General features: G+C 48.1%; 3 protein-coding genes across 5 annotated transcripts; 1 reads left to right on the forward strand and 2 right to left on the reverse strand.

Moving 5' to 3' along the window:
* Positions 1-6,429: 6,429 nt before the first annotated feature.
* Positions 6,430-43,749, forward strand: DCAF1 (DDB1 and CUL4 associated factor 1). 3 transcript variants are annotated; one of them, XM_016216889.2, is made up of 24 exons: positions 6,431-7,469; positions 7,666-7,783; positions 8,796-8,872; positions 11,172-11,245; positions 13,411-13,524; positions 14,949-15,086; positions 16,069-16,581; positions 16,889-16,990; positions 19,887-20,045; positions 20,706-20,885; positions 21,390-21,599; positions 22,289-22,458; positions 25,524-25,648; positions 26,790-28,053; positions 28,604-28,802; positions 29,747-29,829; positions 30,358-30,442; positions 32,934-33,167; positions 33,735-33,828; positions 34,252-34,356; positions 34,563-34,636; positions 35,142-35,243; positions 38,897-39,146; positions 42,805-43,749. In XM_016216889.2, exons 2-24 carry the CDS (start codon positions 7,674-7,676, stop codon positions 42,861-42,863), a joined length of 4,521 nt encoding a protein of 1,506 aa, XP_016072375.2. In that variant the 5' UTR covers positions 6,431-7,469; positions 7,666-7,673; the 3' UTR covers positions 42,864-43,749. The 3 variants fall into 3 exon arrangements, with proteins under 3 accessions (XP_016072376.2, XP_016072375.2, XP_016072374.2); XM_016216888.2 differs by having other exon boundaries at positions 6,431-7,783; XM_016216890.2 differs by lacking the exon at positions 19,887-20,045 and having other exon boundaries at positions 6,430-7,783.
* A 3,170-nt stretch (positions 43,750-46,919) lies between these two features.
* On the reverse strand, positions 46,920-50,037 carry RBM15B (RNA binding motif protein 15B). Its single transcript, XM_087824695.1, has one exon. It carries the CDS (start codon positions 49,922-49,924, stop codon positions 47,252-47,254), a length of 2,673 nt encoding a protein of 890 aa, XP_087680821.1. The 5' UTR covers positions 49,925-50,037; the 3' UTR covers positions 46,920-47,251.
* Positions 50,038-52,012: 1,975 nt separating this feature from the next.
* MANF (mesencephalic astrocyte derived neurotrophic factor) lies at positions 52,013-55,440 on the reverse strand. The gene is made up of 4 exons (XM_016216891.2): positions 55,331-55,440; positions 54,514-54,641; positions 53,602-53,743; positions 52,013-52,441 (listed from the first exon to the last, which is right to left on the reverse strand). Exons 1-4 carry the CDS (start codon positions 55,413-55,415, stop codon positions 52,257-52,259), a joined length of 540 nt encoding a protein of 179 aa, XP_016072377.1. The 5' UTR covers positions 55,416-55,440; the 3' UTR covers positions 52,013-52,256.
* Positions 55,441-57,658: the final 2,218 nt, after the last annotated feature.

Below are 57,658 nucleotides of genomic sequence, written 5' to 3' on the forward strand. Positions count from 1 at the left end.
CCCTGAGGCCCAGAGGACTTGGTGCTATTGGCTTTCCCATCCATGGGATGGGTACTCTTACCCCAGTGCATGGCCTTGCTTGGGGGTGACGGCAGGTGGAGCACACCTAGGTCTGTAGCTCTTGGTTCTGGGGCCAGGGCTGGACTGCTCTTGTCCTTTCTCTGTCACATGGGTTGTGTGTGTGTGTGTGTGGGGGGGGTGTACACAGGCAGAATGGAGGGACAGAGGCCAGAGATGTTTTTCCAAAGAGGTCAAGAAATCTCTTTTCAGTGGTTCAGGAGCGATATGTCAGACCAAGCTGGGTGTGTGGGCTTGGTTTTCGGTGGCTTTGTGCTTGTGTGTACTTAGATGTGAGCATGTTGGCTGTGCCAACACTCAGGTGTGCAGCTGACATGCATGCCCATCCTGTGAAATGTGTGAGCATGCTTGGAATGTTTGTGCAGCCCAGAAAACCTGAGCGTTGCGCTTTCCCCATCTCAGGGTGGGGGGTCTGGGAGTGCCTGCAGGGGTGTGGCCGTGTGTGTTGTGGGGGTGTTGTTGGGGGTCGAGGGGCTGCGTTACAGAGCAGAGATTCTGGAGGGGGCAGTTTCTGCAGAACTGCTCTGCTTCCCTAGTCCTTTGGACCCTGGTTTCTCCAAAGCCCCTTAGTCCCTCACTGACCCAGGGCACCACCTGGGTTTCTGAAAGGGAGCAGTGCCATCTGGTGGCAGGCTGAGGCTGTGCCAGGAACAGGTGAGCTGGACCCTGTGTTCCCAAGAGGGCCAGAGGGGAAGTCAGGGCGGCACTAGCTAAAGCATGGACAGAGAAAGGCTATGTAAGACTTGAACACTCCATCCTTATGCATTTGGGGTTTATGGCCCAGGGAGACATGGCAAGAAAGTCAGCGGAAGGAGTGCTGGAGGACAGGCATAGGAAAGTGACAAGTCCAGGCTCTGGACCACGAAGCTGGGCCCCATGCCTCGGGCCCCCTCTCTGGCGCTCATGATTTCTCATCTGTTCCCGTAGCCGTCTCTACCCTGTGGGGTGGTAGTGAAGTTATATGAAAAGTCGTTGGTAGGACGCTCGGCTTGGAGCTGAGCCTGCTGTAACGTCGCAGGAAATGATAGAGGCCATTACTGACATACGCAAAGTTCTGGAAGCACAGGGAAGAGAGCTGTGTGTCCCGGCAGGTGAAGGGGCTGCGGGGAGGTGACACGTCTGTGGCACTGCCACCCCACATTCTAGAGTTTTGTGCCTGAGCAGCTGCTCCAAGTTACACACTTCAGGGAAGGAGGGAGGCCTCCTTTCTGGAAAGAGGAGAATGGGGTCCAGCGGGGAAGGGGACCAAGAAGCCCAGCGCTCAGGCCATAGCTAGCTCCCCACTGGCTGCGGGACCTGAGCCTGGCGGCCGGCTGGCTGTGTCTGGGGTTCCCCAAGTGGCGGTGTAGGCTCTGAGGACCCCCCAGAAGGGCACAGAAACTTGCTTAGGACCCTCAGAGAGAGAAAGGATGGGTCGGATCTCGTCAGGGAGAGGGTCTGCTCATCTGCCAAGTCACATTTACCTTTCATGTCCCCAAAGAGGGACCCCCGAGTGAGTCCCTTGCTCTGTTTCTTCTGCTGATCGGTTGGGTGACCTTGGGCAAGTCATTCACTCTCAACCTCGCTTGTCCAGCTGCAAAACGATCTAAATTAGATGCCCTCCGAGGTCAGCCCTGCCTCAATTCACGGCCTTTGGATTGTTCCCCCTTGTCTCTGCTTCGGGTAGAATACCTAGACTATTTATTGACTCCACGGGCTAGATCCTGAACAGAAAGACAAAGGAGCACAGAGCCTTCTGTTTAATGGGCGCTGCGATCTCGGGTGTGCTCGTGGGAAATAGCACCATGGCGCCGGTGGGGAACGAAACAAAAGCCCTCCCCGTCCCGCGGGGCACGGCAAGGTGCCGGGGAGGCAGCGGGCGCGGCGGCCACGCCGGCCCCTCGCTTTTCGCTTCCGCCTTCGGAAGCCGCCGATCTAACCGCCCGGCCGGTTCGCCTTACCCATGAAAACTACAAGTCCCAGAAGCCAACGCGCGTGGGCCGAGTGCGCACGTGCCGACTAAGCCCGGAGGCCCGGGCCCTAGAAGCGGAACTTCATTTCCCAGGCGGCTGCGGAGCTCGCCGAGGCCGCTCCGCTCGAGCCGGCGACCTCCTCCCGCCTCCCGCTGGCGGGCCCTCGCGCCCAGGCGGCCGGCGCGCGCGCGCGCGCACGGAGCACGTAGCGCGCGAGTGACGCATAATATGTGGGCCGCTCCCGATCCGCGGTCGCGCTGTGTGAGAGTGAGGGAGAGTGCGGGACCCGAGGCGGTGTGTGTGAACTGGGGCCGCCGGCGGGGTCAGGGGGGAGCGGCGGAGCCGCCCGGGAAGGTGAGAGGGTTGGGGAGGGAGACAGCTCCCTGGGAGGGGCGCGCGGAGCTGGGGCGCGTGGCCCGGCGGGCGGGAGAGTGGGCGCCGGGCTGGGGGAGGGGCGGCACCTGCCCGGGCCGCCGGCGGGGAGGGGGCGGGCCGGGCCGCCGGGGAGGCTGGGCCCCGGGCCTGACAGGACTTCTTCCTCCTCTAGATTCCTGGCTCGGGGGCGGGGCCTCCGCGCTCTCCCTCTGGTCGGCGAAAGACGCTTCCCGAGAGTAACTCTTCCGCCCGGAGTGGGGGGAAGGGGTGTGCCCGGCCCTACCTGTGGGAGGGGCCCCTCTCGTTCGCCTGGTCACCTTCTTCCTCCCGATCCTCCCCGTCTCCGTTCCGTACGGACAGGGGGGCTCCATCTTCCCTGCCGTACGGCGGCCCCCTTCCCGCACTGTCTCCGCCTCTAGCGCCAGTCGCCGGGGCGGGCTTTCCCCTCCCTCGGCCTGGAGCTGCCTCCCCAGCACCCGCCGGGCTCCGGGCCCGGGCGAGGGGGCGGGGCCTTCCGGGCACCCCTCCCACCCCGAGGTGCGGGGGCGGGGCGCGGTGGGCCGCGTGGGGAGGGTCGCGCGGCGCGGGGCCGGACCTCGGCGTGGCGGCCGGGCTTCCCGGAACCTGTCCCCGTGGGTCGGAGTCGTTTTCAGCTGGGGTGTCGCCGGCGTTGCTGAATTCCGTCTTTTCCTAGACGGCTTCCCCCTATTGCAGAGTTAGCGCTCGGGCTTCGCGTTGTGGAAGCAGTTTTGGAGCCTCTGTAGTGGGAGTTCTTTTTGAGGTTCCCAAACGACTGGTCCCTGTCCACGCCACGTTGTTGTTTTTTTTCCCCTCAAGCTGTTTTCAGGGTTGCCGTTTCATTAGTCTGCATGTTTTAATTAATTTATGTTAGCACCATCTTCCTGTTCTGAACGCTTTGTTCATGTAGAGCGTTCATTGACCGTGTGTCCTGTAATTTTCTTTTCTTAGAAGTTTACTGGAGTTTACCTTTAAGGTTTATATAAGCTCGTATGTTTAGACTCTGTAGGAATCGATTTGGTGTTTTTCTGCTCGATGCTGTCAAGATACGGGCTTTGTATATTTGAATGTTAACGAGCTAAAAGGGAGACTTGGGGTGGTGAACACAATATCATATACAGATGCTGTATTATAGAATTGTACACCTGAGCCTATATAATTTTATTAATGTCACCCCAGTAAATTTAATACAAATTAGAAGAAAGGAGCCAATAGAATTTGGGGAATATATAGGAAATAATTTTATGCTCAAAATCTTTGAGTAGTTACTGAACAGTGTTTTACTGTTCTACCTTTTGTATAGTTGGTAAATGTAACAGAATCTGGTGGAATGAACCACATGTTAGCTTAGCTTGAAGTGATTGAAGTTGGTTTATTACTAATTTTCTTATGTTGTTTTTGTAAAGGAGATGGTCATGGACAAGTAATAGAAAATCGTTATACAGGATTTCATATTTCATACTGATTATTGGGTAAATTTTACTTGAAGCTCCAAACTTGGATTTTTTTCTTCCTTTTTTTCAGTTTGTTTTGTTTTTAAATAAGGGAGAATGCTTTCAAACGTTTGTTTCAGGTTTGTTACTTTATGGGGTCTTTTCTTTTTTTCGTTTTAAATGTTTTTATTGCTTTCAGAGAGAGGAATGGAGAGTGTCATGATGGGCTGCCTCCTCCACGCCCCCTGCTGGGATGGAGCCCACAACCCGACTGGGAATCCAACTGTGATCTCCTGGTTCATAGGTCGATGCTCAGCCACTGAGACATCCTACTTCTGATTTTTTGAGTGTAGTCATTCTCCTTGTGGTTTTGATTTTCATTTCTCTAATGACTAATGAGCATCTTTTCATTTGCTTGTTGGCCATTTGTATATCTTTGGAGAAATCTCTGTTCAAGATCTTTGCCCAATTTAGAATGTTTTTTGTTGTTGAGTTGTAGGAGTTCTTTATATATTTTGGATATTAGATCCTTATCAAATATATGACTTGCATATATCCTTTTCATTTTGTGGGTTGTGTTTTCACTTTCTTGATGGTATCATTTGATGAACAAAAATTTTACATTTTTAAGTCCAATTTATTTTTTCTTTTGTTGCTTATGCTTTTGGTGTTATAAGTAAAAATCCCTTGCCAATTTCAAGGTCATGATTTTTCCTTCTGTTTACTTGTAAGACTTAGGTCTTTCTTTGATCCATTTTGAGTTAATTTCTGTATATGGTGTGAGGCAAGGATCTAACTTCTTCTTTTACATGTGATACACAGTTGTCTCAACACAATTTATTGAGGAACCAGTAGTCTTTCTACTAATGGTCTAATATTTCAACAGATTTTTTCCTTATTAATGTTTTTGGCACACTTATAGAAAATCAATTGACCATAAAAATGAGATTTTATTTATGAACTCTCAATTCTGTTTATTTGGTATCCATGTCTTTCCAATACCACAGTCTTGATTTGTATCAGGTTTTGAATGCAGAAGGTTTTCCTTAATATTTTACTCTTTTTGGTGCTATTGTAAATGAAATTTTCTTAATTTCATATTTGGATGGTTCATTGCTAGTGTATAGCAATACAACTAATTTTTGTGTGTTGATGTAACCTGTAGCTGTGCTTTGCTAATTTGTTTTATTAACTCTAATAGTTTTTTTGGTGGATTCTTTAGGATTTTCTATATATAGGACTATAACATTTGTGAATAAAGATAATTTTACTTTTTCCTTTCTAACTTGGATGGCTTTTGTTTCTTTTTCTTGACTAATTGCTTTGGCTAGAACTCCAGTACAGTGTTTAATGTAAGTGATGAAAGTGGGCATCCTTGTCTTGTTTCTGATTTTAGAGGGAAAGATTTTATTCTTTAGCATTGAGTATAATGCTAGCTGTGTGTTGTGGCTTTTTTTTTTTTTTTTTTTTTTAAGGTGCCCTTTACCATACTGAAGAAGTTCTCCTCTGTTCCCAGTTTATTGTTTTATTTTTTTTTATCACAAAAGGGTTTTGGATTTTGTCAGATGCTTTTTGTATCAATCAGATAATCATGTTTTGTTTTTTTCTTCATTCTGTTAACGTATGTGTATTATATTAATTGATTTTCATGTGTTGAAGCACCCTTGCATTTTGGGGAGAAATCCCACTTGGTCATGATATATAATCCCCTCTGTATGCTGCTGTATTCAGCTTGCTAGTATTTTGTTGAGGATTTTGAATCTGTTTTCATAGAGTATATTGGTCTGTAGTTTTCTTGTGATGTTTTATAATCTGGCTTTGGTATGAGGGTAATGGTGGCTTTGTGGAGTAAATTAGGAAAAAATGGTGACTCCTGTTCTATTTTTTGGAAGAATTTGAGGATTGGTGTTAATTCTGTAAATGTTTGGTTAAATTATTGTTCCACCCGACCCCTTGGTTAGTACTTCTCAAGATTGTCAAGGGCATGAAAAACAAGGAAAGCCTCAAAAACTGTCACAGACCAGAGGACACTAGGGAAACACAACTAAGCGTAATGTAGTGTTCTGGATGAGGTCTTAGAACAGAAAGGGGACATGAATGGAAAAAGTGGTGAAATATGAATCAAGTCTGGAGTTAGTAACAATGTACCAATTTGGGTTACTTAATTTTGACACTGTACCTCTATAAGATAGGATGGTAATATTAGAGAAAACTGAACTGGGTGAGGGGTATATAGGAATTCTACTATCTTTGCAACTTTTTTGTAAATATAAAGTTATTCATAGTAAGAAACTTATTTTTAAAAATGCATATATAGTTAGTAGTCGCTGTTAAAAATACATCCTGGAATAAGGGCAGGGTGGGCCTGTGGGTGTGGCTAGAAACCACAGGGAAACTCAGAGATCTGGGGTGAATGGAGTCTTAGCACACCTCCGTTTTCCACCCCCACTCCACCCATTCTGTGATTCTCAGACACGCTTCCCCTCCCTCTCTATCCCCCTACCCGTCCACCCTCTCCTCCCCGGCAGCCAGCGGAGGAAGGCGGAGGGCCCCCCCTTCCGCCTCCCTAGAAGCTCCTCCCCTTTTCCCTCCCCTCCTCCCTCAGTAGAAAAAAAATACAGCTTGGGTTTTCTTAAGGTCAGAAGTCCATATTTGTTGGTCATACCTGCAACATTTCCTTTTGTAACTTTTAATTTTAATCTTTTTGTTTTTGGAAATGCTCGTTCTCCTTTGGAGTTTAACCCAGGTGACATGAATCACTACTGCTAGAATTGCTGCTACTTTATTAAAGTGTAAATGTTTACATTTTAGGTACTTTCACATACTTCTTTTGGTCTTATGGTAGATGTTTTTAGAAGAGCTAACAGTAATCCTAAATCAGCTAGTAATCTTTCTGGTGTGAAACTTTTTATAAAAGAGTTGCTATTTCAGTGAAAATAACACATTTTGCATGGCAGGATCTGACATTTTGATCCTAAAGCTACTTAGGCAAATAAGTTGATCTATAAACCATCAGAACACTTGGGTCTCATTCCCTTTTGGAACCCTTTATAGATCTCTCTCCAAGTGTGGGTATGTTTCATGTGGCCTCTTCAAAGCCTGTCTCAGCGCCTTGTCCTTGTATACCCCCCGGGCTGACCACTCAACCCAGCAGCTTCTCCTCCTTCCAGGAAATTGCTTGTAAGAGAGGTTAGGAAACCTGAAGGACAAATAGGCTTGTAATGCTCCTTCCCAACTTTCATGTTGATAATGATATCCACTGTTTTAAGACTTAAACTGGAAAGTGGTGTTTATCTTTCATAGAACTTTCCCCCAAAGACTTATAAAAGAACAAAACATTTTGGGGAGTTGTGTTTGCTACATTTTGTGTTTTTAAAAATGTAGCCTCAAAGTTCTGGAGCTCAGCTCTCTGGATCTGGGATGATTCTATGTGTGGTATGTAGGTATGTGCACTCTTGAGGGGTGAAAGGGACCATAACTTTTGTCTGATTCTCAAAGGGATTTCCTGATCCTAGAAAGTTTAAGAATCATGATTTCAATTTATTTCCCTGTCTAATTGACGTTGAGAAAACTGAGGTTGAGAGAGGTAACAGGACTTGTTCATCATGACTTGGTGAGTATCCAGCCTCCCTAATCCCAGGTTTTTCACTACACCACAAATAAAAATTTCTAAAGGGTCCAGAGGTTAAATTTTCATGCTTTTAATATTTCCTGTACTTGTTCATTTCTTTTCTTTCCCCTTTTCTTTTTGTAGGGAGTATGTCAGGTTTATTTGTCTTTATTGTTGCCATTATTTTTTGCTTCCTTAGGCCAAGCCATGACTACGGTAGCAGTACATGTGGACTCCAAAGCTGAGCTCACTACCCTGCTGGAGCAGTGGGAAAAGGAACATGGCAGTGGGCAGGACATGGTACCTATTCTTACCAGGTATGAACAATTACCTGTTTTGTGTGTTTTTTTAAATATGTCTTTGTTGATTCCAGAGAGAGGAAAGGGGGGGGAGGAGAGAGAGAGAGAGACATCAATGATGAGAGTCATTGATTGGCTGCCTCTTGCATGCCCCCTACTGTGGGTCAAGCCCACAACCCGGGCATGTTCCCTGACCAGGAATCGAACCGTGATCTCCTGGATCATAGGTCAGTGCTCAACCACTGAGCCACGCCAGCTAAGGCAGCAATCACGTTTTTTAAAAGATTACTTTTGAAAGAAGGAAAACTTGAGAATAGTATGGGAACAGTTCACCTTTACTGTGAATTTTAAATCCATTTTTTCCCCTTTTAGAACTAGTCTTTATCTCCTTCTTGAAACTTTTAAAATTCCTTATCTTTCCTCTTAGGCCCTTTGAAGAGCAGAGAAGGCCATGATACTGAAGCTTAGTGAAAGCAGGGTAGAGGGGTAGAGGTGGTAAGAGGTGCAGACAGAATCTAGATTATTGTAAGCCATAGTAGTACTTGGGTTCAATTCAGTTATTGTGGTAAATCATTGGAAATTGGAGAGTGAATTGTTGAGTTAAGCATGGAAGTTAAAGCAAGGAGACCAGTGAAAAGGCTATTGCAAGTAGTCCAGGCAGTGTGGTGGTCTGGACAAGGATAGGAATGGTCGGGATTTGGAGAAATGATTGAAGTCAAGAGATATTTTGAAGGTAGAGCTAACAGGAATTGTTGTGGGTGATGAGAAGAAAAAGGGTTTTAATGGTGACTCCTTGCTTTTTGGCTTCTGAGGGGATGGTAGTGCTATTTTTTGAGATGGGAAAGGGGAGAGAAGAATGATTTTTGGGAATAGAAATTCTTTTATGAGATGGTTGTTTAGATATCTGTTTATCAGGAAAACACCTTTTCTAACTTTTTGCTTTTATTTTACACTTTGTTGAATGACTGTAGGTTGTGGTATATGTTGTATATGCTTGTCTAGAGTTGACCCTGTCTTCCCTTTGTGATAGGATGTCTGAATTGATTGAAAAAGAAACTGAAGAATATCGTAAGGGGGATCCAGACCCATTTGATGATCGACATCCTGGTGAGACTGGTGTTCTCTTAAGCCTGGCTCTAATTTTCTTACAAAAGAAAATTGCTCAATAGAAAATATTTTTCGATTGAAATAGCATATTTCATGCTAAGTTTTAAGACCTAATATTTGTTAAAATATTGTTCAAGTGGGAGCAGTGAGGAAAAATAAAGTTCTGGAAAAACTGAAATAATTTATAATATTTACAGATCAGATAGGACATAATTAACTTAAAGGAACTAAGTTATATAGGTATGACTTATTGACTCATTTGTTATGATTACAAAGACTTAAAAAGAGAAAAATTGTTTCTCTTTCTGACTTTTAAACCAAAAGGTGTTATCCTCTCTGTCTTTATCTTTCTAACAATAACTTTTTTTGTACTGATGGGGAAATGTAGTTGACAGTGCATTCAGTGTCTTGCTTTTCTTAATGAAGTTGGTACTTGGAGCCTTGAATGATAAACAGGCTTCTTGATGTCTGTTTTAGTGTCTTGACAGCTAAAATATGCCCTCTCATGTTAATTTGGTTTTATTTTGGGTTGATTTAATTAGAGTCTTGACAACCCTGCCTGCTTTGGCATGGAATTTGCTATATACAGTACTATATGGGACTGGAGACTGCCATTTTATGTTCTAAGGTAGATTACCAGTGGGCAAAGCTTAAATCATGTATGGGCCCACACTGCATGTAAACTTCATCTCTCAGAAGCCAGAGCGATCCTTTGTGAGAGATTTTGGATATGGAGAGATAGTGAGAATGAGTGGGAGTTATAAAAATAAGAATGTTGTGTATGCACTTGAATGTTCCAGGGTTTATTTATATTTCTTAGACATTTGTTCTGAAGTGTCAGGCGTTTCAGATTGAGTGTCCAGTCGTTTATGTGATGTTACCTGCTACCTTGTCCTAGACATTCCCACTTGTGACTTCAGAGGACTATTTACCTATTTAACCCACATTTTCAGTAAGGCAATTGGAGCATGAAGAAGTATGAAAGTGAATGTTAAATAAGAATTTTAGTTAATGTATGACATTATGAAAAGCACGAAAAGAGAGATAATCATACTTAGTGATACTACCTTAGAAAGGTTGAAATGGTAACGAGGTAGAGAGACAGAAAGGTGTGCCCTTTTTTCAGCAGAAATTGAATGAGTTTTTTTCCTCCGTACCTCTACATTAACAAATATTTGTCATTAGGCATAGTTTCTATTAATAAATATAAGGGTCTTAGTTTTATCATTTCTAAACATAGGAAGTTGGCAAATTTGAGGTCCTCGTTTGTTCTTATGGTACTATCTCTAATTTTCCTTTCTGTGAATTACTGTGGGATACTAACTGCAGCCTGGGAAAAACCTCAGAGCAGCAGCTCATGTCTTTTCTTCATCCTTTGACAAGGTTTTCCACTCCAGTGTTTTGAAATGAAAGTTAAATAAAATAGATGGTACCTGTGTTAAAAACAAACCAATAATTCTCCCAACCAGTAACTGATGCTTTTACCTTTAGGCTGTGTGTTGAATAGGTCCCTGGTCTCCTTTCTTTCCCCAGGAGCTCAGAAATCAAGGCCAAGGTTACTGTATCTTTAGAGTTGATGATTGACTATTGCTTAGTGGGTGATTCCCACCCCCACCCCCAGCCTGGGATGTCATCGCAGGCTGCTGTTGGCATTGTAGTTAAAATGGAGATTGGACTTGGAGCCTGTCTTTTCCAGGCCACCCTTCAAAAGAAGTTGTGTTTCCTACCTTTCTGTGGCTGGGAAGTCAGGGATTTTCTTTGTTTTAGGCTCCTTTCTGATTCTTTTGTATACATTTTGTATACATTTGTAGACCTTGTATACATTTAATGATGCTGGCCTGGGTCTGTGTGCTCATTTATTTAATTTAGCATTGCTATGTAGGCAATATCCTGGGAGATGGGAAGGTGAGTTTTTATATTGTCACTTTTAAAGAATGTTTCTTACAAAATCTAATTTATGAAAAAACTTTTTCTTTCTTTCTCTTTTTAAAAAAATACGTTTTAATTGATTTCAGAGAGAGGAAGGGAGAGAGAGAGAGAACATCCATCGGCTGCCTCCTGCACACCTCCCTACTGGGGATCAAGCCCTCAGGCCAGGCTTGTGCCCCGATTGGGAATCGAACCTTGACCTCCTGGTGCGTGGGATGATGCTCAGCCACTGAGCCACACCGGCCTGCTGTTCCTATTTCTTTTTGCTGGTATTTTAATAGTACTTATAACAACCTGGATGCCTTTACAGAGGTCTAAGTTGCTTGACTGGTATGCCTCACTTATTCCTTTGTTCCTCCTCTCCTGGTAGGTCGTGCTGATCCGGAGTGTATGCTGGGCCATCTGCTGAGAATACTCTTCAAGAATGATGATTTCATGAATGCAGTAGGTTGCTTTTTACTTTTCTCCAGGTTATCATTAGCAGACACTGTGCCTTATTATTATTATTTTTTGGAAATAGTTAGCTTTCTCCTGAGGTCTTGACAAAGTTGGGAATAGAGTGGGTACGTTTTTTTAATTTGGTATTGGTTCAGTGAAATAAGAGTAATCATGGACTTATTATCAGAGTCCAAGGTATTTTCTCAAGGTGTGTACTTCGTTCAGTTGAATATTGGTGAGGGCTTCAAGGCATCTGTGCTTGTCTTTGGGCAAGATGATTTTGAGTCTGGGAATCTGGGAGCCCTCTTGGGTCCCTAAGTAGAAAGTAGGAGTGACGTATGTGGCACGACTCTGCATGGATATTGCGGTGTGTGCATTGGGAATGTGAAGGGAGAGAAAAGTGCCTTCTTACTCAGGGCTGTTGAGGAGAAATGGGGTGGGGGAACACACCTCTCACTTGCAGCTCCTAAACATAGTAATTGTTCAGTAAATTGTGGCTGTTTTTGGAGGCAAAATGGCATGATGCTTGAGAACATGGGCTTTGGCGGGTGTGGGGATCCATGTTGAGTTTAAATGCAGCTCCACCATTCACTAATCTTTAAGCTTCTCTCCAAGCTTTGTTTTCCTAATCTGTAAGATAGGGGGTGATAGTTCTTACCTTAGAACATTTTTGTAATCCTTGAATGAAAAGTGCTTGGCACAGAACCTGGTTCATGATGGCTCAGTAAACATTAGCTACTGTTATTACCTGTATTGTATTTACTTCTTGACTTACTTCCTTGTTACCAGCGTGCCTTCTCAGCTTCAGGTCACTTCCAGCTGCGTTCCAGATGTTCCCACCTGGACATCCCCCACGGGCACCTGGAATTCCATGGGTCTATTTGTTTGCTCCACAAGCTGTTTCTTTCATCTCTAGCCCAGTAATGGTGTCCTTATCTAGCCAGTTAGGAGTTACCCTTTATTCCTCCAAATCCTGATTCAGTGCTGTTACCTCCCACCCCCCCCGGCCGAACCTTCACAGATCTCTCCAACTTCTTTCTGCCCTTGTTGCCAGACCTAGGTTAGCTGCTGCCATCTCCCGCTTGTTACTTCAATCGCCTCTTAACTGGTTTCTCTTGGTGGTTGTCATCCAACCCATTCTTCAGTTTATAGTCTAGAAATCTGTCTAAAATGCAGAAGTTATCATGGCACCCTCTTGCTTAAAGTCCATGAGTGGTTTCCTGTTGCTCTCAAGATAAATGTTGAATTTCTTAGTTTGATAACTGACCTGTCTCTGGCCTTTTCTCTGTTTTCAGTTCTTGCCCTTTAGCTCTCCTCTCCTCCCCACTCCTGCTTAGCTACTTCTACGTGCCCTTTCTGTTCTGGCTTGGAATCCTTTCCTCTCTAAAGCCTTCTGTGATTCCTCTGCGGGCGTTGTGTGGCCTCCTACATGCTTCTGTAGCACCCTATATTCATGATACTTGTTTTTCCAACTGTCACCTTTGTTGGATTATGAACCCTTTGATGGTGGGATTGTGTCTCATTTACTGTTGTATACCCAGCACACGACATAATGCCACTTCATAGTAGAGATTCAGTAAGTACTTGAGTACCCAAAGGAAAGTTTTATTAATGCATTCACTTATATATTACATATACAAAAATATAAAATTCAGTTTCCTCATAACCACAGTCAAGAATCTGGAGGGGGGGGCTTATCTTTCCCTGCTTTATCTTTCTGAAAAAAAAGTGTATATGAACATGTGGGGGTGATTTCTTTGTGATAATTTAAGAGTGTTTTTGGGGATTTGACTTTAAAGCTACATATGATGTTGCCATCACTTTGCAGGATCATAACTATAATGAAGGTTTAATTAGTAATTGTTAGGTACAGGTACAGTCTTCTTTAAAACCCCTTAGGCAAGCGATGAGAATATATTAAGGATTTATTAGACTTGATTATTTGACTGCGTTGAATTTTAGACAAAAGGTATTCCTTCTTTCCCTGGACTGGTGGCTCGGTTGGTTGGAGTGTCCTGCCATACACCAAAAGGCTGTGGTTCTGTCCCCAGTCAGTGACGTTTCTCTCTCACATTGATGTCTCTCTTCTCTCTCCCCCCTTCCTCTCTCTAAAACAATAAACATATCCTTGGGTGAGGGTTGAAAAAATATATTCCTTCTTTTCTTTACAGCTGGTGAACGCATATGTGATGACGAGCCGAGAGCCCCCTTTAAACACTGCCGCCTGCAGACTTCTACTGGACATCATGCCAGGGCTGGAAACTGCTGTTGTTTTTCAGGAAAAGGTACTTACTGAAATGAAAAGTCATCATTTTAATTTTAATTGAGTGGTGATATGTTGATTTGTCTTTGTTACAATAATTGTTACAGTTTTTTCTCATAATGTATGTTAAATGGAAGAAATCAAGACAGTAAGAAAAATTTAAAAACTATTTTAATGGGTACTTGCTGTTTGGATGCCACATAAAATGTCTTAGGGAATAAAATTGTAATTAATACTATAATTTGCAGTATTGTATATTAAATCTTCAATTAGCTACCACTGCAAGAGACCAAAAAATACCTATATCCTTGTCAAAATACTTTAATATGAGTTCATAGTATTCTCATATTCGTTTTATTTCTGTAATATTGGTAGTACTGTCTGATCTTTCATTTTTGACTCCAATAGTTTGAGTCTGGTCTCTTTTTTTCTTGGGCAATCTAGCGAAAGGTTTGTCAATTTTATGGGTCTTTTCAAAGAAACAAGGGGCACGCTTGCACAAAAATAGTTATAGTTAGTTAAGGCTACAAAGTAGCAGCAAAATATGGAGGTGGGGAGGCACACTGCCTGGGACCAGACCCCAGCCCTGCCACTTACCAGTTTTGTGACTTGATGTTACTTAAACCTCATTGTGATTCGTTTCGTCTTCTGCAAATATAGTAGTTACCCACTCATATAGGGTTGGTGTGAGGCTTAAGTAAATTATTTGTCATATGTTGTTATTTAAGTGTGACAATTACATATAACAATATAGATGAATGTGAAAGTAGTGTTGAGTAAAATAAGTTTCATAAAAATATATACAGTGCTATACAATTTATATAGTTCAAAGCATATAACACTTAACAAAAGTTTAACAAGAAAATTGTTAAATCTTAGGAATCTCGGTACCTTTGTGGAGGGAGGAGGTAGGTGGGACAGGGAGGGACACATGGGAAGTTTGTTTTATAGGCTGGGTGGTAGATCATGGGTGATTTTTAGGTTTTTTTTGGCTGGACTATAAATGTTTGTATGTATTATAATTCATAATAAAATACTAATTAAAATAAGTTTGGTCTATATGGAATTGAATACTTCTTTGATGGAGGACTTCTCAGCATTAGTAATGTTAAGTGTGCATTGTGAACTTCAAAGAGGGACTTAGAATTTTTAGTGCTCCCCACTTGGTCATGGAACCTTTCTGGGCTTAACATTTGAAGTAGAACTGTATTATGTGGCTGTTGATTTTTAGCTTGAGTTTTAATGACTAAATAGGATAGTATTTCACAGATGCACAGATATTTAACCAAACCATCTACTATTAGACAGTTTATTTGCATTTTTAAATTTTATAACTAACATTAAAATATTAAGTTTTTTCCATAAGACTGAAATCTTTGCTTATATCTTTAATTATGAAAATAGGTTTTTTTTCTGAATTGTACTATTTTGTTTCCTTTACTATAGGAAGGAATTGTCGAAAATCTTTTCAAATGGGCCCGAGAAGCTGATCAGCCGTTGAGGACATATTCTACTGGCCTTTTGGGAGGTGCCATGGAAAATCAAGACATTGCTGCCAACTACAGGGATGAAAATTCACAGCTGGTGAGGACCATGTTGAAATGAGTTTTCATAGGAGATGGGAGAATAATCACAAGTTTTTCTTGCTGCTTGACCTTGAGTAGGTAGATCTTATTTATTACCGTATCCTGGAGTGTACTTGTAATTCCAACATTTCAAGATTACTTTTTATAAGAGTTTTGATTTTACTTTTTTTTTTTAACTTGAAATGCTGCTTTTCATCTTGTCAGGCATCATGATAGTTTATACCAAATAAAGAATAGTGCCATTTCCTTTCCTCCCTAACAGTGGATTATGGAAATTTTAAAACATAGGACAAAATGGAAAGATTGAAATAATTTTACAGTGAATAGCTGTATATGCACCATTTAAATTGTGAACATTTTACTTATTTTATTACATATTCACCCATCATTTCTTTTTTAATGCAGTTCAAACTGAATTGGTGATATCATTCCTCTCTCTTTTTAAAACTTAGCACAATACCACATTTTAGGATTGGCTCCAAAAATAAATACTTAAAAGAAAAAGTAAAAAGTGAATGGTGAACTTGAAAAACAGATTATGTAATTATGTATAATGTAGATGACAATGTCTAACAGATTATAACTTAAACAGATAGAAGTTTAAGGAACCACATTTAATTTTCAAAGACACTTAAAAAGTTGTGAATGCTCTGTATCTAGTGTCTGCCTCTTTAGGTGTAATCGTCCGTCCCATTCGTCTTGATCCTGAGAGGTCAGTTGTGAGTGATGTGTTTTATGTGCAGGTCTTCTGGTTTGGGTTCTCTGGGAAATTTTAGGGGGAATGAGACTTTTAGCTGTTGTTTATTTCGTCAAGCTATAAGAATCAGGTCAAGATATTTATTAAATCTTTACTGTTACCAGACGTTGGAATACCTGCATGAATGTCTAGTTCTCTAAATGGGAATAAAAATTATTTTTTAGAATCATTTAAATTAACATGCAGAAGAGACAACCCCTTTTATTCCAATATCTGTTGATAGGTAGCAATAGTGCTTCGAAGACTGCGGGAGCTACAGCTTCAGGAAGTGGCTTTGCGGCAGGAAAGCAAGCGTCCCAGCCCACGGAAGCTCTCCTCTGAGCCCCTGCTACCTCTGGATGAGGAAGCTGTGGACATGGACTATGGCGATGTGGCTGTGGATGTAGTGGATGGGGAGCCAGAGGAAGCCTCTAGAGACATGGAAATCTCCTTCCACCTTGACTCAGGCCACAAGACCAGTAGCAGGATGAACTCAGCAACAAAACCTGAGGAAGGAGGATTGAGGAAAAGCAAGTCGGCGAAACAGGGTGACAGAGAGAACTTTAGGAAGGCCAAACAGAAGCTGGGTTTCTCGTCATCAGAACCAGATCGCACGTTTGTTGAGCTGTCTAATAGCAGCTGGTCAGAAATGTCCCCCTGGGTGATCGGCACCAATTACACACTTTACCCCATGACCCCTGCTATTGAACAGCGACTTATTCTGCAGTATTTGACACCCCTAGGAGAGTATCAGGAGGTAAGCTTGTTGGAAAGAGTACTTTACACTTTGGAATTACTGTTTATTTCTGTGATAGTTTATGGTAGCATTTTCTACATTGATGTGGTTTTACTCTAATACAAAAGAGTCTTTGCCCCAAACTGGCAAACTCTTGTGCAGGTCACTTCTGAGAAGGCCTGTTCGATCAGTGTGTTGGTATGTTTATCTCTCTAAAGGAGGTGGGGAAGAGGTACCTTATTCCGTTAACCTTCTGTCTTCACAGTGGAATAGGAAATAGGTGAAAATAAAGTGAAACATTAAGACTTGGTTTTGGTCTTCATTTCAGTTACTTCCCATATTCATGCAACTTGGATCACGGGAGTTGATGATGTTCTACATTGACCTGAAACAGACTAATGACGTCCTACTTACGTTTGAGGCACTCAAGGTAATGTTCTTAAAAATACCTGGTGACTGAACATTTTATCAACATGGATGTGCCTAGCATGTTGCTCAAAATAGGAACAGTTGGGAAATTAGTGTTTGGACACAATTGATGAGGCTTACCGAGCGCCTCCACAGAAATTTGGGCCAGTCTAGAGGGTTGAATGTGAAGGTAAAATTGGATCTAGACCTAGGAACTGCCTGCTGCCGTTGCTGAATAGGCATAGAAAACTGTGTGTATAGTACCTTATTTCACGCCACGTTTCATATATTCCCTCGGGCAGCCAGTAACATTTTTTCTGAATTCTTAACTATGTATTGTACATTGATTGATAGATCATCTAGGGTGAACAAAATATAAACCAGAAAACTAGTAAAGAAGTAGTGCAGACCCAAATTCAGTGAAGGCAATGATCTAGGTACAAAGGGGCTGAATGTGGGGGGCAGGTTAAGTCTAGCCCACAGTCTATACCTGTCTGTGCCATTTAAGGTAATCTAAATGGAGAGAGAGAAGTGGAATGAATAATATTAGGGCTGTCTTATAGTTCTACTCAACACGTAACTAATGAACAGAGTACCTTCCTGTGATGTTACAGTGTTTAAGTAGATTGACTCTATTCCTTATGGTTTGGTTAAGAGAGACAGCGTGTAAACTTACGGTCTCTCTTTGATATTACAGAAGTTGTGAAAAAATTGTGGGGCACAGAGGAAGGAGTGGTCTGTGCTCTCAGAGAAATTTATTTTCCAGGACAGACCTCTGAAAAAGATAATGCTCTCTCTGGGCCTTTAAAGTCACAGCTTCTTAATATTCCAGAGCTTTGCTGTCCAGTAGAACTTCCTGTGATAATAGAAATGTTCTGCACCTGTTTTTTTCAATACAATGGTTGCTAGCCCATGTGAGCACTTAAAATGTAGCGAGTGCCACAGAGGTGCTGTGTTTTTAACTTAATTTTAATTAGTATTAATCTAACTAGCGTATGTGGCCAGTGACTGCTGCATTGGATAACATGGTTTCAGAGTGTACTGAAATGAAGTAGTAATGAGAAATTTGCTTTTCAAACCCTAGAAATTTTAAATTTGGAGGAGGTCGTATATGTATCTGAGTAACCTATGTCCCTGTGTGTGGGGGGTGTGTGTGTGTGTGTGTGTGTAAGTGTAAACTCATGATTGTACCTTGAACCATGGGATGAAACTGGAGGTCACAATTGCCTCCAGTGGCCGTGAACAGGAGAGAGTGGAAGAAGGGATTTGGGCAGTTGCTGTTTCTGTAGGTTTTTGTATGAGGAATTGTAACAGGTGTCATTATTCAACTATTTCCATGAAAAGTCTTATGTGGGATGAAATAAGGATGAACAGGAGAAAATCACAAAAGAGATCCTCCTTATAGGGAAATAAAAGCATAGAAAGGTGTGTACTGCTTGTTTGGAAGGGAGATGCAGTTATGGAAGAGAAAAGACAGCTGAAGTTAGTGAATTGAAGAACTAGTCTGTGTGGAGGTACAACACAAAGAGAGAAAACAGAACCTTTTCCTATGTGAGGGAGACGAGCCAGCTGTAGGCTGTGGTGAGCCAAGGAGAGGAAGATTCTCGATACAAGTTGCACCTGCTTATTCTCTGCCCCCCCCCCACCTGTCCTGGCAGCGGAGCTGCAACTTCGTGGTGACATGAGAAACATTGCGTGCAGTGGCCTAAGTGTTAGAGGGAACCATACACGTTTGGCTACTTTTTGGGGGAAGGACTGGGTGGGAGTGTGGTAGAGGTTTGTATGACACAAATAGAGTATAGAGGGAAGGGATCTGAATTACAATAAGGATTAGTCCGAGTTTGGGTGTTGGGAGAACTTCTGAAGGGGGTACATATCTCTTGTTTTTGCCACTGACTTTGGCAAGATCCGCAAATGTATCAAATTATGTAACTGTAAATTTGTGTTGTCTTGTCTTTCTTGTGCCTGTGTCACCACCCGGAAGACACCTTGGCATGAGAAACAGGAGGGGGAGCTCTAGCTCTCCCGAGGCCCCTCTCCGTTGGCCTGGATTCAGTCATTAATCAGCCTGCTGTTTCCATTGCACTCCTTGCCCTAAAAATTGCCCAGAAGATAGGGTCCACCCAGAGAGGCTAGTGGGAATTGAGTAGGAAGTTAACACATAGAAGGTAAACTTTAAAAGCGTATTCAGAGTGCATTCTGGTTAGTTCTAAACATTTACTAGTTTTGATCATTTGCTGAAAAATTTTCTTTGGGGATATATTTAGGATCAGTGTAAATGAAAGCAAAGCTTGGGGTTTTATTGGATGGTGAGTCAGAGACTGAACCAAAGCTAGAGCATAGAGCTGACTATGTTAAAAGGACTAGTATCCTTTACAGAAGCCGTGCAGTAATAAAACGGCTGTAGGATTCTATCATCACATACAGCAGCATTCTTCATGTCTTGTTCTCACCTTTGTGAAGCCCTTTGTGTTGGAAGGAAGTGTTGTGGAATCTTAGTGGTTTTGTTTTTCTTAAGCAGTTTTACTTCTATTGTGAAGGGTGGTTTTTTATTTCAGAGGATTCCTTGTGTTTAGCAGCTTCATTTAATATTTTGTGAATCTATTGTGTGATTTTTCTAGGTCAGAGATTTTCAACCTTTTTCATCTCATGGCACATAAGCTAATTACTAAAATTATGTGACACACCAAAAAAATGTATTTTTTTTGCTGATCTGACCAAAAAATAGGTATAATTTTTCACACTGGATGGCTATTGTTGTGTTGGCTGTTGTCATTTTTTTATTTGATGATCTAAAGGAATGGAGGTCAGTGCCCCTGACTAAATAGTCAGGTTGCACGTTTTAAACATTCTTGCCGCACATGGGTTGAAAATTGCTGTTCTAGATTGTTTCATGGTAACGTGTCTTCTTTGTTTAGCACCTAGCATCTCTCCTGCTCCATAATAAGTTTGCCACAGAATTTGTTGCACATGGTGGAGTACAGAAATTACTGGAAATTCCTCGTCCCTCTATGGCTGCAACTGGTGTGTCCATGTGCTTGTATTACCTGTCCTATAACCAGGATGCCATGGAAAGAGTAAGTCCAGTCCATTCAGGTGGATGGGATGGGGTGGGGTGGGGGACAGTCTAGCATATTCATAGAACAACTTTTGGATAAGAAAGAAATAAGTAGTTGGAATAAATTTTTTAAAATTTTACTTATTGATTTGAGAGAGAGAGAAGCATCAATTTGTGGTTCCACTTACTGTGCATTCATTGGTTGCTTCTTGTATGAGCCCTGACCAGAGACTGAACTCATGTGCTTTAGAAATCCTTGTCTGCCCACAGAGTGTGTGTGAACGAGTCGGTGAGCGAATGGGTGCTGCACTTGTGGACTTGAGTATCAGAGGCTCAGCTGCCACCCTGGGCACGGCCCTTACCTCTCTGAGCCTCTTCCTCATCTATTAAGTGGGAGTCCTCATACCTGTGTAACAGCATTGTGAGCATTAAAGGGTGTAAATATTTGCAAAATTTTGTAGTCGGTAAGTATAGGTCGAATTTAAATATTTATCTAAATGTAGGCTGTTTTTAGGTTTGGAATAGGTTGTTATAAAACTTCATCTGTAAATTAAGCTTTAAACTCAGAATGACTTGACCAGGAATGATCATTGTGCAAAAGTCTAATAACATTGGTGAAGTTTTCAAAGATTTACTTGCTCAAAAAATTTAAAAATTGTTTTATTTTTGTGTTTTTCAGGTTTGCATGCATCCCCACAATGTTCTGTCTGATGTGGTGAACTATACCCTGTGGCTGATGGAGTGCTCTCATGCCTCAGGATGTTGCCATGCTACCATGTTTTTCTCTATCTGCTTCTCCTTCCGGGCTGTGCTGGAGCTCTTTGACCGCTACGATGGTCTTCGTCGACTGGTGAACTTGGTGAGGTTCTTTAGTGGCTTTTCTTTGCAAAGTGTAGGGGTCCTGTCAGTCTCGACTGCCCTTCAACAGCACTGAGGGAAGGAATCTTCTCCCTGGAGGAAGTTTGCCATCTTTCTTTATAGATGAAGTCTTTTTTCTCCCCTTTAGTCACAGGTTTCTTTTCCTCTTAAGTGTTTAGAGGACTCTGTGCTGTTATAGACATGCCTTGAATTTAATCTTATAGGGGGAATTGCGGTTTATAGTCTTGATCTTTCTAAAATTAAAAGGTTTTGTGCCTGTATGTCTTTAAACAGGATTGAAAGCTATGTACTTTTCCACTATGGGTTTAGAGTTTTGCTTTCATATGGCTACTCTGAGCAGATATGGACAGATGTACTTTGTTATTTGTCAGTCTTGTTGAACATAAAAGTTTACTGAAAATTTTTTCCTCTTCTTAGTTTTCTCTTTGTTGTCACACCTTCCTCCCCTTGACTTGGTTCCATTCTTTTGCTTCTTTCTTAATAGATCAGTACTTTGGAGATTCTAAATTTGGAAGATCAGGGTGCACTTCTGAGTGATGATGAAATATTCGCTAGCCGCCAGACTGGGAAGCATACCTGCATGGCCTTGCGCAAGTACTTTGAGGCTCACCTGGCCATTAAATTGGAACAAGTGAAGCAGTCACTTCAGAGGACTGAGGGTGGCATTCTTGTGCATCCTCAACCCCCGTACAAGGTGAGAGGACCCTACTTAAAAGGGACCGTTAGCACACGCTGTGGGGATTGTGGGCCTGAAACTTCAGATCAGTGGAGTCATTGCAGGATGTACATTGTTGGGTTATGTTTGTTCTTTGTGGAGGCAGAATACCTGAAAATGGGTGCAGCGGGTGGACCTCCAGGATTCATTTTGCTCCCAGTTGTGAATTGCTACTTCTCTGGGTACTAGAACTAAAACATGAACTGAAGTGTGTGCGCAAGGAATGTCTTTTATGAAAAGTGCTAGGTGTCCCACTTCCTGTGTGACATTTCTTTTCTGAAAGGGTGCGTCTATGACTCCACTTCTTTGTTATTTTTGGACTTGATGTGTTTGGGATGAAGATTAGTATCTGTATGTTTTAAAAATCTCAAGTTGAAAAGAAACCCATTATTTTACATGGTGCTTCTTTTTCTTAAGCTGTGAAAATACACACTAACAGATTGAACATTGTTACCTTTTGGACAACATGTATTGTGAGTCCAGTTATAAATGAAAAATTAAACATTTATTTTTTTACATGTGGGCTATTGACTGAAGGATTGTGGAATTTGAAAGCTATATTACTTAGCTTTATTGTTAAAACCTGTTGGCCACTGATTGAGCTGTGCTGGAGAGAAGGTAGCAGGCAAATGATCAAGTTCTTTACTAACATGTCTCTCTCCTCATAGGCATGTTCCTATACTCATGAACAGATTGTGGAAATGATGGAGTTTTTGATAGAGTATGGCCCAGCACAGCTCTACTGGGAACCCGCGGAAGTCTTCCTCAAGCTTTCTTGTGTCCAGCTCCTGTTGCAGCTTATTTCTATTGCCTGCAATTGGAAGACCTATTATGCAAGGTGGGGTCAGAGAGAGGTTTCAAAGGAAATTAGATTCTGCTTTCTGCTGAAGTTGATGTTGGTTTTCACATAGTGTACGCTTAACGAACATTTGGTGAATGGAATTGAAATTTTGGGCTCAAATTTTGATTTTCACAATTCAGTTCAGAGCAGAGCAGGACAGGGCTCAGGACAGCTGATAGAGCCAGGAGGTTGGGTGTGTAGGAGGGGGATGGAAGAAGAATTAAAACTGTATTTTGGTAAAGATGGAGTCTGAAGAGAAAATGAAATAGTTTGTATACATAGTGGTTCTTGACTTTCCCCATCCATCCACTGCCGTAAAAACGAGGCTTATTTACGGTGCATAGAGCTTGTTTGCTAAATCCCAGGATAGTAAATCTAGGGGATACTTTTGGGGCGTCCACTTTCATACTTTTTGATCTTAGGACCACTTTCCCATATTAAAAATTATTGAGAACCCCAAAGAGCTTTTGTTTTTGTGTTATAGCTAGTGATATTTACCATATTAGAAATTAAAACTGAGAAAATGTGAAAATATTTATTTATGAATTTATTTAAAAATAATATGAACGCATTGCATGTTAGCATTTTTTATGAAAAATTTTGAAAATAAAACCAAATGATTTCAGCATGTTTTAAAATGTCTGGCCTAATCTCTCATATTTCCTTTTATATTCAGTTTTTTGTGACATCACATGACATAGCCTCTGGATAGCTCCATATACACTTGGGAGAGAGCGAGACGTCTCGGGCAGGGAAATAACATCTTACTGTTATTATGAAAACAGTTTTTATATCACAGGACCTTCTGAGAGGGTCTCAGAGACCCCCAGGGGTTCCCTGACCACACTTTGAGAACCACTGTTCAGGGGCATTAAAGTAGGTCGTTATATTTACTTTTGAGAATTTTGTTTAAAGGGTGATGAAAGCTCAAAAGGTAATGAGGAAGGTTATAAATACATTTTAGATTGGTACATCCTTATATGGATTATTAAGAAAATATAAATATGTTTGGAATATGTCCTTTAAAAGTTTACTTCTAAAAATAAAATTAAGTACTTGTTTCTGCTTCGAATATATGAAGCCTATATAAAGAGAGGAAATTATTTTTAGCCACTGTTAATGTCTTCACAATTTTCTCTGAGGTATGTATTTGTACATAATTAACGTTATAGTAGTTAATGATATTCATCTTTTTATGAAGTATTTAAAAATACAGAAAGTACAGAGAACAGCATGGCTGCTCTGTGCCCAGCGTCGGCTGTTGCTGTTTGCTCCTCTCTCGGCTCCTTCACGCTGCCTGCCCCCCAGCGTGACCAGCCTTCTTAATTTGTAGCACACTCCGCGCTGTGTGTACACTGTACATGCGTGTGTGCACTGAACAGCGCAGTCCTCCTGTGTGTTGTAGTTACATAAAGACTATCCTGTATGCATCTTCTGCAGATTTTTTTCCTCTCATAAGGTTTAGACATGTTGATATTTATTTGAACTCTTGTATTTCTATCTAAAGTTTATTCTGTTGATGGGTATTTTATGTTTTGTCGTGGGTTTTTATTTTTATTTTGCTTTCAAATGAGTGGTACCACAAGCCTCCTTTTGGAGCCTAGAGGATGTGAGGTATACTGATGGGCTGTAGGGCATCTGCTTTCCACCGGTGCTGGACGTTGCCCGAGGGCTTGGAAAAGGACCTTGCCGTTTTCTGATCCCATCAGCAGTAGATGGAGTTTTCCTTTCTGTACCTTCTTGCCAGTGCTTCGTATGTCACATTTCACACTGTCTCTCATGTTTTCTGTGTCATTAATGTTGTATTCTGAGCCTTTCCCTTGTCCTTTAGTAGAGTTCTTTGAAAACAGCTCAGCGTGTGAACGCATCGTAACATGTGTATGCCATTCCCGTTGTCCAGGAAGATTTTCTGATCTTTTTTTTTTTTAACTCCTCACCAGCAGATATTTTCCCACTGCTTTTCAGAGAGAGTGGAAGGAGGGAGGGAGAGAGAGAGAGAGAGAGAGAGAGAGAAAGAAACATGGATTGGTTGCCTCCTGCACAAACCCCGACCAGGGGCAGGGATGGAGCCTACAACCTGGGTACGTGCCCTTGGCTGGAATCGAGCTTGAGACCCTTCAGTTCGTGGGCCAGTGCTCTAACCACACCTACCAAGGCAGATTTTCTAATTCTTTTGCTATTCTTTGTAATAATGTGATAATGGCCTGGCCGGGCGTGGCTCAGTGGTTAAGCGTCGACCTGGGATCCAGGCGATCAGGGTTTGATTCCCGGTCAGGGCACATGCCCGGGTTGCGGGCTTGATCAATGACTCTCTCATCATTGATGTTTCTCTCTCTCTCTCTCCCCCTCTCCTTTCCTCTCTGAAATCAATAAAGATATATTTAAAAAAAAAAAAAGTGTGATAATGGACATCTTAATACATAAACTCTTGTTTGTATGTCTGATTATTTCCTTAGGACAGATTCCAGGAAGTGAAATTCCTGGGCCAAAGGTTATGAACATTTTAAGAATTTTGTTTCAGATTTCCAGATTATTTTTTAAATATCTTTATTGATTTCAGAGAGAGGAAGGGAGAGAGAGATAGAAACATCAATGAGGAGAAAGAATCATTGACCGGCTGCCTCCTGCATGCCCCTAACTGGGGATTGAGCCCACAACCCAGGCACGTGCCCCGACCCGGAATCGAACCACCATCTCCTGGACCCTAGGCTGATGCTCAACCGCAGAGCCATGCCTGGCCGGGCTCCAGATTATTTTTTAAAAAGAGTGTCCTAATTTCTCCCCCAGCCAGAAGTTTGAGAGCATGCATCTCCACATTGTTACTAGTATTGGGGATTGTCCTTTGTTTCTAATCTTAGCAGTTTGATAGGTGAAAATTCTATCCCTGTGTTTTTTGCAAGCTATGTCACAGTGACTTATGAACCCTCCTGCTGTTATGGTTAGGGACAAGCCACACAAGCAGTAGTTCTGACCCATTCTCTCCCCCTCTTCCTCTTTTTTTTAACTGTTGTTTCTTGTGGCTGGATCCTATTTCCTTTTGACTAACTATTCTTCTTGTCCAGGAATGACACTGTGCGCTTTGCCTTGGATGTCCTGGCTATTCTCACTGTTGTGCCAAAAATCCAGCTCCAGTTGGCAGAATCAGTGGATGTGCTAGATGAGGCTGGCTCCACCGTCTCTACCGTAGGTAGGTTGTACCTTGCCGTTTTTGTTATTGGTTGGTCTGGATTTGTTTTCCTTTGCTATTCTGGTTGTGGTTCCTTACCTGACCTAAGTAGTAAGGAAGGGAGGTAGTGGAAGAGGGTACTTTGTTTGTTCCTTCTGAGTCATGCCATACAGCTTCACTTGATGGAGTCCTGTCAGTGAACTCGGGCGTTGGGTGGTGCAGGCATTTCTTTCTTTTTTTTTTTTTTTTTAATATATATCTTTATTGATCTCAGAGAGAGGAAGGGAGAGAGAGAGGTAGAAACATCAATGATGAGAGAGTCATTGATCCGCTAGCCCGCAACCGGGGCATGTGCCCTGACCGGGAATCGAACCCCGACTGCCTGGATCCCAGGCCGATGCTCAACCGCTGAGCCACGCCCGGCCAGGCATGGTACAGGCATTTCTGATGTATGGTTTGTGTGCATTCCCCAAAACCTTGCACTCTGCAGAGCCTCGTGCTGAAAATAAGGTGTGTAGGAAAAGTGGGTGGGGCAGATAGTAAAAAACTTCTGTAGCCTTGTAATCTAAGCCCTAATAAAATCAGTAATTGGCAGGCAGCTCAGGATAATAGAAGCTGTCATACACAACAAAAGAAAAATGCACTGTTTGAAAATGCTACACTTGAGAGCAGGGCTGATGAGAGCTGCTGCTAAGGTGAGCATGGAAAGCAGTGTGTCTGGCTGTGGGCTCTCGGGTGCACCACTTGGGGAGGAAGCTCAAGGCACAGCCGCTTGTTTTTAACTTTCCTCATATAGCAGAAAGGCTCCTGCTGCCAGGCAGAGGGTTTTTTCTTTCCTGCTGAAGGTTTTAATTTAGTCCCATTATTTTTGCTCTTCTTACCTAGGAAAACTTGCACATTAACTTAGTGACCTCCAAATACTACTGACATCATTCCCCTGTTTAACAGCTGCACATGAGCTATTGTATCCTAAAGGTACATTGCAGCAGAACTGATTGTATTTTACACAAACAATTCCATGCACATTTTCTAAAAAGTGTGGTAGTTTAAGTGGAATAAAATGAATAGAACTTTAAATTTTGACTCTGAAACAGCCATTGAAGTTCTCCATGGGTTTTATGAGAGAGAATATAAAATGTTTTGTTTCTCCCCTTCCACTTAGGTATCAGCATTATTTTGGGAGTGGCTGAGGGTGAGTTCTTTATCCATGATGCTGAAATTCAGAAGTCAGCACTACAGATTATCATAAACTGTGTGTGTGGCCCAGATAACCGAATTTCCAGTATTGGCAAGTTTATCTCTGGAACTCCTCGGAGGAAGCTGCCGCAGACTCCCAAAAGTAGCGAGCACACCCTGGCCAAGATGTGGAATGTGGTCCAGTCCAACAATGGTATCAAGGTGCTCCTGTCCTTACTGTCCATCAAGATGCCCATCACAGATGCAGACCAGATCCGGGCCCTGGCTTGTAAGGCCCTGGTGGGCCTGTCTCGAAGCAGCACTGTCCGGCAGATCATCAGCAAGCTGCCCCTTTTCAGCAGCTGCCAGATCCAGCAGCTGATGAAGGAACCTGTGCTGCAGGACAAGCGCAGTGACCATGTCAAGTTCTGCAAGTACGCTGCCGAGCTCATTGAACGGGTGTCAGGAAAGCCGCTTCTCATTGGTACTGACGTGTCCCTGGCACGGCTGCAGAAAGCAGATGTTGTTGCCCAGTCAAGGATCTCCTTCCCTGAGAAAGAGCTGCTTCTGTTGATACGAAACCATCTGATTTCTAAAGGGCTTGGGGAGACAGCAACTGTGCTGACGAAAGAGGCTGACCTGCCCATGACGGCTGCCTCCCATTCTTCTGCCTTCACCCCAGTCACTGCTGCTGCTTCTCCTGTCTCTCTTCCCCGAACCCCTCGTATTGCTAACGGCATCGCAACTCGACTGGGCAGCCATGTGACTGTGGGTGCCACTGCTCCTCCTGCCCCCACTGCCCATCCTCAGCCACGGCCACCCCAGGGTTCGCTAGCTCTGCCTGGCCCGTCTTATGCGGGCAACTCCCCTTTGATTGGTAGGATCAGTTTTATCAGAGAGAGACCGTCACCCTGCAATGGCAGGAAAATCAGAGTGTTGCGGCAGAAGTCGGACCATGGCGCCTACAGCCAAAGCCCAGCCATAAAAAAGCAACTGGACAGACATCTTCCTTCCCCACCTACACTGGACAGTATCATCACAGAGTATCTTAGAGAGCAGCATGCACGCTGCAAGAACCCAGTGGCCACCTGCCCACCTTTCTCTCTCTTTACTCCTCATCAGTGTCCTGAGCCAAAACAGAGGCGGCAGGCGCCAATAAACTTTACCTCCAGGCTGAATCGCAGAGCATCGTTTCCAAAGTATGGTGGGGTGGATGGCGGATGCTTTGACAGGCACCTTATCTTTAGCAGGTAAGGAGAGGCCCCCTCACTCCCTGGGAATTGGAATGATTGGGGCCATATCAGCATCAAGTGATTAGTCCAGAAAATCCTTTATTGTCCTGAAATACCAGAGATTTATGTGAATCGAGCAGTGTGACTGTACCCCCTTTCGTCAACCATGGGTTCCTTGTGTGATTGTTGGCAACATACTGATAGAATACTGTGTGTTCTTGTTACGACGAGTGTGTTTTCTAGAACCCATGGAACATGCTGTCTCTAGGCTCCCCAGCTTGTTTCTGTGCTGGCCCAGGTTGTCTCCTGTTTTGGTTCTTTATAAATCTTAGGTAAAGGTCATGGGGTTACAGGTTTCAAACTTGGGAATTTTAGTTATTGTCTAAACTTGTGGGTGGAGAGCCTTTTTTCATTTAAGGTGAAAATGAACTACTAAAGGTCATGTGCTGTGTTGGAAGAACGTTTGAGACATAAATGCTCTATGTTTTCTTTCATCCTTCTAGCAAAGTTTTCTTTTTCTGAGTCCCTGCACATTCTTTGTCTCTGATTCTCTCTCTCGTTGGCTCAGGTTTCGCCCTATCTCAGTGTTCCGGGAAGCCAATGAGGATGAGAGCGGCTTCACCTGCTGTGCGTTCTCAGCACGGGAGCGGTTCCTGATGCTCGGCACCTGCACAGGGCAGCTGAAGCTCTACAATGTGTTTAGTGGGCAGGAGGAGGCCAGCTATAACTGTCACAACTCGGCCATCACGCACCTCGAACCTTCCAGGGTAAGGGTCCCCTCCTACGTTGTTCTCAGTCATTTTTCTAAGATGGGTTGGTGAATTTTGGCCCCGTTGGGTGGCTGGCTGCCTGTATTTGTACATAAAGTTTTATTGGAACATAGCCATGCTCATAGTTTATGTGTTGTCTGTGGCTGCTTCTGTGCTTCAATGGCAGAGTTGAGTAGCTGCAACCATATGGCCTACAGAGCATAATGTATTTACCTGGCCTTCTAAGTATTTATCTGGCCTGTTCTAACACCTAGAGGTAATCTGTCTGTCTATCTGTGTATATATACATATATGTGTGCATATATATCTATAGGTATTTTAAGTTGTCTCAGTTGGAAACTGAGATTACCAACTATGAACATAAGAATTTTATTTTTATGTAAGAAATCCCGAAGTCCTGTGAAGTTTTAGGAAAATAAGCATTGTGTGATTCTAGTGGGCCATAGTTTATCAGTACAGCTTTGTGATGGAATTGACACCTTTGCTATTCTGTCAGGACTGTTCAGATGACAGGGACAGTTTTTCTAATTTTAGAGGGAAGGGGGAGTAAACTCACCCTTTACTTAGTTTTCTTTCTAAAAGACCTTTAAGAGTCCTAGCTTGGAAGTCTAACAAATGTTTTCAATTGACTGATGTTTCAAAAACGAGGAATGTGGCCAAATATTAAGAAATGAGGAATCTCTTGATACCTTCCCACGTTGCTTCCCCTCCACCTTTGGAGCTGTTGCATTCTGTGCTACTCGTTCAAGAGGATTGAGTGTTATCTTAAACTTAGCTAGTTTTTAGTACACTGCAAGGGCATGTACCTAAATCCTAGCAGCTTCTGACCTTTTCTTGGTTCCTGTGAGTTTTTCTTTATAATTCCACAGTACTTTTTTAAGATTGCATTTCAGACTCCTACTGGCAGGTAGTGAAACCCACCTTGGGCCTCCTTCTTTCAGGACGGGTCCTTGCTGCTGACGTCTGCTACTTGGAGCCAGCCTCTGTCTGCACTTTGGGGAATGAAATCAGTGTTTGATATGAAGTATGTATCTACGTGTACAACCTAGCCTCTGTGTTTCAGTTTACCTAATACCCCCTTCATCTGATCCTTAGACTCAGAGCCTTTTGGAAAAGAGAAAGGTTGAGAATTTTTGCGTCTCTCTCTTCCTCATCTGTGGCTCATGTTTAATAAGATAAGGCTTTATCTTTCTTAATTCCTAGACATGCTGACTAGGAATATACATTCCCATCCCAGCAGGACCTTTGCTGACCCACACGGCACGTGTTTATTTTTCACATGCACACGTGACAGCTGCACTCAGCTGGGGCAAAGTTCACAGGCAGGTGTGCCTTATTAGCCATTTCTTTAATCAAGTAATTCCCATAAATTATTTTGGATCTCCTTGGATGAAGGGAATTTTCTTTTTAATCTTAAGTGTACGATATTTTCCTCTTTGGGAGCTGAGAATCTGCAGGTGAGTGTGGTTGGGCGTGAGCCTGAGGCTCACCTTTATTTTCAGTCTGTTGAGTATGTCCTGAGGGCATCACTCGAGCACCTGTTTGTCCGCAGGCATTCCTTCACCGAAGATCACTATGTTGAGTTCAGTAAGCACTCACAGGACCGCGTCATAGGCACGAAAGGAGACATAGCCCACGTAAGTACTGGATCCTCTGCTTTCAGACTCTATGCCTGTCTGTTCATACTGAATCTTCTGGACTGACTGAGGACTTAGGCCCCGTGAGCAACTAGAGGTTGCTCAGCAGTACTGCTTCTGGCTAGAGCCTAGTTCTAAGCTATCTGGGAAAAATGTAAAAGGAACAAACAGGAACTTAATCTGGCAGTTTGAGAAAGATGTCATTAGCATAGCAGGTATTTTAAAATACTAAGTTTTAGATGAAATAAAGTCCTTGCTTTTGTGGACCCTCAATGGGAGACAATAAATAAAGAAGCAAATATGTGGTGTGTCAGGTGGTAAGAGCTGATGCAGAGCAGAAAGCAGGTAAGAGGTCGAGCACTTGCTAGTGGTGTGGGGTACTTGTGCTTCATCTGGGTAGTTGGTGTCCTGACTGGATAATGCTTAAGCAGCCTCACGGAGGAGGTGTGGGTGTCATGCAGGTATCTGGGGGAAGAGTGTCCTGTGAGGGGATCACAAGGGAGTCAGCTCTTGGGAGGAAGGAGGGAGAGGAGAGGAAGAGCTGAGGTCAGTGGGGGCATGTTGTGTAGTATCTTGTAGCCTGTTACGACTTTTGTCTTTACTTCTGAGTGAGGTGACACTGGAGGGTGAGCAGAGGACACATGATTGGATTTAAAGTTCCTAAGTGTGTGAGTCTGGTTTCTGTGAGAGCAGTAAGAGCAGGCTTTCCAGTTAGGAGGCTGTTGTGCCAGTCTACCTGTGAGTGCTGCCGTGGGGCTGAGCCCAGGTGCTCATGGTGTGGAGGCACTGACAGATGATGGAGCTGGGCCCTGGGTTTTGGACACATGAAGTTTGTTATTCTGTTAGGCATTCAAGTAGGGAATGGCCAGTTGAATATACAAGTTGGGCGTTGAGGAGAGAGTTCCGGAGTGGGAGATGCAGATACAGGAATTGTCCACATGCTGATAGTATCTAGAGCCATGAACCTGGATGAGATCACTGAGTAAGCTAGAGGAGAGAAGAGCTGGGGGCCAGAGTCCTGGCTTGTTCCAATATTTAGAAGTTGCTAAGTGAGGACCTTGGGAAGGAGACCAAAGAGTGGCTAGTAAAGCAGCAGGATACCCCAGGAAAAAGGTGTGCCCTAGAAGACAAAGGAAGACTCTTAAGGAAGGACTGATCAGCTGGGTCAGAAACTGCTGATGAGCTAGCTGCCTAAGATGAAAATTGAGAAGTAACCTTTGATTTAACAACATGGAGGTCTTGTTAACTGTGTCAGGAGCTAGTTTCGTCTAAGTTTCCATGGGCTAGAAATCTGATTCAAGTGGGTTCATGGGAGAACACAGGAGAGCAGTGGGTGGCACTGGGAATAGACAAGTTTTTTGAAGGTTTTGCTGAAAACAAAGAGAAGTGGGTAGTAGCTTGAGGTGAGGGGTATGGGGTGATGAAGGGGATTTCTCCCAAACTTCTGAAAATGTTAAAATATATAGAAGAGTTGGAAGAATAGTACATATACCTACCACCTAGATTATCAGTTTAATAATTTGCCATATTTTCTTTCTGTGTAAATGTGTGTGTGTTTCTGAATCATTTGAAAGTAAGTTGCAAACATCATGACTTTTATCCTTGTCTTGTAGCAAGTATATCCCCACAGTAAGGACATTTTTACATAATACACTCTATCATGTTTAAGGAAGTTTACAGTAATTCCCAAATGTCACCTAGTATCCATTCCATACCCAGTTTTTCTGATTGTTCCTGCTATGTTTGGTTTCAAATGTTTTTTGTTTTTTTTGAACCAGGATCCAGCCAAGATTCACACATTGCATTTGGTTGTTATGTCTCACTAATGTTTTAAAGCCAAGAATCATTTCTCCAGTTTTCATGACATTCACTTTTGAAGAGACCAGGCTAGTTGTCTTGTCCCATGACCTGGATTTGTTTGTGTCCTTGTGATGTCTCCTTATTTGTTCCTATATTAAAGGAGGGTTTTAAAAGGTTGGAACTATTACAGCTGATGGGACAGCTGGTCTCTGCATGGGCTGCACAGTGTAGACTTCGGAACTTTCAGTATTGTAGGGCTAAGGCACGTACATCAGGAGATTGTAAGGAGAAGGGTATTTCGTTAATGCCTTTTTTCAAAAAGTAACCCATGTGCGTATTCTGTGGATAATTACTGGTTAATCCACATGGAGAATTCCTCAGTTTCAGTCTCAGAAACGTTCTGTTTCTTGAAAGGGGGCAGGTAGAAGAGGGTGTTCTTTCCCTGTTGCTGTCACACTTCTCGTTTTCGTACGTGTGAACACTCTTCGAACCGTGACTGGGAACCGAAGCACTTAAACTTTGCTAGACGGCTGTGGTCTTCCTGTTTTCCAGTTATTGTGCAATGTTAGGGCTTTTGTAATTTTGGTGGGTTTTGGAAAGCATGGGAGAGATATTTTATACAACTTCTCTTTGAATTTGTCAATGAATGGATTGGTCTGATTTTTCTCTTCCCACCCCTTCTTCTCTAAAGATTTATGATATTCAGACTGGCAACAAGCTGTTGACTCTGTTTAACCCAGATCTTGCCAACAACTACAAGAGGAACTGTGCCACCTTTAACCCTACAGATGATCTTGTCTTAAATGATGGCGTCCTCTGGGATGTCCGCTCTGCACAGGCCATCCACAAGTTTGACAAGTTCAACATGAACATCAGTGGCGTTTTCCATCCGAACGGGCTGGAGGTCATCATTAATACTGAGATTGTATCCTTTATACCCAGGTCTTACTTCCCATTTATCTAGTTTGTGATACAGAAATGATTTATTTTTCTGTCGGTATCTGTTTAAAGTATTTACACAGGTAATAATCTGGTATCTGTCCTGTGGTTTGAGGTGTTCGTGAGCCTCCAAATGGACCTGTGTCTGGGTTGGTAATTACCAGTGACTTTCACAAGCACATTTTCTTTGTGTTGTGAAAATTCATCAGCTTTGCTGCCTTCCACTTCCCCAAGTACCAAATTGACTTTTACTGTCTTCAGAACGACTTGACTTTTGCTCTGTAGGAACCAGTTGCTAGGCATAAGAGTAAAAGGAAGTTCTGTTGAGAGGAAGGGAACTCATGTAGCTTTCCTGTGAGGGAAGAGACCGAGGAGGTTTTTAGGGACTCTAATAACATGCTTTTATCTTACCCTGATCTCATTGACTTTTAAAACATTAATACCTAGCAGGAGGGGGGAAAGTGATATTTCAGAATTTCCCCCAGGAGGTTAGATAAAAAGTTTTGTGTAAAATAGTTTTTAATAAAATTTTTCTTGACCACTCCCTTCCCAGTGGGACCTTCGCACTTTCCATCTTTTGCACACAGTCCCTGCTCTGGATCAGTGCCGCGTGGTGTTCAACCACACGGGGACGGTGATGTATGGAGGTGCGCCTCTCCCCTCCCTTCGGTGTCCCCTCTCGCTGCTTTCCGCTCACTTGGTTCATACTTCCTTTTCGGAAAGTGCTCTCAAATGTGACTTGAAAAGCACTGGAAATTGTAGCATAAAAGATAAAATGATAAACAAGTGGTGACAAAAGAAGATGAAAAATAGGTTGATTTAGGGTAAGAGGTCACTGGCTTTGAAGGTGAGTAAATCTTGTGTAGAAAGAAATTTCATGCAGCAACTTCCCATGCGTGTCATGAGCTTGGAGAGAAAGCTTCGCGTTTGTTGTCCCGCGATGCCCTCCTTGCTGGGAGCCAGTGGGAGGGCGGGCGTGCTTGCCGAGGTGGGCGGTGCACGGAGGACGCTTGTCAATAGGGACGTTTGGGTTCTAATAGCGCCTCCTGCCCGCCCTCTCCCCCCACCAGCGATGCTGCAGGCGGACGATGAGGATGACCTGATGGAGGAAAGGATGAAGAGCCCTTTTGGGTCGTCCTTCCGGACATTCAACGCAACTGACTACAAGCCTATAGGTGAGCGCGGGGGGCGGACCTCGGTCATTTGTACTTTCATGTTCCTTGTTGAGGGGCCTCCATTTTCCGGGAGGACTGTAATTTTCATGGGAAAGCAGAGGAGTTATGGGATATTTATGAACAGTCACCTTGAATTCCTGTAGAGGAGAAGCTGGTTGTAGGGTCACAGTATAGTCCAGTCCTGAGTCTCGTCCGTTGCTTTCCAGCGACCATCGATGTTAAGCGGAACATCTTTGACCTGTGCACGGACACCAAGGACTGCTACCTGGCTGTCATTGAGGTAAAGGGAGCCAGCAGAGCCCTGCTGTTTGTTGTGATATTTAGGATTCCTGGACTGCGGGAATTTTTTTCGGAGTAAGAGATATTATAAAGCTGATGGGTTCCTGATGGTAGACTATTGATACCCTCACTTGAGGGGATTTGGAAGATACACAGTATGAGAGGAGTAATAGGAAAGTGCCAGGATAAAACAGGGCGGAGAGTCTGGCCCCTGTTACCTTAGACTCACTCGTCACCCCCTTTTTAGAGGGGTCTGGATCCCTCGCCAGACAGGACAGGTTTACTCCGAGAACGGTGATACCGTGTCTACATCCCTCACTGGCTGAGCCTGTTGTCCTTGGTTTGTTCCTTCTCGTGTCCTGGGTGTAGCATTTCCAGAGTCAGTTTAAGAATTTGGGGTATTGGGGTATCTGCTAGCTCAGCCTCAGGGTCAGGGTGCTGGTCAGAGCTGAGGGCTGGGCTGTGGCTGCCTCCTGCCGCCCCCCGTGACCTGGGTGCTCTTTTAGAACCAGAGCAGCATGGACGCGCTCAACATGGACACGGTGTGCCGGCTCTACGAGGTGGGCCGGCAGCGGCTGGCGGAGGACGAGGAGGAGGAGGAGGACCAGGTGGGTGCAGCACCCGCTCGCGTGTCCCATCTCTGTCGACCTGGGGCGGGGCGGGGGGGGGGGGGGGGGACGTTCAGCTGCAGGCCCAGCCCAGGCCTGTGCCCTGAGGGGAATTAGCCACGGCTCCCGGGTCCTGGGGGCACTCACTGCTGAGCCTGGGCGGCTGCCGACACTTTGTGCAGGGGCCCTGCTCTCCTGCTCTCGCTGTGGGCTAAGGAGCAGCCCTCGCGATACCTGCTGGCACGTTCTGAAGGCGTCACGTGCCCTCAGTCACAAACTCAGAAGGGATTTTGTTAGAGCCTTAGTCAGTGCCTGATGCTCCCGCGCCTTCGCTGTGAACTGACGGGCGGGCGAGCACTTCGTGATTCTGTTCCAGAGATTTCCTCGAACTCACCCTGGGGGCGACCTCAGGATGCCCACTTTATGGCATAGCTTGTTTTCAGAGTAATAGAGCTTATAGGTACAGAGAAGATTTGATGCCTTTGAGAAGTTAAATGTTTATGAAGTGTGAGTGGATAGTATCACATCCCAGAGCGTTAGCTTCTCCTTTCAGGTGCCAGGTGCTCGCCTGCGTCACATGTCAGCGTCAGTTCCAAAACGGATCCTTCCTGTGTCTCCGGCTCAGAACCACGTTCTAAGTTTACACTCTCCAGGCCAAATTCTTTAGTTTAACTTGACTATGTATTGCTTGCCGAGTAATACAGAGTTGAAATAAATGACCAGGGCTTTACTTTCTTGCTGCAGATGTTAAAGCGGGCAGATGTCTTTTATCCAGATCTCGGGTTCATTTTCTGTTTTTTCCCACCTTTCGCTATGGTGTTGCTTAGTGCTGGTGCCCTGGGCGGGGCGGGGGACCCTTGGACGAGAGGAATCTCTGCCATAGCTCCCTCCACCCCTCCCTGCTCCTTGGTAAATCATGCTCACTGGTTCGGTCTAATGAAGTAGCTTGGTTAGTGTCCTTCCCAAACAGCTTGTTTAAGATTTAAAAGAATTGTTTAAAAGCAATAGTTTTTGAAAATGGTAATTTTAAATGCATTTTTTGGATGAAGTCTAATGCTGTGGGTGAGGGACTTGTGCTCCTCTGACAGGAGGTAGCACTGACTGAGCCAGGGTGTTTGCTTTGTCAGTGTGAGATTTAGGTGTGTGCACCCCATTGGGCTTTACAGGCTGTGAACCTCTGGTTTGTCCTGCAGAGGCTGAAGCAGGAAAAAAGACAGCTTATTTTTCTGTGGTTCTACTTAACTTGCCTTCTGAGAGGTTAAGGGGGAGGAGCGGTGGTCAGGACTCCTGACTTTGAGGCAGGAGGAGGAAGCCGCCTTGGCATGGACAGTAGGGTCAGGGCAGCAGGCTCAGGGGTGCCCCGCCGCGTGGCCTGCGCCTGTCTGTGGAGGAGCGCGCAGTCTCGCCGCCTTGGAGAAGACTCGGGGTGTGGGGTAGGTGTGCAGTGGGGTGAGTTAGCATCGCTTCTGCGTTTCTCAGGACTTGGGCACGTTTCATACACACTCACACCTTGGTCCATGGGTCATTGGGTGCATTTCATCAAAGGACAGCCATTTGAAAACTACTTTTACCCTTAAGCCCTTGGTGTTTGGATATTTGACTCAGTGGGGTAAGCTTTAGTGGGTTAAGGCCTACCTGTTGAAGCGAGTTTCCCTGATGCTGGCTCACCTGTCCTGGAGCCGTGTGTCACGTCGCTGTCCTTACTGTCTCCAGCATACTTCTCCCCGTGGTAGTTTTTTTTAAACTCATTTTCCTTTGTGTGCTTCACCTGATTTTAAAACTAGAGTCTTCATTTTCATACGAGTCATTTGCTATTTAAAGTTTTGTCCTAGTCTGGATATCTGCTCTCAGGTCTTCTCAGGTGTCCGGGTGTGACTGAAGTCACTTAGGGATGCAGGCACCTGTGACCGAGACCTTTGAATTTGCCTTTTTACCTCAGCAAAATAAACTCAGAAGCCCAGCGGCCAGCTGCCGTTTGATGAAATGGTCCAGCGTAAAGTGCCTGCATAAACGGTCATCTGTTTAAAGTCTCAGGGATGTAACGTACATACCATAAAAATGGTTGTCTTTTCCCTTATGTTTAAATAAGTTTGGAGATTAACAAGGAAGGAGCTGCACCTTTGTGTTGTAGTGTGAGCGACCCAGACTCTGCTCGTCTGCTGCCTGCCGGCACTTGATGGGCAGAGAAGCCAGTCGCTGTCCAAGCTCGTGTTCTCCACTGGGGTTCTGGTGTCTGTGTTGTTTTGAAAAATGTCTCCCCCCCTCCTTCTCCCTCCCTGTCCCTCTCTCCTTCCCCTCCCCCTCCCCCCCCTCCCTAAAAAGCAGTGGGAAAAAGATCCTCGGAAGAGAATTAAACAAAATGAGCCCAGCCCAGCTGTGGTGCCAGGGAAATGACAAAGCCAGGGGTTAGCGATTGACCATGGTTCTTAGATTTGAAAAGCCAGCTACTTTCAACTGATTATAGTTAACCTTAAATTTGTATTAAAAAGCAGGAGAGTCAGGCCCTTTCTCCCTCCCCTGCATCTGGAATCTGGGACACACTGTGCTCCCCAAGTGTGTTCCCCGAGCGGGCTCCCCGCCGGCAGCGGGCGGCAAGAGTGTGCGCTGGTCACACAGCTGCCGGAGCCTGGCCGGGGGCACCCAAAAGGCCCTTTCCCTCCTACAAAGTTTAAAATGAACGTGAATTAGATCCTGTCAGCGAGGAGAGTAGAACACAAGCACCTCGGACTCTGAAATGAGCCTGTAGCTCTTAAGTAGCGTGAACACCAGGAACAGATGTTGGGAGGAGGAAAAGCAGTTTAAACTTCGTAAAATATGACATGTTGGGCTCCGGTCGGAATTCCACTTTTGGGGAAGCTGCGCTGCTGTTCTCCCGGTTTGTCACCTTTTCCTCCTGGCAAGGCTGGCAGTTGGTATTTGAGCGGAAGGGTGACTGACTGACTGCGGGTCACACTTGGAAACACCTGTCGTCTTTGTCAAGGCAGAGGTGCTGTGCCCTCTTCTGCTTGAAGGGAAGCTGTTTAGGTGCTAGTGCTGAGTTGGCATCTGCGCAGATGCCAGAACGTGTCATTTACAAAGCCGGGCACCTAGAGCCAAGCGTTTCATTTTATGGTAGTTTTCCCACCTTTGGGAAGGTCTCTTAAGAATGAAAGGACAGTTTCTCTAGCACACGCTGTGTCTGTAACAGAAAGTGGGCTCGTGTCAGTGCTCCGCACCGAATCCGATTTGTGTGGTTCAGACCGAGTGCAGGTTACCCACAGCCTCGGCAGGAACTTGGAGCCGGAGCCCCAGGAGCTGTGTTCTCCTTGTGGGTAGGAGAGCGGTAGCTTCCCCGGGTAGCAGCTTTTGTTCCGGTGTCTCCTTGGGTTTCTCTTGGTTTGGCTGATGCAGGGAGAGAAGAGCCCTTGGGGTTGTCTGTGAGGAGCCTAGAGTGTGGACGGCAGAGGCCTCTGCAGGCGAGCTCGCCGTCCCTGGGTGAGGGCTGTGTGACCAGTCACATCACCCTCACAGTCTCGGGGGCCACGCACATGCCTGGTGCTGCCCCGCTGACGAGGCTGCTGCCCCTTGGCTGTGCTAACCTGGACCGCCGCCCTCCATGACGTTTCCTCTCTGGGCCCCGTGCTCACCCTCGCGGGCCGGCTGCTCTTTTCCAGGAAGAGGAGGAGCAGGAGGAGGAAGACGACGACGACGACGATGACACCGATGACCTGGACGACCTGGACACTGACCAGCTGCTGGAGGCGGAGCTGGAAGAGGAGGACGCCAACGAGAACGCGGGGGAGGAAGGGGACAACGACTTCTCCCCCTCCGACGAGGAGCTGGCCAACCTCCTGGAGGAGGGCGAGGATGGCGAGGACGAGGACTCCGACGCTGACGAGGAGGTGGAGCTGATCCTGGGGGACAGTAAGTCCAGGACCGGCCACGGGGCCGAGCCCGGGCAAGGTGCCTGCTCTGCCCCAGCCCAGCCCCAGTGGAAGCCGCACCAGGACTCCGTGCCCTTAGCTGTGCATTTAGCCCCCCGGCCCCATGAGCAGCCGCAGTTTCCCGTCTCTGACCCTCTGCTCTCCCGTCAGACTGTGGAGCCAGGCAGCTGTTATCCCTTAGCTTTAAAACAGGCTGGCAAGTGTCGTCCATAACGGGCGCAGTCAGTGTTCACTCTCGCGGCCGCATGGTCTCTGTTGTGGCGCGAAGGCAGCCAGAGATACGCACGAGCTCACTGGGGGCTGGTAGCGGGAGCCTCAGGGGCGGCTGAGTGCAGTTCTTCCCAGGGCGGAGCCAGCGTCTGTCCTGCTCCTCTCTCAGGTTTTGAAGGAGCAAAAGCCCTCTTGTGGAGGAGCCTTTCCTGTCTGCTTTTGCCTTCAAGGCCAGGGGCACGTGTTTTTTGGCTTCTTTTGCCCCCTCCCCCCCCATTCCAAGTTAGAAAGAAAAAGCTCCCATTTTCCCAGCAGTTTCCCATTAGGACAGGTTTCTGAAGTCATTGTCCGACCATGCTAAGGAATCCTGAGTAACCCAGCTGATGGCTCCAGGGGTCTGCTTGCTCTGCAGCTGCACTGTTTCCAGGGGACACGCTTGGCAGCGTCTCTGTGACACATCACTGCTGACAGACTCGTGCTCGGGTGGCCCTGTGCTTCCTTGTGCTGCTGGGCCTGACGGGAGTAATCCCTGTGACAGCAGCTATTTTCCGTGTAGCTAAACTGGCCAGCATTCTCTCAGCCACGGTATTACACCAAACATAGTAGCCACTAACCACGTGGACATGTGGCCATTAAAATTATAGTCATACAATCTAAAAAATTCAGTTCTTCATTTTAATGTCCATATTTCAAGTGCTCAGTAGCCTCATGTAGCTACCATATTGCACAGCACAAATACAGACGTTTTCATCACTGTGGAAACTATTGTGCTGGCCTAGGCCCGGCAGATGCCAAGTGTCTTTATAGTAGGTGTCTGGTTTTTTATAATCATTGGTGTGGTGGTAGAACGGGGGCAAGGGGGAGAGGAGACAGCTCATACATGCTTCTGGCCCTCAGGAATGAAAGCCACCAGCTTAGGGAGACTCTTCCTCACACGTCCTCCGTGGGGCTCGGAGGGAGCACCTTCTAGCTGTCCACTTGCTATTTACCAGCTTCCGCTTTTTCCATACTGGAGGTTAGGGAGATTCAATGGAGGACTTGCCTTGTCCCTAGCCATGGTCACAGAGCCGGGTAAGAGGGACTAAGGGGCAAGGGACACATGACAGTATTGATGATACAAGGGCAAGTTTTACTGAACCCTTTTGTCATCTGAATAGTGACAAGGGCACAAGTTCCATTTCCCTTCGATTATAAGTAGTAAGTTAGGCTGAAGGAGCAGCTGGTGGTGGAGCCCGACCTGAGTGTGTCACTAATTTCCCCATCCTGAATTGGAGTGTAAAGCCACTAAACTTTATTTGGCCTGTAAAACTATTGCCTCCTTTAGTCTTTACTGTTCAGTTTAGGAAACCTTTTCTTTCCTAGCCCAAGACAATCTGGAAACATTGATTCTATCAGCAACGAGAGTGTTACTTTAACTTGGTGGGAGATCTGTGATGTGGAAATGCCTAATAGAGGACAGCTGGGGGACATTTCAGCTTGGGCTCGAGAACAGAGGTGGTGAAGAGGGGCACCTGCGGCATGTACTCCATTGTTTGAGACCCTGCAGCTCCTCGCAGCAGCAGAGGGCGCAGCGCCTGTGCCCTTTGTTAGCTGGTATTTCACCTCACACTGATCCTCTAGAGCAGGAGCGCTTAGTCTTTGGGGGCTTATGGACCCTTTTAGGGTATGAAGGAAGCCACCTAGACTAGAAAACCACAGCGTGCCCCACCTAACCTTGCACACCCCTGGCTCCCAGACCCTGTGATTGATTCCCGGTGCAGAACCTGAACGCCTTGACTCTGAGGTCTCTGTTCCAGCCAGTTCTGCCCCCAAAGGCCTGTTTATTACAGAGCAACAGGCTAAATACCGCAAACTTGTGTTTACATCTACACGGCCTCTCAGGAGAGGGCCTCACCAGGTTTCCTGAACACTCAGAGGATGAGAAAGGCTGAGGAAGGTAGAGAAAGGGGCCCTGACACCTGAATGGGGGCGGGGGAGTGCCCAAGCCCTGAAGGCGCTTTCAAACCCTGCACCTGACACATGCCTCGAGACTGTGCTGTGAGCCTCACCCGGTGGCGCTTTAGTCTCAGATGCAGGGCAGAGGTGTTCAGACTCTAGGTAGCTGTACAGCTGATGGTCAGACAGGCCTCAGGTAGCTGGTCTGGCATTGGTGGCTCACAGCGGGGGTGCTCAGGTCTGCCATGGGGCCCGGGCACATGTGCTTGGCTCTGGAGAGCAGGCCCTACCCTTCCCTGCTGGCACTTCCTCCAAGTTCTGGCAGCAGGGACTGATGAGGCTGTTTGATCAGCTGTGTCAGGTGTTCTTTCCCCCGGTCCCCCTCATCAGTAGTCAGGCTGTGCTGTGCCCTTTCTGGCCCAGGAACTCTGGCATATTTTCAGGACTTCCCGAGTCACCGCCATGCTTCCCTTGGTTTTACTGTATCCACTCGTTCGCCGCCTAAAGATGTCGTGAATGAAGAGGGTTTGGGAACATGCTGCTTCCTCAGCTTTCCCAAGTGGATTCTCCACATTTGGGAAGGCTGACTGGGGCTTGTGTAGGACCAGTAGTCGTACCCTCTCCTGTGGGAACTCAAGTGCCCATGGGCATTTGCAGGACTACAGGTCGGGGTCTGCCCACTCCCCTGGGGCCCTTGTTAAAAACCATTTTGCAGCTTCTTGAGCTGAGTAATCCGAGTGGGCACCAAGGCCTTCCCCTCACCTCTTCACTCAGCAGTCGAGTCGAGTCCTGGGGAGCGACGGCCTAGGTTTCGCTCCAACTTTGGTCAGCCAGAGGCCCTGCCAGGGCCTCAGAGCTCGCCCCACTGGCCTCTAGGCGCAGTTGCCAGCACTCCTGCTGCTGCTCAGCTGGCTGCGCCCTGTAGGGCGTTCGTTCCCTGCAGATCGTATTCAGAAACTGCAGCTGCAGAGGACTGAGCCTCAGGCTGACAGCCTCTGCCTTTGTGAGCTCTTCTGAGAAGAGTGGCTGAGGAGTTAGAGGGAAGTCTCATTCCTGCTTGGGCTCAGGTCCTGGGGATCAGGTAGGCCTGTGCCCCTCCCTGAAGGACTCCAGAGGCCCAAGGGCCATGGGGCTCACCCACTGCTCCCCTCAGCCCTGCCCCTTTGCAGCCACCCAAAGCATCATGGGTAGAGACTTGAGGGGGCCTTGCCTGGTCCCTGAAGGGCCTGAAGGAGCCTGCAAGGCAGGATGGGCCTCTGGAAGGCCTGGGCGGCCCTTTGAACGGTAAGAGAGCGAGAGGTCCCAGGGGTAACCACCGTTGCCAAGAGGCATATGCTCCAGAGCCCGCTCCAAGGAGTTGGTTTGTTTTCCTCTTTCTGGAAACACAGTTGCCTCGCTCAGACCAAAATGGGTGTATATGCAGGTGCTTCCTTCCTGAAAGCTCCCCAGAAGCCCAGAGTGTAACGTGGCCTCTCCCTCTGCTTACCTTTCAGCCGACAGCTCTGACAACTCTGATCTGGAAGATGACATCATCTTATCTCTGAACGAGTGAGGAGTCGTCACCACGTGGAAGATACTTGGCAGGCGAGAACCTGAGTCAGATGGATTCAGAACACCTTCCTTCCCCTCCCAGGGCTGTGTCTTTTAAGGAACTGCATGGCCTGCACTCAGAGGACTGGCTCGGAGGGTCTCACTGGGCCCCGAGGACCCTCCTGAAGCCAACAGCCACAACAGACAACAGGGGTTAGGCCCTGGTCTGCTCCCCCCTCCTACGATGGACATATCTTTCCTCAAGGGAAAAAAAAACAAAACATGTTTCTGGGGTTATTTCACAATATATTTTCTTTGTATAATGTTCTTTACTTAAAGAACAAGAAATAGTTTTTTATAAAACTTAAAAAGAAAAAAAAAAAGCCAGGCATTTATAATTGAGGGTATGAACTTATATCCACCAGGTCCTCGTCCCACTTCATTTTCTATGGAAGAAAATGACGTCTGAAGAAGAAACAGAGGCATTTTTACATACGTATTTAAATGAAAGGAAAATCGTGGTTTCTTAAATTGATAAGGATTAAGACTATTTTATTATAAATATAATATATGATTTTTTAACCTGTTTTGTTGCCTCACAAGCTGTCAGGTTGACGTGTTTTCTCTGGGCAGAGGTGGGAGGAAGGCTCTGCTGTGCCGAGTGAACGCCTGGATTCGCCCAGCGCTGTGGCTTGGGGCAGCAAGGCCGTGTGGATATTGGTTTGTGGAGCTGAGGGAACTTAGGATATGAGTTCACTCCCTCTATTTTTCTTTGTCCTTCAGTTTTTCAAAAATCTTTTTTTTCCTTTTCTCCCCAATGTGGAAATTACAAATCAAAGGCCTTTTTCTTTAATGTAAAGTGTATTTATTTAAAAAAATACAAAATAAACTACAAGTCTGTCTTTGTTTATGGCCTTTCCCTGTCCTCTTTTACCAAATCGGGGTCTGTCCGTTTCCTTGCAGCTCTAGCCAGGCAGTAGAAGACGCCTTCCAAGAGGCAGTCCAGGATGGTGGTAAGAACACCTGCCCAAAAGCACTCTGGCGAGAAAAGTAGCTTAGTCTGTGTCTGCCCCTGCTCTGCAGCTCTCCCCCAGAGTGTCTGTGAGAGCACCTCGCAGGGGGCCACGGGAGGTGCTCAGGGCACTGTCCACTGTGGACACATCTCTGTCCCCGGGCTCTGAATCAGGAAGGCAGCTCTGGAGCACAGGTGTGGTGCAGCTAGAAAGTTAGGGGTCCTGGGACATTCTGGAGGGACAAGCTGACAAAGCTAAGGAGTGGAGGCATTTTGGCCACAGCGGTAAGTGCTACTGCCCTTGACCAGTTCTGCAGTTTGGACAGTTTAGGGGCAGCTAGGGCTCGGTCAGGCTGGGTTTGCAGATACTTCACAGGCCCCTAAAATTGGCCTTGGGTTGAACTGTGCTACCACCAGGAACAGTACCAGGTACTTTACACTCACCCCACCTCACCCCTTTCCTCCCCACCAGAAATAGACGCCAATCCCTTTCCTCCTTTGCATTTGCCCAAGTAACAGCTTCTTGGTTTCTGTCACGTAGGTATGTAGCTCAGAGAAGAGGGGACACACTGGTTGTGAAGTAAACAAGCAAGACAAGACAGCTAAACTCACCAGGGGCTGGTGAAGCCCTGCTGGGCTTGGAGCACCATACAAGCTGTCACACACACCGAAGCAGGCCTGTGTCGCACAGGTACCTCTTGGTCCTCTAGAGCAGAGGTCTCAGCTCCTAAGTTGCTTCATGCCTCAGCTTAAATAGGTTGCTAACACCTAACCAGGAGAATAGTTTGCTGGTGCTGAATGGATTAGAAGAAAACGGGTTAAAAGAAATAGCAAAAGCATTATATTCTAGTCATTAACCAAGCCCCTGTCTCCCTGAACTCAGCCAGGGGCACTTGGGAGCACCCCCAGTCTCCCTGGTGGAGAGGGGGACCTCCAGCAGGAAAGCAGAATCCTGGTTGACTTGACAACAGCCCTTAGGGAAGTGCCCTGAGAGACTAAAGGAACATCAGCCTTTCTCATGCCACCAGGGCTCAAGATCTGAGTCACCGGGAAGGAAACCCGGGAGGTAAGTTTTGCCTCTTGTTGATTTTGCCTTTAAGTAACACCCTAACCAGGACCCAGGACCCCAGGGGAGGCACTGGCCACCCACAGTTACGTTTCTCTCCAGGGGCCCTGACCACCTGAGCCACCTCACTAGTAGGTGCTGGCCAAGGCCTTTCTGAAAGGAGGTCACGGGACCTGGTGTCTTCAGAGTTGCAGGAAGTGGTTGAGAAGTGGGTCTGAGGAAGAGGAGGGAGGTCACACAACAGGCTGTGGTCCTTCACCCAAACTCTATTTCTTTTGGGGGGCCAGAGAACACTTATCCCTGAAGAAGGGTGGACAGGGTGAGGTTGAAGTGTCCCCAACCAGGTTTCCTAGGTGATGTCTGGGGAGGCTGGGAGGCAGTGTTCTGGGTCCTGAGCATCACTCAGAAGGCACCTTGCAGGCAGCTCTGGCCTGTGACCTGCATTTGTGGAGACCTGCAGGAAACCCTGCCGTGCGCCTGGGAACCGGCCAGCCCTCCCTGCCTCGCTCTAAACCAGACGAGGCCCACTCCTGCCTGCGAACGGGGCAGCTGTGCCTGCTGTGCCCCAGACCTGCTCATGTACAACAGGCAAATAAACACGTTTGATGCTCCTTTGTGTGAATGTTTTGTGAACTTGCTTAATCTCCTGAGACCAGCAGAGGCCCAGAGCAGTGCTTCCCCAGGCACTTCCCCCTTTTAAGTCTCCAAGGTCTCAAATAGACACCGCTTTCACTCTTTGTGGAGACGCTCATCCCCAGGCTCCACCTCATGATCGTCTCTCAAAACCACCTAGTTGTCACACCTGCACTGCCGTGAGCCAGCGGGGGTGGGTGCTGTGCCAGACCCTGGAGAGCGCGGCAAGGCCAGCGGGGCTTTCCTCTCTCACCGGAGCTTCTATTGTCCCTCGGCCCTGACAGTGACCTTTTCAGAGCATCCAAACTACCACACAAACATTCAATGGTATTTGGGCTGTGTTCCATGGTGACAATTGCTGTATGACACTGGCTTTGTTTGCCAGTGCTGGCCATACTATCTTGCCAGACGTGATGACAATTTAATGCTCCTTCAAGCCGCCTTTCCCTCCTAGCCTGAGGATGCCTCCCTGTCCCTCCAGCCTGGCTCGAATGGCCTTGAGCTCTAGTGCACCCAACACCTCCGAGGCCGACGCCATTTCCCACAGAAGCGCTGATCTCCCAGGAGTCTCCACCTCCTCAGTATCCTGGCAAGAGGCCTAAGTACACTCACCTTGCACCTGGGAAAGATGTCACAGCATCTTCCTCACCCACTGCACTTCACTGCAGCGTCATAAAAATCTTCAGTGTCCCCCACAAAGCTCTAGGGACTCGGCACAGACCTCCTCCACATTGACACATCAGTTCTGAACCACCAAAGGAAGAGCTGGAATTCACAAGTTCAAGAATAAACAAGGAAAACTGCTGCCCACCCTCCACTCCATCATTCAGCCTCTAGTGTCCCTGGGAACCTGAGACAGCTCGGTGCCCGACTGAGTGTCCCTGGGAGGATGCATTAAGGCGAGAAGGGAGGCTGAACATGAGGGAGTCCGTGCGGATCTGTGGCACCAAGACCCATGGGCGCTAATATTAAGACCACACAGCTGCTAAAGACCACCTGCTTTAAAAAAGGCCTTAAGATTGGGCGCTTTGTCCAACAGCTACAGCTCAAACTGATGGACACAAGTTGTTTATGGCAGAACCACCAAAACCAAAAGCTACCACAGCTGCTGGCACACCCTTCCTTTGCACTCAGTGCAAAGGCAGGCTGGCACGGCAGGGGCCAGAGCGCAAAATGAAGCCCACCTGCTGCTCTCAAGCCAAGACTGGAAACCAATGTGAATACAGTCCTGACTCAGCCCAAAGAGCTGAGGGGCTGAGAGCCACCAAGGCAGCGGGACTTTGAGATACACCAGTGCCAGGAAGACGACACAGGGCATGTTGTGGGGAAGGTCTATCTTTGAGAAAAAAACTTGATTAAACCAGGACTTTGAACAGGATTAAAAATCCATCCTCTGACAAAGGCTTTACTGACAACTTTCCATACAGTTAGTCAAAAAATAAAAAAATACAGAACACAGCAGACAGTATCTCGTACACTAGAAATCAACATGACAGGAGTCCCTTCTCATCACTGTAAAAAAATTGCCAAAACCTAAGAACTTAGTTTTGGTGGGGGCAGGACTTTAGTCCCCCACCTAATGAACCAAAATGACCCAGCAGAAAATTCAAACCAAGGGGGTAGGATTGAGGCAGCGGAACAGATTTTAAAATAACTGCTTTTGTGACACAAATGTGGAGCTGGAAAACACAGGTCTGGGCTAGGCAGTGTCTCTTACTATCACTATCACCATGTGTTCTTCTTCTAGCTTGCCCAATGTCCTCAGTGCTGACTGGAGGTACTGCTGTGAAAAGTCGCAGGGCGGGAAGGCGTAGAGCATGCCTGTACTGTCTCTGCCCTTGGACCCACCCACTGGCAGGCTGATCACACCTGCCGCCTGCTTCTGTTTCAAGTAGGAGACCAGGTTCCTGAGAAGCCGCCTCTGTAGGCCTGGCTCCACTGTGGGCATCCCCTCAGTGCCAGGCCCACTGGGGGTGGCCTGAGTGGCCAGCAGCACTGCGTAGCCATTGGGGCTTCCCTGCTTGATGCGCCGCGTGACCTCGTCGAGCTTGGGCTGGTCCAGTCGGAGGCGCTGGGCAATCTTCAGCTGAGTCAGCTTACTCCCCGAAGTGTGGTCTTTGAGGAGACCGCTGATCACCCCCTGATCCCCCTCAAGGATGTGCATAGATGTCGGGAAGCAGCTGTTTTTCAACACTAGAAGCCCGTTCCAACCCAGCTGCAGTGTCTGGGCATACTCCGAGAGGTTCTTGAGCTTTTTGGTCTCATGTTTTGGCTCTTCAAGAGGCTTCGGCTCAGCCTCAGTGGTCCGATGATTGCGCTCGCTCTCGCGTGTCTTCTTCCCGTGGGTAGAGTCTGGAGCCTCATGGTGGTGGTGGTGGCCCCGGTCCTCAGCCCCGTGTCTGCTGTTGCTGAGGGAGTTGCTGCCCAACTCCTTGGTCCCTTCGCTGGAGTGATTTTCCTTACGGCTGCGCTCAGGGGTGCGGTCGGAGCCTCGGTCGGCCTGCTGCCCACCACCCTTGGTCCTGCTCCGTTCCTCATAAGGAGAGTGGGTTGTCCTCCCACGGTCACTGGAAAGACTCCTCCGCTTCCGCCTCTCTTCCCAGGGCTTGGGCAGGCCCCGGTCCCCATCTCCTCCCCAGCGCTCCCCACTTCGGCTGCGCACTGAGCGGCTGTAGCCCTCCAGGCTATTTCTGCGGTCAGAGCTTTTACCAGGGCTGGCCCAGTCTCCTTCCAAGAAGGTCCGGTCTCGGTCTGAGTACAGCAGGTGGGGAGGGGTCCTGTCACGCACCCGAAGGTCAGGATCCAGGTTTCGGTGCCGGGTATACCCGTCTGGGAGAAGCTCGTAATGCACAGGGAGTGGGGAGGGCTGGTACTGCTGGGGATACCGAGTCTCTTCTGCTTTGGCAAAATCCACACGCAGCCTGCGGTCTGGACCACCCAAGGGAAAGCCCCTCATTTTAGCACAGGCGGCCTGGGCTGCGTCCAGGCTCTCATACTGGATGTAGGCAAAGCTGTCTCCTTTGACATGATCAATGGTCCGAATGCTCCCAAAGCGGTCAAACTCCCGGGCAAGAGCCGCCAGTGAGGTGTTAGGTCCCAAACCACCAACCCAGAGACGGGTGGTGGGATTGGCTTTGCCATAGCCAATCTTAATAGGGTTGCGGCCAATCACCCGGCCTGACATGGCCACCTTAGCCCTGTGGGCCATGTCTAGGTTCTGGAACTTGAGAAAGGCATACGCACCGCCCTGGCCTCGGGCAGGTCTCTTGATAACCACCTCCTCAATGATGCCATACTTCTCGAAGGCCCGCCGCAGCTCCACCTCTGACACGCTGTGGTCCAGGTTCCCGATGAAGAGGTTGCGCGTGGCCCGCTGGTCGTCCTCAGGCATCAGGTCCTCCTCACAGACAGCCGGGTAGCCGTAGGGGCGCCCCCGGTCATCATATAACCCGTAGTAGTCCAGGGCCCGCTCCCGGGATAGTCCCACAGCTGCGGCGGCGGCAGCGTCCAGGGCAAAGGCTGCAGCAGCATGGCGGGCGCGGGGCTCCCGCAGGGGCGGTGCGGCGACCGGGGACAGCGAGCGCTGCTTGTACTGGTAGCCACCGTGCAGCGGCAGATAGCTGAGCGGGTCGGCGGGCGCGGGCGGCCCTGGGGGCGGCGTGGAGGCGGCGGCGCTGCTGCTGCTGCTTCTCCGGCTGCTCCCGCCGCCACCCCGCAGGTACACAGGCTCCACCTTGAGCGGGCGATCGTACAGCAGCAGCTGGCGGGCCAGGGCGTGCTGGCGGGCCTCCCGCGCGTCCTGCGGGTGCCGGAAGTTCACGTAGGCTACGCGGCCCAACTCGGGCGTGTGCGACAGGCGCAGGCTGATCTCGCCGAAGCGCTTGAACTGGTGGAAGAGCCGGTCCTCGAGGTGCTCGGCAGGCAGCGCGGGGCTCAGGCTGCTGATGAGCAGCGTCTTGTACTCGGGCGCGGCCGCCGAGGAGCCGGGACCCGCGGGCTCAGCCCCGGGCGGCGGCGGCGGCGGCGGCAGTGGAGATGAGCGAGGCGACGCACCCGAGGCTCCCGGGTCCCCAGAGGCCTTGCCGCCGCGTCCCCCGCCACCGGCGCCCGAGCCTGAGGAGCGGCCGCTGCTCACGCGGTGATTGGCGTCCCCGGCGCCGCGTCCGTCACGGTGCCCGCCCCCGCCGCCCCCGCTGCCGCGGGGTTTGTCGCGGGTTCGAGTTGGAACCGGGTGCTTGGTGCCGCCCGAGGCCTTGTGCGCCGCCCGCCGCCCGCCCGCCTCCGCCTCCCGTTCGCGCTCCCGCGGCCGCTTGGCTGACGAAGACGAGCCGCGCCCGCTTGGGCTCGAGTCTCGCTCGCTCTGCCTCTTCATGGCGCCGGCGCGGCGGGCGGGCGGGCGGCCCGCAGGCCCCTCACAGCAGCGGTGGCGGCGGCGGCCGAGGAGGCAGCGCCCCCGGCGCCGCCATCTTGGACAAAAGGACTCGGCGCGGCGGCGGGGCGGGGCGGGAGCGGCGCCCAAGGGCCGGGCTTCGCGTTATGAGGCAGCGCCAACCGCACCACGTGACCCCCGCGGTGGGCGGGGCGAGAGCTGCGTAGGGCTTGCGTAATCGGACTGCGCCACCAGAGCCACGTGACCCCGCCAGGCCCCGCCGAGCGGTGAGCTTTGGTGCCACCGTGTGGCAAACGCGGCTGAGGCTCGGGGGCTACGCTGAGACCAGTCCTCGCGAGAGCCCGGCCAACTCGCTCCGCTCCCCGCCCGACCTCTGCGCGCGCTGCGGCCCCTCCCGCAGTATCCCCCAGCCCCCACCACGGCCCCTCCCGACCGGGGGCCGGGCTAACACCCAGGGGACTGGAGCACGCCGCTTCCTAAGCCCCGTGCAGGGCCCACGGCCCACACACCGGGCATCCTCTACCTTCTGGTTCACCTGCAGCGACCCCGCCCCCCCAAAAGCCATGGCTATTCCTGTAGAGGGCTAGACTTGTCCAGGCCCAGAAACCCGAGACGACAAACCTGCGGTTTGTTGCGGGACTAGGCTCCTTGGCGCCAGGTGCGGGCTGCAAGGGCGCAGAGGCCAAATCCACCAACATTGCTACGCTTACCGCACTGGCCAGGGCCCTCCTGTCCACTTCCCGGGGCAGGACCTCCCGAGGTGAAGTGCGGTGAGCCGGGGAGAGGGCTGGAGGCACGGCAGAACCTGCCACCTTCCACAGAAGCCGGGGGGTGGGGAAGCGCGCGGCAGTTCTTCCCTCCCACACTGGAAAGCAGCTCCTGGAGGAGCTAAAACAGGTGCAAGGGGAAAGGCCTTAGAAGAAACACCTGTAGCACCGCGTGACCTGCTGAAATCTGCTTCCAGGAGTTAACCCTTTCACAGATAACCATGGAGGTCAGCCCTAGGGTAGTTGGGCTCCTTTCCCTGTTTGGAGTGGCCTGGTGGACATGAAAGCCCCAGGACCACAGAACTAGGGTGGTAAGCTGAGAGAGCTCCATCTCCTAAGATTTCTTGCTCCAACCATGGATTTTTCCAGCGTCTTTCATGGGCTCAGGACACTGTGCTTGAGATCTTAACTCACCTAATTCCCCTCAGGTAAGTCTTGGCCTGAAGTGGCTTCACCTGGCTTTCTCCTGAGATACGGTGCTGCCAAACACTCGAGGAACTGACAGGCTGTAACGAGGCCCTCACGTAGGCAAACTGAATTTAGGAAGTGCACAAAAGAGAAGGTCTGAGGGCTGAGCAAGTCCTTGGAAAGAACTGTTTCTGAGTCCTTCCTTTCAGGTGGTCTCTGCAGGTCCAAGGAGCCAAGATGTTTCCATCGAGCCACAGCTTGTGCTGACAACTGGGTTTCCCAAGCACCAACCCCACAGAAAGCAGCTAAAAAAACAGATCTAGGGACACTCTGGGGACAAGCCTCGAGAACCTCAACTGTTACGACTCCTGTTGTGTAGACGAAGGGCAGCCTCTCACTGGCTTTTTTGTACAAACTGGCCCCTGCTGGTCTTGCAAAACCCCAATGAAGCCTGTGACTGACAGTAGACCACAAACTCAGATGAGCAAGCCGATGGTGAGATCTGGACAGTGGAGAACCAGCCAGGCCAAGAGCAACTTTAGAAATGTGACAGTACTGAAGTTACTGAAGTCATTGTCGTAGAAAACCACTGTTTGGATGCAAGTCCCTCCCTTGTACATCAGATTCAACCCCCTGTGCCTCCCAAGAAGTTGTGCAGCTTCCAGCCTGTCACGAGGATAAGCCAGTCACTGTGGCCTGGGGAAATCAAACCCAGCTTTCTCCTGGGGCTCCCACCAGCCCCAGGCCGAGTCCCACCCTGGTATCTCCAGCACTGTGATGGCCAAGGCACAAATGTGAATGTACTTGAAAACTCTTTGTTAACTGGAAAGCGTAAATCGGTGGGATCTTCACTGGGAGTAAGCCCCTATTTCAGTATTCACTTTCACTCTCCAAGGACAGCTAGAAATTTTCTCCCTTTAATAAAAAAATCCAACACACTTTGAAGTCCCAGAGAAAACCAGCAACAGAAGGAAGTGACCCCCCTCCCCAGGGCGCTGGAGAGCCAGCATCATCAGGAAAGCTCCAGGCTTCACACCTGACATGGTCAGGAGCCGGCCTAAAAAATAAATTACAAAACGCTGTTTGGGGAAGTCAAAGCTGAACCGCTTCTTTCCCTCAGGTGCAGCAGGCATCAGCGACTACAAATCAGTCCGTGAACTGGCTGCCTTGGGGGCGTATTTAGGCATCAGTTCGTTAATCTTCCGGATGTAGTCAGACTTTTCTGCACAGCCTTTGCACGTCTCCCCCCAGTCGTCCAAGATCTTCTTTAGCTCTTTAACTCGAAGCTTCTTCAGGTCCACTGTGCTCAGGTCAATCTGCTTGTCTGGAGGAGAGCAGCAGAGTTACCAGCTGGGCGGGGGTGGCCACAGACCCCCAGCAGTCCCAGGCTGGATCCCCCTGCACAGCCAAACCACCCCTTAAACAAGCAGCCCTACTGGTTGTGGGGAGAACAGTTCCAGACACACACAGGTGTGTCAGTGCCCATGCCCCCGAGAGGGGGAAGTTCGCCCCTTCACCAGGAAGGCTGGTCTCATGCCAGTGTCCATCAGATACGCAATGTCGCCAGGGACAGGGATGGAGGTCACATGGTCCTTAACAGGAGGAATATGGCTCCTACTTCTCTAAGTGCCTCTTAAATAGTCAAGGTAAAGGTCAAGTTACTGTAGAATGACAGCTCCAGGGTGACAGAGCAGATAGATCCCCCAGCCCCCATTTCCCAACACAGCCCTGATCAGGCCCCAAGTCAGGAGCTTACTCCCCATGACTACTTGTGACCACAGAGAGACCTTGGACCAACTGCACCTCTCCCAGGATCACTCTCAGAAATCCAATCATCCTTGTCACAAGTGGGTGAACACAGGCCTTTGGACACTCAAGTCACAATAAAATAGGTTGGTGACGCTGAAATTTTAAAGAGGACAACTATTCCTGGCCCTGACTCTTTTTTCCACCAGAGACCTACTCAGCAGGACATGCCGAGGCGCCCTCAACTCCTCGCCTGCCCGTTTGGTCGCACTTCTTCTTTTCAAAAATGTAATGGTTGCTGGGCCTTCGGAGCCTGCAGCCAGGAAAGCCTGTTAAACCCAAGGGAGGTCAGACCACACCGCTCCTCTGCCCTCAAACCAATGTCGCCCACTTCACTCAAACAGCCAGATCTTCCTTCACCAACCTGCAAGGCCCTCCATGACCAGCTCACCCATCTGTCATGCCACTGGCTGCCTTTGCACTGCCGATTTCCTCTGTCTGGAATGTCCTACCTCCTTCAAAGTTTGCTGAAATGTCACCCCAACGAGACCGGTTTTGACCTCCACCCAGCACGACGCCAGATCCGCACCCCCCCCCCCCCCATTTAGCACCATCTGCTACATTCAGCTATACATCACAACAGCTCTAGTTTAATCCCAGCTTGAAGGCAAACCCCACAACACCTGAGCACAGAGGGCGCACGGACGGGGCCTGTGAAGTAGGCCTGGCCACACTCACCATACTTCAGCTCACAGATCTGGCTATCTTTCTTCTTCAGCTTCTCACAGATCTTCTCCACAGGGATGTGGTGGGCAAGCGGCTTCGACACCTCGTTGATGATCTTTGTGGCAGCATCATCTGTGGCCCCAATGTAGTAGCACTACAGCAAGAAAGGACAATGGCCTTCAGGAGGTGCCACTTGAGAGCAGTCTCCTCCAAAACATACTGACATCTCAAAACATCTTCTTTCTCTGCGAGGTTTCCATTTTCCCAGGCCTCGCCTGTCCTGGCAGTTGGTGCAAGCCCCACGCTCTTAATACATGCTTGGTCCCAGAGCTGGTAGCCACCAGATGAGTTTTAAGAGTCACCAGGGTTCAAACCTTTAAACAGAGAGTCAGACAAAACCAGACTGCCAAGGAAATTAAAACTATAAAACCCATCGTTTCATTGGGGCTCCTGCCCTCCACCTGACCCTGGCCCACCCTGTGCATACTTTATCATCTTCTGTCCTCACACATGCCAAGCTCATTCTAGCCCCTGGGCACTCCCACTGGCTGTCCCCTCTGCCTGGGATGCTCTTCCCCCACCACATGACGACCGTTCCTCAGAGAGATTCTTGACTACTCTGCACTGTCCCCTCTACTGTACCATCCGCTTTCTTCATGACACCTGCCCCACTGCATCATTTCTTTGCCTGGTTGTCTTTTCTCCCCTGATATTCCCAGTGCCCAGCAAAGAGTAGGTGCTTGGTTAACACAAACAGGGTAAAAAATATGTCAACTGCAGAGAAAGCACTTCTGGCATGACTTCACCGACAGCACTCACTCAGGACTCCTGACCAGACAAGTGGCCAGGGCCTTTTATCCAGGCCTGTGAGGCAGAGGGTTAACCGCTGCCAGCCCCAGCTGGGGAGGGTCACCGGCTACTCACCAAACGGTTCTCTTTGCCTCTTGCTTCGCGGCAGAACTTCACAAGTTCTTTTTCAACAGAGGCTGGTGAGAATGTGACATCTCTGTCTTTGAGGTCCTGGTAAAATCTTCCCAGATAAGAAACACAAACTGCGAGAGAGAGAGAGAGAGAGAAGGGAGGCGCTCAGCAATCAACCCGTTGCACCCCAATCCACCAGGAGCTAACTCGGTCAACAGTTTCAATAGGAGGCAAGGAGAGATCAATTTTTCCACCTCTGGTCATCACAGTTGGACAGAACGCAGCTCCTGCTTGCTGGGGTCCCCTGCATGCGGGGAACAAGCACCAACCAATGCCCCCCAAACGGCTCCTCCCTGCTTCTTTCCATAAAGTTTAAGCCCAGACTGAAAGTGGCTTTGAGATGGACTCACTGTGACCTCATAAATGGCAAACTAGAGGCCACAGGAAAGATGAACCAAACGCTGCTTATTTCAAAACACCACACCGGACCCCGAGGTGCGGCTTGGCAACCCCACGGGACCAGGCGCGGTGCCCAGGGCCGCCCTCAGGACTCCCGACCCGAGCCGCTCCCGAGAGCCTCTGCCCGGTGATGGGAAAGGGCGAAAACTATGGCGTTCTCTCAATTTCAAACCAAGTTTTCAGTACGATCCGGCCCCAACTTTTCCTCGCCCCACGAAATGTTTCCTAGCCCCGGCGTCGGCCCCTCTTCGGGCGGACCCTGCTGAGAGCAGCCGCCCCGGGCCCCCCGGCCCCTCCGTGGTTTGGTTACGCTGAGCGTCGCGCCAGGCCAGCCCCGGCCCCGGACCGCGGCCCCGCTCACCTTCGCAGTCGCCGGGCCGCAGCGCCTGGCCGTCCGGCAGCACGCTCAGGGCCAGCGCCACCGCCAGTCCGTGCGTGGCCCACATCCTCCTCCTGCTCCACCGCCGCCGCTGCCTTCCGACTGAACCGCGCCCGCTGCACGGCGCTGCCTCCAGGTCCCGGCCGCGCGCCGTAGCTTCCCATTGGCGGGCGGTCCCCGTGCCCTCCCACACGCCGCGTCCCCATTGGTCCACGCCTGCCGGAGCCCAGACGGGCGGCTCCACGCTACCCTTCCCCATTGGCTGTTGGAGGCCCCGCCCTCGGCCCTAGACAGTTGTCGGCCGCTGATTGAAGCAGGGCCGGCCGCCGGAAGCGGGGGCGACGGCGGAAGTGGCACGGCAGCCATTTTAGGTAGGGGCAACGGCTGTAGCGGAGGCCGGGCGCCGCAGGCTCTAGTGGGGAGGGGTCGCTGGCGCCTGCGGGACTGTCTCGCTTACCCCAGTTCTGGGCCCCACGCCTCCCCGAAAACGCCGCGCACCTCCCTACCCGGGGTCTCGACTAGTGGCGCAGGTCAGGGACTCCGGGGTCAGCCGCGACCCAACGAGGCGGGGAGGGCGGCCGCGGCCCGCAAGGCTGTTACGTGTTTGTCTCCCTTTTCCTAAACGCCCTCTCGGGCGGGGAACCGGCCTTTGCGCAGCGTCTGCGGAGGGTCCGGCGTCTCCGAGGCCTGCTGGCCGAGTCCGAATGTCCCCAGCAGCCGGGCGCCCCGAGCCCGCCGGGCGCGGGCCGACACTGCGGGCCGCAGGCCCTCCCCTGGAAGGCAGGGTGTCCGGCTCGGGGACCCGGGGCCAGCCGCCTCGCGGGGGGAGGCTTAGGAGGCTTGTTTCACTCGCGGCGGTTCCGCGAGTCCTCCCAGGCTCCGGAAGCCTGGCCCGCTATCTGCGTCCAGCTGAGCGCTCAGGCCCCGGCTGCCCGGGCACCTCCTCAGTAGGGGCGCGGGGGTCCTCAGAAGCGTCTGCGGTTTCCTCTTTGGCTGCCCCCTTCCGAGTGCAAGGCTTGGCTGGCTGTCCTTGAAGCAGGGCGTGGGAAGATGGGCTCACTGCAGAAAGATTTCTAAGGGGCTAAAGGGCTTGGAGCCCAGCGGCAAAGGTTGGAGAGGGGCACTCGTGCTGCTCCCGTTCAGTGAATTCAGTGGGTCAGTATCAGGTATTCATCTTTAATTCACATCACAGCAATCAAGGGAGTGGGGGGAGGGGGAAATCAAGTGGCAGATATTTACATCTAAAATTCACATTACTTGTTAGATTTAGAACATGCTACCACAATATGTACAGTAAAATACCTCTCGGGACACTAGTACAAATTTTTTTCTTTTAACTTTGCTTTCTGGTACAGGTAAGATCATTTTAAAATCCCCCCCCCCTTTTATTTAACATAAATACACAAAAAAATGGTTAGAAGTGTTCGTATTTTAAATAAGCACAGAAAGCCAGAGGTTAAAAACACATTTATAGGGCTGAACACCAACTGGACATCACACTCTATACATTTTTTGCTCAAATTCCTGTACAAATACACAGCATTCAAATAGGTATTTACAAATAAGCTTGAAAGAATGAAAGTATTTCACAATCTTCTCAGAGGATTCTCACCTCTGGCCTCCCACTTCCCTTCAGACTGGCTGATTCTCCAGCAAAAGGGATTTGGAATCTGCCCTTTTCATCCAGGTAGGGAAAGTGGGAGAGCAAAACCAAACCTGGCTCACCTTAAGTGAAGGAAGGCCAGATGAACCCACACTGCCCTCTTTACCCTCCTGTGCCACCTGGTGGAGAAGGTAGATGTGATGTGATGACTGCCTTGTCCAGGACTGAGGTTCAGCAGTGCCCTAAAGTCTAAAGATACCCTCCTACCTAAGAAATACAAAGCTAGGCCTCAACCCTCTAACACTTGTGAACACCAGTGGTCCAGGCCTGCCCTCCGAGGTCGGGGTGGCTGTGACTGACCCACTCTGCTGGAGTCATCCTTACAGTACCAGAAAGGACACACACTGGTGATAAACACCCACACACCCTGAAGGTAATGGGGCCCCCCATCTTTCCTAATAGGTTACTTGCTGGCATTCCTATTGAACAGCTGGTGTTTGTTTACAAGAGAAAAACACCCTGACCATGGCCTTGTCTGGAAAGAGGGGCAATGACGAAAGGGGTCTTGGGCCCAGGGCCTGGCCATGGAAGTCAGACAGGCCAGCAGAAGAGTAGGGGAGAACACACCTGCTCAATAAGAAGAAGGTAGCCTTGGGACCATCAGTTGTTAACTCAGGCAAAGAAAGAAAGTCTGTACGTAGACTTTT

This window comes from Miniopterus natalensis, chromosome 15 (assembly GCF_054644295.1).
Source record: "Miniopterus natalensis isolate mMinNat1 chromosome 15, mMinNat1.hap1, whole genome shotgun sequence".
In the NCBI taxonomy this organism is placed as follows: domain Eukaryota; kingdom Metazoa; phylum Chordata; class Mammalia; order Chiroptera; family Miniopteridae; genus Miniopterus; species Miniopterus natalensis.

Coding starts and splice junctions, on each gene's coding strand:
- RBM15B (XM_087824695.1), bottom strand. CDS start 49,924: ATGAAGAGGCAGAGCGAGCGAGACTCGAGCCCAAGCGGGCGCGGCTCG.
- MANF (XM_016216891.2), bottom strand. CDS start 55,415: ATGTGGGCCACGCACGGACTGGCGGTGGCGCTGGCCCTGAGCGTGCTG. Junction 53,744..54,513: donor GAGGCAAAGAGAACCGTTTG/GTGAGTAGCCGG, acceptor TTCTTGCTGTAG/TGCTACTACATTGGGGCCAC. Junction 52,442..53,601: donor GATCTGTGAGCTGAAGTATG/GTGAGTGTGGCC, acceptor GCTCTCCTCCAG/ACAAGCAGATTGACCTGAGC.
- DCAF1 (XM_016216888.2), top strand. CDS start 7,674: ATGACTACGGTAGCAGTACATGTGGACTCCAAAGCTGAGCTCACTACC. Junction 28,803..29,746: donor CGCACCTCGAACCTTCCAGG/GTAAGGGTCCCC, acceptor TCCTTCTTTCAG/GACGGGTCCTTGCTGCTGAC. Junction 30,443..32,933: donor CGAAAGGAGACATAGCCCAC/GTAAGTACTGGA, acceptor TCTTCTCTAAAG/ATTTATGATATTCAGACTGG.